Genomic DNA, 72,089 nt, shown 5'->3' with positions numbered 1-72,089 from the left:
TTTAGAAATATTCCGAGAACCGGAGAGATTTCATGATGAATTCTCCACAGTTTTTGCACTAAACTTCTTAAACTACCCTCCTATTTCAACAACATATTCGCCCAGATATTATTACATGTTTCTCCTTCAATTGAAGTAGAATTATATGCAAAACAAATAAATATAAAGAGTTGATGATATCACTTCAATAGACATGATTTAAGTACATGAATTATTGTCAACATGTTGTATTATAAGTCGGTTAAAAAATTCTATTTTCAAGATATTGAATAACATTTTACAACATGTTAAAAACATGTAGTACACCAGACCACTATAAACTATAGTAGTTTGCGTATTCTAGTCTACATTAAATAGCAACCAACCTTAAAATTGCAATTTATCGGATGTTATCTTATCTGTCAAACAAACGCCTAAAGTAGGTAAAGGAAAGACTTAGTTATAGTATTTAGACAACAACAACAAAATATATTAAATATTTACGTTTAATGATATATTATTGAACTAGAGTTTTTTAGAATACCCGGTTAGTTAAATAAACGTTATAAAAGTGTTAACATGGGACTGATAAGAAACGACCACAATGAATCATTTATAACCAGCAAAGTCTTAACAGGTGAATACTTTAAATAGTTAATTCCACCCCAAAACTTACCTCCATACTTTCATCAATTAGACCGCTGCTGCTGCTACTGTTTTTATCACTTCGGCTGTTATTATTGTCATCATGTTCATATTCTTCTATAATTTCTATATTTTCCTTTAATTCTGTTCTTATATGACCATTTAATTTGTTCGTTTGAGACTTTGTTTCCTGGGCTCCAATTTTATATTCCTGCATTAAATACATGGCAGCATCCGAGTGTGGCGGGGCTTTCATAAAACGATTTGTCATATCGGCATTTTGTAAACCTTTAAGAGTGTTAATACCTCCCGGATGTTTGTGTAGAAATTCCGATATATCATAATAATTTTTACGATATTTCACTATAAATTTATCCGTATTCGTTGACATTTGTTCTACAGGTGTTTCCATAATTGTTGAGGTTAGTTCAGAATTTGGCGCCATTTATAAGTGATAACATCAGAAGTGTTTAATTATGTTTAACTGGAATTAAAAAACACCATATAAGATTATTAAGGAACCCTTATTAATATAATATTACTAATCGAAAATATAATAAATTTACAATAAAATGTATAAAGTACCGTTGCTTTTTAATACCGCCACAACACGTACTTATAAGTTCAATGAAACGATTCTATTATTTGCATTTTATTTAATTCATGTTTTTTTTCTAAATTTATTTTTTAAATTTTTATAATTAAACTTTATCTTAAAACTTGTATCTCTATTGGTAAACAACTAGAACTAAAAGGGTGCGACAATAAAAAGTGTAACTTAAATAGAATTTGAAGAATATTCTAAGAAAAATTTAAGATTTTGAGAAACATTCTTCAAAAAAGCCCTTTAGACTAGACTATAAACTATTCTGTAGTCTAGTTTATAATCTATTCTTTGGTCCAGTCTATAGTATAGTCTATAGTCTAGTCTATAGTCTAGTATATAGTCCAGTCTATAGTCTAGTCTATAGTCAAGTATATAGTTTAGTCTATAGCCTAGCCTATAGTCTAGTTTATAGTCAAGTTCAAGATCTGTTCTATGTTTAGGCTATAGTCTAGCCTACAGTCTATAGTGTAGTCTATAGTCTAGTCCATGGTCTGGTCTATAATTTAGACCATAGTCCAGTTCATAGTTGAGTCTACAGTCTAGTCTACGGTCGAATTACAGTCTAGTCTCAGTTTAGTCAATAGTCTAGTCTATAGTCTAGTCTATAGTCTAGTCTATAGTCTAGTCTATAGTCTAGTCTATAGTCTAGTCTATAGTCTAGTCTATAGTCTAGTCTATAGTCTAGTCTATAGTCTAGTCTATAGTCTAGTCTATAGTCTAGTCTATAGTCTAGTCTATAGTCTAGTCTATAGTCTAGTCTATAGTCTAGTCTATAGTCTAGTCTATAGTCTAGTCTATAGTCTAGTCTATAGTCTAGTCTATAGTCTAGTCTATAGTCTAGTCTATAGTCTAGTCTATAGTCTAGTCTATAGTCTAGTCTATAGTCTAGTCTATAGTCTAGTCTATAGTCTAGTCTATAGTCTAGTCTATAGTCTAGTCTATAGTCTAGTCTATAGTCTAGTCTATAGTCTAGTCTATAGTCTAGTCTATAGTCTAGTCTATAGTCTAGTCTATAGTCTAGTCTATAGTCTAGTCTATAGTCTAGTCTATAGTCTAGTCTATAGTCTAGTCTATAGTCTAGTCTATAGTCTAGTCTATAGTCTAGTCTATAGTCTAGTCTATAGTCTAGTCTATAGTCTAGTCCTATAGTCTAGTCTATAGTCTAGTCTATAGTCTAGTCTATAGTCTAGTCTATAGTCTAGTCTATAGTCTAGTCTATAGTCTAGTCTATAGTCTAGTCTATAGTCTAGTCTATAGTCTAGTCTATAGTCTAGTCTATAGTCTAGTCTATAGTCTAGTCTATAGTCTAGTCTATAGTCTAGTCTATAGTCTAGTCTATAGTCTAGTCTATAGTCTAGTCTATAGTCTAGTCTATAGTCTAGTCTATAGTCTAGTCTATAGTCCTAGTCTATAGTCTAGTCTATAGTCTAGTCTATAGTCTAGTCTATAGTCTAGTCTATAGTCTAGTCTATAGTCTAGTCTATAGTCTAGTCTATAGTCTAGTCTATAGTCTAGTCTATAGTCTAGTCTATAGTCTAGTCTATAGTCTAGTCTATAGTCTAGTCTATAGTCTAGTCTATAGTCTAGTCTATAGTCTAGTCTATAGTCTAGTCTATAGTCTAGTCTATGGTCTAGTCTATAGTCTAGTCTATAGTCTAGTCTATAGTCTAGTCTATAGTCTAGTCTATAGTCTAGTCTATAGTCTAGTCTATAGTCTAGTCTATAGTCTAGTCTATAGTCTAGTCTATAGTCTAGTCTATAGTCTAGTCTATAGTCTAGTCTATAGTCTAGTCTATAGTCTAGTCTATAGTCCAGTCTACAATTTAGTCTAGATTTATAATGGACAATTTGTTCTTTAAAAAAATCCATAGACTAATTTAAATAGCTTTTCTTTTTAAAACACTCTGTTAGCAGGTTAATATGTATGTAGTACATTTTTTATATAAATTCAAATTTTTTTATTTTAGTTTAATAATAATTGTTATTGTATTATTTAAAACGAAATAACAACAAAATTTCCTGTGTTTATGAAATTTACAGCTTGTTTCCCGTACTATTGTCTAATACAAACTGACAATAAACTAATATCTTTAGCTCGTTCATCATTATATGACTGCTTTAGAGGTGCAAGGTGTTATAGCCTTGTCTTGATAAAAGTCCAGCAATATACTTAATGTCCTTTTAACAATATGTATAAATTAATAACATTCACACTTTTTCTATTGTTTTTTCATAAATTGTTATAAATTGTATTTTAATAATGGATCAATCTATATATTTTATCAACATACCAATACTACTCAATACTATTTAACGTTAGACAGGGGCTAATGTTATAGAAAATGGGTGGTACTGAAAAGGGAAAAGTCAAGGGTGGGTTGCGGAATGTTTAAATAACAGACCGACATAATAATTTATTGTTTAAACATGACCTGTTTAAAAAAAGTTTATTATTACAGGGAAATTTATGTTGTTTTAGTTTAAAAGAATTTTAAATTATTATTTAAAGTAATGAATTAATCATTTAGTCTGAATAACTTTGACATATTCCGTTTAATTAAACCCTTTGTTAAACAAAGTTTAACTTACATTTTAATTACCCGAATAATTATTTTTTTCTATTACATTTCTTAATTAATAACACATTAAGGACACGATTTCATAATTATTAACTAAGTACTTTTGTATTGTCCTTTAATTGAACATTGTTTTTGTTTTTTTTTCTATTAAACAATTGGATGTGTTACCAAGTTATATTGTTAATAATTTACTTTAGATACAACTATTTAATTAATTGTCCACACATAGACAATGATAATAATCTATTAGAAAACACGGATGGACTCGCAGGGGGACAAAAAAAAAAAACACATAAATTATAATTTGTAACACAATTAAAAATAATTATTTTTAAATGATTTATTTTAAATTTGTGTTCAATACTTTTTACACGATTTTAATCTATATAAATATGGTGTTTTTAACAGGAAGTCAAATTAATTAAATTAAATGCAAAAAAATAGAGTTCCAAATATATAGACTCTATACTAGATTTATGACTAGGCTGTAGACTTGGCTATATACCCGACTATAGACTAGACTATAGACTAGACTATAGACTAGACTATAGACTAGACTATAGACTAGACTATAGACTAGACTATAGACTAGACTATAGACTAGACTATAGACTAGACTATAGACTAGACTATAGACTAGACTATAGACTAGACTATAGACTAGACTATAGACTAGACTATAGACTAGACTATAGACTAGACTAGACTATAGACTAGACTAGACTATAGACTAGACTATAGACTAGACTATAGACTAGACTATAGACTAGACTATAGACTAGACTATAGACTAGACTATAGACTAGACTATAGACTAGACTATAGACTAGACTATAGACTAGACTATAGACTAGACTATAGACTAGACTATAGACTAGACTATAGACTAGACTATAGACTAGACTATAGACTAGACTATAGACTAGACTATAGACTAGACTATAGACTAGACTATAGACTAGACTAATAGACTAGACTATAGACTAGACTATAGACTAGACTATAGACTAGACTATAGACTAGACTATAGACTAGACTATAGACTAGGACTATAGACTAGACTATAGACTAGACTATAGACTAGACTATAGACTAGACTATAGACTAGACTATAGACTACACTATAGACTAGGACTATAGACTAGGACTATGGGCTAGACTATAGACTAGACTATAGACTAGATTATAGAAATAGAGTTCCAAATATATAGACTCTATACTAGATTTATAACTAGGCTGTAGACTTGGCTATATACCCGACTATATACTAGACTATAGGCTAGACTAAATTATATATCAGACTATGTACTGGATTATAGAGAGGGCTATATACTGTGTTATAGACTAGAAAATTAACTAGGCCACTATAGACTAGACTATAGACTAGACTATAGACTAGACTATAGACTAGACTATAGACTAGACTATAGACTAGACTATAGACTAGACTATAGACTAAACTATAGACTAGACTATAGACTAGCTAACTATAGACTAGACTATAGACTAGACTATAGACTAGACTATAGACTAGACTATAGACTAGACTATAGACTAGACTATAGACTAGACTATAGACTAGACTATAGACTAGACTATAGACTAGACTATAGACTAGACTATAGACTAGACTTAGACTAGACTATAGACTAGACTATAGACTAGACTTAGACTAGACTATAGACTAGACTATAGACTAGACTATAGACTAGACTATAGACTAGACTATAGACTAGACTATAGACTAGACTATAGACTAGACTATAGACTAGACTATAGACTAGACTATAGACTAGACTATAGACTAGACTATAGACTAGACTATAGACTAGACTATAGACTAGACTATAGACTAGACTATAGACTAGACTATAGACTAGACTATAGACTAGACTATAGACTAGACTATAGACTAGACTATAGACTAGACTATAGACTAGACTATAGACTAGACTATAGACTAGACTATAGACTAGACTATAGACTAGACTATAGACTAGACTAGACTATAGACTAGACTATAGACTAGACTATAGACTAGACTATAGACTAGACTATAGACTAGACTATAGACTAGACTATAGACTGACTATAGACTAGACTATAGACTAGACTATAGACTAGACTATAGACTAGACTATAGACTAGACTATAGACTAGACTATAGACTAGACTATAGACTAGACTATAGACTAGACTATAGACTAGACTATAGACTAGACTATAGACTAGACTATAGACTAGACTATAGACTACTATAGACTAGACTATAGACTAGACTATAGACTAGACTATAGACTAGACTATAGACTAGACTATAGACTAGACTATAGACTAGACTATAGACTAGACTATAGACTAGACTATAGACTAGACTATAGACTAGACTATAGACTAGACTATAGACTAGACTATAGACTAGACTATAGACTAGACTATAGACTAGACTATAGACTAGACTATAGACTAGACTATAGACTAGACTATAGACTAGACTATAGACTAGACTATAGACTAGACTATAGACTAGACTATAGACTAGACTATAGACTAGACTATAGACTAGACTATAGACTAGACTATAGACTAGACTATAGACTAGACTATAGACTAGACTATAGACTAGACTATAGACTAGACTATAGACTAGACTATAGACTAGACTATAGACTAGACTATAGACTAGACTATAGACTAGACTGTAGACTAGACTGTAGACTAGACTATAGACTAGACTATAGACTAGACTATAGACTAGACTATAGACTAGACTATAGACTAGACTATAGACTAGACTATAGACTAGACTATAGTCTAGACTATAGACTAGACTATAGACTAGACTATAGACTAGACTATAGACTAGACTATACACTAGACTATAGACTAGAATATAGACTAGACTATAGACTAGACTATAGACTAGACTATAGTCTAGACTAAGGACTAGATTGTAGACTAGACTACAGACTACACTATAGACTTGTGTGAAGACTAGACTATAGTTAAGTCTATAGCCTAGACTATAGTCAAGACTATAGTCAAGACTATATTCAATACTATAGACTAGAGTACAGTCAAAACTATAGACTAGTCTATAGTCAAGACTATAGACTTGGCTATAGACTAGACTATAGACTTGGCTATAGACTAGACTATAAACTTGACTAGGCTAGATTATAGATTAGATTAAAGGCGAAGCTATAGACGAGACTATAGTCAATTCTATAGACTTGACTATAAACATGACTAGGCTATAGACTAGACTATAGTTAAGGCTATAGACTAGACTATAGTCAGGGCTATAGACTAGACTATAGTCAAGGCTATAGACTATACTATAGTCAAGGCTAGAGACTAGACTATAGTTAAGGCTATAGACTAGACTATAGTCAAGACTGACACTAGACTATAGTCAATACTGACACTAGACTATGCTATAGACTATAGTTAAGACTATAGGCTAGACTATAGTCAAGACTATAGACTATATTCAAGACTATAGACTAGACTATAGTCAAGACTGTAGACTGGACTATAGTCAAAACTATAGACTAAACTATATTTAGGACTATAGAGTAGGCTATAGTCCTGACATCAAATTGTTGCTTGGAATCTTAAAATTTTTCCATTAACATTTTTTCTAAAAAAAATCTGCGATAGAAATTTTCTAAAATTTACCGAAACTATTTAACTATAATTTTAAAAACTCATAAAATTTCATAGTTTATTTATAAAATCAATAAAGATAAGATAGAAATAGTGACATTTATTTAATAAAGTCATGGACTTGGCACCTTAGCACATACGTTATTTTGATCTATATATATAAAATTCTAACGTTACTGACTGACTGACTGACTGACTGACTGATTCACTGACTGATTCATCATCGCACAGCCTAAACGGTTGAAGCTAAAGAGCTGAAATTTGGACAGGAGGTTGGTCTCCCGCCAAATAGATCCACTAAGACGGGATTTTTGGAAATTCGAATGTTTAGGGGGTAAAAAAGGGTAAAAACGGGTAAATTCGGTAACCTTATATCTCCTAAACTAGAAAAGATACAAAAACAGTTTAAAGCTTATCGCCGTTCATTTAAAAAATAAACGGACAGGTGTCTGGTACTTTTTTAAAATTCGGCCCCTTTAGGGAATAAACGGGTAAAAACTGTATTTTGGTACTTTTTTCGCACCCCATGTATCTTTTAAACCAGTGCACATTCAAAAAATATTTTTGACTCCTTTATAACTTAACGAAAAAATAAAAATATGAATTTAGTACTTTTTGGATATTCGGACGTTTAAGGGGTTAAAATTGTACCTATTTTTGGTACTTTTTTCATAAAACATTGTTTTTGGTTTATTAACTTATACATATGAATACATAATAACGGGATCCCACTACGATGTTGCAACCTTTTGGAATAGAATTTTTATTTCGTTAATGGGGAGGAAAAAAGTACCAAAAGGGGTAAAAACGGGAAATTTGATTTTATTCAACCACAATGATCCAATTTAGATAAAATTTTTAAATTTAGAAACACTAAATATCCTAATGGGGTGTTATTTGGAACCCCGGTACCAAGTGATATTTTTTGGTACTTTTCATTCTCCAACTGGTCCTTTTTGAGTTTTCTATGATATTGAAATAGAAACATGAAATTAATAATAAAGGGACTTTTCGCAACTTTTTCGTTCTACACAGGTACTTTTTTGAGTTTTCTTTAAAATTAAACCTAGAAACATGAAATTAAGCATGTAGAGCTCGGAGTAAATGAGAATCTATAAAATGGGACTTTTTGGTACTTTTTCGTCTTTCGACTGGTAGAAACATGAAATTAAGCATGTAGAGCCCAGAGTAAATGACAATCTATAATAGGGGACTTTTTGGTACTTTTTCGTCCTTCGACTGGTACTTTTTGAGTTTTCTATAAAATTTAACCTAGAAACATGAAATTAAGCATGTAGAGCCCGGAGTAAATGAGAATCTATAAAAGGGGACTTTTTGGTACTTTTTCGTCCTTCGACTGGTACTTTTTGAGTTTTCTATAAAATTTAACCTAGAAACATGAAATTAAGCATGCGGAGGCCTTAGTTAATGAGAATCTATAAAAGGGGACTTTTTGGTACTTTTTCGTCCTTCGACTGGTACATTTTGAGTTTTCTATAAAATTTAACCTAGAAACATAAAATTAAGCATGTAGAGCCCTTAGTAAATGAGAATCTATAAAATGGGACTATTTGGTACTTTTTCGTCTTTCGACTGGTACTTTTTGAGTTTTCTATAAAATTTAACCTAGAAACATGAAATTAAGCATGTAGAGCTCGGAGTAAATGAGAATCTATAAAAGGGGACTTTTTGGTACTTTTTCGTCCTTCGACTGGTACTTTTTGAGTTTTCTATAAAATTTAACCTAGAAACATGAAATTAAGCATGTAGAGCCTTTAGTAAATGAGAATCTATAAAAGGGGACTTTTTGGTACTTTTTCGTCTTTCGACTGGTACTTTCTGAGTTTTCTATAAAATTTAACCTAGAAACATGAAATTAAGCATGCGGAGGTCTTAGTAAATGAGAATCTATAAAAGGGGACTTTTTGGTACTTTTTCGTCTTTCGACTGATACTTTTTGAGTTTTCTATAAAATTTAACCTAGAAACATGAAATTAAGCATGTAGAGCCAGTAGTAAATGAGAATCTATAAAAGGGGACTTTTTGGAACTTTTTCGTCTTTCGACTGGCACTTTTTGAGTTTTCTATAAAATTTAACCTAGAAACATGAAATTAAGCATGTAGAGCCCTTAGTAAATGATAATCTATAAAAGGGGACTTTTTGCAACTTTTTCGTCTTTCGACTGGTACTTTTTGAGTTTTCTATAAAATTTAACCTAGAAACATGAAATTAAGCATGTAGAGCCCGGAGTAAATGAGAATCTATAAAAGGGGACTTTTTGGAACTTTTTCGTCTTTCGGCTGGTACTTTTTGAGTTCTCTATAAAATTTAACCTAGAAACATGAAATTAAGCATGTAGAGCCCGGAATAAATGAGAATCTATAAAAGGGGACTTTTTGGAACTTTTTCGTCTTTCGACTGGTACTTTTTGAGTTTTCTATAAAATTTAGCCTAGAAACATAAAATTAAGCATGTAGAGCCCTTAGTAAATGAGAATCTATAAAAGGGGACTATTTGGTACTTTTTCGTCTTTCGACTGGTACCTTTTGAGTTTTCTATAAAATTTAACCTAGAAACATAAAATTATGCATGTAGAGCCCGGAATAAATGAGAATCTATAAAAGGGGACTTTTTGGTACTTTTTCGTCCTTCGACTGGTACATTTTGAGTTTTCTATAAAATTTAACCTAGAAACATAAAATTAAGCATGTAGAGCCCTTAGTAAATGAGAATCTATAAAAGGGGACTATTTGGTACTTTTTCGTCTTTCGACTGGTACTTTTTGAGTTTTCTATAAAATTTAACCTAGAAACATGAAATTAAGCATGTAGAGCCCTTAGTAAATGAGAATCTATAAAAGGGGACTTTTTGGTACTTTTTCGACCTTCGACTGGTACTTTTTGAGTTTTCCATAAAATTTAACCTAGAAACATGAAATTAAGCATGTAGAGCCCTTAGTAAATGAGAATCTATAAAAGGGGACTTTTTGGTACTTTTTCGTCTTTCGACTGGTACTTTTTGAGTTTTCTATAAAATTTAACCTAGAAACATGAAATTAAGCATGCGGAGGCCTTAGTAAATGAGAATCTATAAAAGGGGACTTTTTGGTACTTTTTCGTCTTTCGACTGATACTTTTTGAGTTTTCTATAAAATTTAACCTAGAAACATGAAATTAAGCATGTAGAGCCCGGAGTAAATGAGAATCTATAAAAGGGGACTTTTTGGAACTTTTTCGTCTTTCGACTGGTACTTTTTGAGTTTTCTATAAAATTTAACCTAGAAACATGAAATTAAGCATGTAGAGCCCAGAGTAAATGAGAATCCATAATAGGGGACTTTTTGGTACTTTTTCGTCCTTCGACTGGTACTTTTTGAGTTTTCTATAAAATTTAACCTAGAAACATGAAATTAAGCATGTAGAGCCCTTAGTAAATGAGAATCTATAAAAGGGGACTTTTTGCTACTTTTTCGTCTTTCGACTGGTACTTTTTGAGTTTTCTATAAAATTTAACCTAGAAACATAAAATTAAGCATGTAGAGCCCTTATTAAATGAGAATCTATAAAAGGGGACTATTTGGTATTTTTTCGTCTTTCGACTGGTACTTTTTGAGTTTTCTATAAAATTTAACCTAGAAACATGAAATTAAGCATGTAGAGCCCGGAGTAAATGAGAATCTATAAAAGGGGACTTTTTGCTACTTTTTCGTCTTTCGACTGGTACTTTTTGAGTTTTCTATAAAATTTAACCTAGAAACATGAAATTAAGCATGTAGAGCCCGGAGTAAATGAGAATCTATAAAAGGGGACTTTTTGGAACTTTTTCGTCTTTCGACTGGTACTTTTTGAGTTTTCTATAAAATTTAACCTAGAAACATGAAATTAAGCATGTAGAGCCCAGAGTAAATGAGAATCTATAATAGGGGACTTTTTGGTACTTTTTCGTCCTTCGACTGGTACTTTTTGAGTTTTCTATAAAATTTAACCTAGAAACATGAAATTAAGCATGTAGAGCCCTTAGTAAATGAGAATCTATAAAAGGGGACTTTTTGGTACTTTTTCGTCCTTCGACTGGTACTTTTTGAGTTTTCAATAAAATTTAACCTAGAAACATGAAATTAAGCATGTAGAGCCCTTAGTAAATGAGAATCTATAAAAGGGGACTTTTTGGTACTTTTTCGTCTTTCGACTGGTACTTTTTGAGTTTTCTATAAAATTTAACCTAGAAACATGAAATTAAGCATGTAGAGCCCTTAGTAAATGAGAATCTATAAAAGGGGACTTTTTGGAACTTTTTCGTCTTTCGACTGGTACTTTTTGAGTTTTCTATAAAATTTAACCTAGAAACATGAAATTAAGCATGTAGAGCCCTTAGTAAATGAGAATCTATAAAAGGGGACTTTTTGGTACTTTTTTGTCCTTCGACTGGTACTTTTTGAGTTTTCTATAAAATTTAACCTAGAAACATGAAATTAAGCATGTAGAGCCCTTAGTAAATGAGAATCTATAAAAGGGGACTTTTTGGTACTTTTTCGTCTTTCGACTGGTACTTTTTGAGTTTTCTATAAAATTTAACCTAGAAACATGAAATTAAGCATGTAGAGCCCGGAGTAAATGAGAATCTATAAAAGGGGACTATTTGGTACTTTTTCGTCTTTCGACTGGTACTTTTTGAGTTTTCTATAAAATTTAACCTAGAAACATGAAATTAAGCATGTAGAGCCCGGAGTAAATGAGAATCTATAAAAGGGGACTTTTTGGAACTTTTTCGTCTTTCGACTGGTACTTTTTGAGTTTTCTATAAAATTTAACCTAGAAACATGAAATTAAGCATGTAGAGCCCAGAGTAAATGACAATCTATAATAGGGGACTTTTTGGTACTTTTTCGTCCTTCGACTGATACTTTTTGAGTTTTCTATAAAATTTAACCTAGAAACATGAAATTAAGCATGTAGAGCCCGGAGTAAATGAGAATCTATAAAAGGGGACTTTTTGGAACTTTTTCGTCTTTCGACTGGTACTTTTTGAGTTTTCTATAAAATTTAACCTAGAAACATGAAATTAAGCATGTAGAGCCCAGAGTAAATGACAATCTATAATAGGGGACTTTTTGGTACTTTTTCGTCCTTCGACTGGTACTTTTTGAGTTTTCTATAAAATTTAACCTAGAAACATGAAATTAAGCATGTAGAGCCCTTAGTAAATGAGAATCTATAAAAGGGGACTTTTTGGTACTTTTTCGTCCTTCGAGTCGTACTTTTTGAGTTTTCTATAAAATTTAACCTAGAAACATGAAATTAAGCATGTAGAGCCCTTAGTAAATGAGAGCCCTTAGTAAATGAGAATCTATAAAAGGGGACTTTTTGGTACTTTTTCGTCTTTCGACTGGTACTTTTTGAGTTTTCTTTAAAATTTAACCTAGAAACATGAAATTAAGCATGTAGAGCCCGGAGTAAATGAGAATCTATAAAAGGGGAATTTTTGGGAACTTTTTCGTCTTTCGACTGGTACTTTTTGAGTTTTCTATAAAATTTAACCTAGAAACATGAATTTAAGCATGTAGAGCCCTTAGTTAATGAGAATATATAAAAGGGGACTTTTTGGTACTTTTTCGTTCTTCGACTGGTACTTTTTGATTTTTCTATAAAATTCAACCTAAAAACATGACATTAAGCATATAGAGCCCGGAGTAAATTGGAAACTATAAAAGAGGACCTTTTTGGTACTTTTTTGTTCTTCGATTGGTACTTTTTGATTTTTCTATAAAATTTAACATAGAAACATGAAATTAAGCATGTAGAGCCCGGAGCAAATAAGAATCTATAAAAGGAGACTTTTTTGTATTTTTTCATTCTTCGACTGGTACTTTTTTCAGTTTTTTTATAAAATTTAACCTAGAAACATAAAATTAAGCATGTAGAGCCTGGAGTAAATTAGAATCTATAAAAGGGGACTTTTTGGTACTTTATCGTACTTCGACTGGTACTTTTTGAGTTTTCTATAAAATTTAACCTAGAAACATGAAATTAAGCATGTAGAGCCCGGAGTAAATGAGAATCTATAAAAGTGAACTCTTTGGCACTTTTTCGTCCTTCGATTGATACTTTTTGAGTTTTCTATAAAATTCAACCTAAAAACATGAAATTAAGCATATAGAGCCCGGAGTAAATGAGAATCTATAAAAATTTACTTTTAAGTACTTAAAATTGAGTACACATATACAATCATCATTTCTTCAAATTAGGGAATTACCAATATTTAAAAATTTGTAATCTTTGTAAAACATATTATTTTTTCCTTGCTAAATGAAGAGCCAACATATTTCTCATTCTATAAAAACCCTCGCTAACAAAGTAGCGGGTAATAAGCTAGTTATAAATAAAAATGTTTTAATTTTTTTAAATGATTTAAGATTGCAACAATTTTCATAGCTTGCAAGTTCTAACTTAAGGTTGATTGGGAGTAAATTTATTTGCTGGGGTCTCAAGAGACTTTTCAGTTATTTAAAATTGATATGTTATTTTTAGGAATATATTCATAATTTTTCATATTATAGTTAAAAATTTTTTAAATAATTCTCGAAATATTTAGAAAACTATAGATTTGCTGATAAAAATTTTCAAAACATTGATTTCATATTGTTTTATCATATCAAAATTATTTTAAAATGATATATTGCACTGCATGGAGTTAAGTTATTTATAAAATAATCACATTTTTTAAACTTTTTTATGTCTTTTTTTTCAAATATTTTCCAAATGATTATGATTAAAAACCCATTTGAAGTAAAACGTTTTTGGCATTAAATTTATTTTATAGTCCAAATTTATTTTTGTTTTAAAACCTTTTTGCAAAGGTCTTAAGGAAAATTTTGGAATAAGTTTCAAAAAAAGTTTCCATAATATTGAAATTCTTGGGGAATAATCAGTCAAATGATTGATGTTTATAAAATTAAGCATTTTTTTAAACTATTTAACACAAAATTATTAAAATAGACACAAAAAGTCGTATAAAAAAATTAAACGTTTTTTGCATTAAAATTTAGTTAAAAATTTTATTTGTTTATTTATTTATTTATATATTGTCATTACTTTTACTTTTATTTGTTTAAGTAATTATATGCAAATTAAGTTTGAAATTATTTTGGTTTCAAACTTACACTCTAAAATTCTTTTTGTTCTTTTTTGTTAAAAATTTTATTTGTATTTCAGTTCTTTTTTTTATAAATTAATTTCTTTAGGTATTCTTTTTTATTATTATTATTATTATTTTACCGGCGTTGTCTGATTCTAATGATGAGCGTTAGCAAACTAAAAACTAACAAATTCTTACAAATTGTTTTGTTTTCATTTTTGCTCAAAGGTGCCTCATATGAATCGTCTGTATTATAGTTTAATGTTATGATTACTGGCGTTTTTTTTTGTTTCAGCCGATAAAAAAGTATAATAAAATTACAATAACAACATTGCGTTAATAAAAAATAGTACACTGACTGCGTTTGTTAGTTGTTGTTGTTGTTGTTATTGATAAATAAAATACGCAATGATAACAGTTGACTGTTAAGTAGACAGAAAACATACATGTTTACATGAATCTAGTTTAGAATTTTTGAAGAATCTTCAGTCGATTCCATACCATCCTTGAAAGTAGTCTGGTCTATAGCTTTGACTATAGTCTAGTCTATAGTCAGTTTATAATCATGATTATAGTTTAGTCTATAGTCTTGACTGTAGTCAAGTCTATAGTGGTGTCTATAATCTAGTCTATAGTCTTGACTATAGTCTAGTCTATAATCTAGACTATAGTCTAGTCTATAGTCTAGTCTAGTCTATATTGCTGGCAATAGTCATGACTATAGTCAAGTCTATAGTCTTGACTATAGTCTAGTCTGTAGTGCTGACTATAGTCTTGACTATAGTTTAGTCTATAGTCTTGACTATAGTCTAGTCTATAGTCTTGACTATAGTCTAGTCTATAGTCTTAAGTCTATAGTCTAGTCTATAGTATTGACTACAGTCTAGTCTATAGTTTTGACTAAAACCTAGTCTATAGTCCGCACTATAGAATAGACTATAGCCTAGTCTATAATCTTGACTATAGTCTAGTCTGTTGTCTTGATTATAGCCAAGACAATAGACTAGACTATCTAGTCTGTAGTCTAGTTTATAATCTATGCTAGTCCATAGTCTAGTCTATGTCTATTCTGTATTCTAGTTTATAATCTAGGCTAGTCCATAGTCTAGTCCATAGTCTAGTCTATAGTCTAGTCTATAGTCTAGTCTATAGTCTAGTCTATAGTCTAGTCTATAGTCTAGTCTATAGTCTAGTCTATAGTCTAGTCTATAGTCTAGTCTATAGTATAGTCTATAGTCTAGTCTATAGTCTAGTCTATAGTCTAGTCTATAGTCTAGTCTATAGTCTAGTCTATAGTCTAGTCTATAGTCTAGTCTATAGTCTAGTCTATAGTCTAGTCTATAGTCTAGTCTATAGTCTAGTCTATAGTCTAGTCTATAGTCTAGTCTATAGTCTAGTCTATAGTCTAGTCTATAGTCTAGTCTATAGTCTAGTCTATAGTCTAGTCTATAGTCTAGTCTATAGTCTAGTCTATAGTCTAGTCTATAGTCTAGTCTATAGTCTAGTCTATAGTCTAGTCTATAGTCTAGTCTATAGTCTAGTCTATAGTCTAGTCTATAGTCTAGTCTATAGTCTAGTCTATAGTCTAGTCTATAGTCTAGTCTATAGTCTAGTCTATAGTCTAGTCTATAGTCTAGTCTATAGTCTAGTCTATAGTCTAGTCTATAGTCTAGTCTATAGTCTAGTCTATAGTCTAGTCTATAGTCTAGTCTATAGTCTAGTCTATAGTCTAGTCTATAGTCTAGTCTATAGTCTAGTCTATAGTCTAGTCTATAGTCTAGTCTATAGTCTAGTCTATAGTCTAGTCTATAGTCTAGTCTATAGTCTAGTCTATAGTCTAGTCTATAGTCTAGTCTATAGTCTAGTCTATAGTCTAGTCTATAGCCTAGTCTATAGTCTAGTCTATAGTCTAGTCTATAGTCTTGTCTATAGTCTAGTCTATAGTCTAGTCTATAGTCTAGTCTATAGTCTTGTCTATAGTCTAGTCTATAGTCTAGTCTATAGTCTAGTCTATAGTCTAGTCTATAGTCTAGTCTATTGTCTAGTCTATAGTCAAGTCTATAGTCTAGTCTATAGTCTAGTCTATAGTCTAGTCTATAGTCTAGTCTATAGTCTAGTCTAGTCTATAGTCTAGTCTATAGTCTAGTCTATAGTCTAGTCTATAGTCTAGTCTATAGTCTAGTCTATAGTCTAGTCTATAGTCTAGTCTATAGTCTAGTCTATAGTCTAGTCTATAGTCTAGTCTATAGTCTAGTCTATAGTCTAGTCTATAGTCTAGTCTATAGTCTAGTCTATAGTCTAGTCTATAGTCTAGTCTATAGTCTAGTCTATAGTCTAGTCTATAGTCTAGTCTATAGTCTAGTCTATAGTCTAGTCTATAGTCTAGTCTATAGTCTAGTCTATAGTCTAGTCTATAGTCTAGTCTATAGTCTAGTCTATAGTCTAGTCTATAGTCTAGTCTATAGTCTAGTCTATAGTCTAGTCTATAGTCTAGTCTATAGTCTAGTCTATAGTCTAGTCTATAGTCTAGTCTATAGTCTAGTCTATAGTCTAGTCTATAGTCTAGTCTATAGTCTAGTCTATAGTCTAGTCTATAGTCTAGTCTATAGTCTAGTATATAGTCTAGTCTATAGTCTAGTCTATAGTCTAGTCTATAGTCTAGTCTATAGTCTAGTCTATAGTCTAGTCTATAATCTAGTCTATAGTCTAGTCTATAGTCTAGTCTATAGTCTAGTCTATAGTCTAGTCTATAGTCTAGTCTATAGTCTAGTCTATAGTCTGGTCTATACTCTAGTCTATAATCTAGTCTATAGTCTAGTCTATAGTCTAGTCTATAGTCTAGTCTATAGTCTAGTCTATAGTCTAGTCTATAGTCTAGTTTATAGTCTAGTCTATAGTCTAGTTTATAGTCTAGTCTATAGACTAGTCTATAGTCTAGTCTATAGTCTAGTCTATAGTCTAGTCTATAGACTAGTCTAGTCTAGTCTATAGTCTAGTCTATAGTCTAGTCTACAGTCAAGTATATAGTCTAGTCTAGTCTATAGTCTAGTCTATAGTCTAGTCTATAGTCTAGTTTACAGTCTAGTTTATAGTCTAGTCTATAGTCTAGTCTATAGTCTAGTCTATATTCTAGTCTATAGTCTAGTCTATAGTCTAGTCTATAGTCTAGGCTATAGTCTAGTCTATAATCTAGTCTATAATCTAGTCTATAGTCTAGTCTATAGTCTAGACTATTGTCTAGTCTATAGTCTAGTCTATAGTCTAGTCTATAGTCTAGTCTATAGTCTAGTCTATAGGCTAGTCTACAGTCTAGTCTATAGTCTATTCTATAGTCTATTCTATAGTCTAGTCTATAGTCTAGTATATAGTCAAGCCTATAGTCATGTTTATAGTCTAGTTTCTCGCCTATAGCCATTAGTATTACCTAATTTTCAGTCTTACACTGCAGATTTGACTAGAGTCTACATAATCCTTATGGTATTTACTATAGTATTATAGCAATTAAAAAGTAAATAAATATTGATAAGCTAACAGCCAGACAATACTTATAAATTATTAAAAGGTGGTGTAAAACTATTAATAATTATTCTTTTGTTTTTTATCTTTATGATATGAGATAAAAAACCTCAATTATTAAAGTCTAACAAATAAAAAAACGCGTAACTAAACCATTTTATGTAATTAACAATAATAAGGTTCGAAAAAACTTTATTGGGAAACCATAACAAGACATTATTAGCATGGGTAGAAGATTAATCTCTTAGTGTAGTCAGCTCTTAAACAACGTTTGTTCTTAATTATATATTAACAAGTTGTTTTGTCTAGTATAAAATTGATTTGTGTAAATATTTATTTAATTTATCGACAATTGAGTCATTCTAGTTATTGTTCATGACCCATAAATATAATGGCGCGAAATGTTACACATTACAACTAAATAATTCAATGCATTATTAATTGTTTGTTTTAAAAATAGTAACATTTAAAGTTAAATATAGAACCAATAGGGTGCACTTACACTTTAGGGTATGACACATTGTTCTTATCAGTGGTTATGGTGTAAGCACCTGATCATTTTGATAGCGGGTACTTACAAAGTTGTCAATTGATGTGAAGTACTCAAATTGTTTGTTTGGGGATAAATTTGGCTGATAGTTTAGTGACTAGACTGCACTATGGTTAATACTACTGACTGTAGTCCAGATGATAAACTAGAAAGTAATTCAGACTATAGACTAAATTATTAATTAATTAAATCCAGTATATATGTATACTAGAATATAGTCCAGACTATAGGTCAGAATATAGACTAGAAAATAGTCTAACCTATAGACTACACTATAGTCCAGACTATAAACTAGACTATAGACTAGTCTATAATCCAAGGTATATTCAGACTATAGATTAGATAATAGTCCAGAATATATACTAGACAATAGTCCAGACTATAGACTAGACTATAGTCCTGAGTATAGACTAGACTATAATCCAGAATATATACTAGGCAATATTCTGATCTAAAGACTTTAAACTAGACTATTAGTCCAGATTATAGTCTAGATTATTGTTCAGACTATGGACTAGATAATATTCCAGAGTATAGACTAGAGATTAGTCCAGACTCTAGACTAGACTGTAGTCCTGAGTATAGACTAGATTATATACTAGATATTAGTCCAGATTATAGTCTAGACTATTGTTCAGACTATAGTCCAGAATATAGACTAGACTATAGTCCTGTGTATAGACTAGACTATATTTCAGACTGTAGACTAGACTAAAGTCCAGACTATAGACTACTCTATATTCCAAACTATGAACTATAGTCCAGACTGGACTATAGACTAGACCATAATCCAGATTACAGAAAAACTATGGTCTAGATTTGACTGTAGTACAGGCTATAGTCCGCAGCATAGTTTAATCAATATCCGGACCGTAGTTTGATCTATAGTCCGGACTATAGTTTAATAAATAGTCTAGATTATAGAATTTATAACACTAAATTTTTGCTTAATCATAACATTTATTTTTTATATAAATTTATGTCGATTATTCGATTAGTCATACATTCATTAAAATTGTCCCTCTTATCTAAAAGTTTTTCACATTTCATATTTAGTTCGTTTAACAAAAATAGGTAGATATACTATTATCTGCTATAATTTATTACATTTTATTGAAGTGTGGTAGTAAGTACTAGAACTGAACCCAAGGACGTGAAAAATTATTACAACAAAAATTTCAGAAACACATAAGTTTGATATAAATATTATAAATAGATTAAAAACGATAGAGAAATTTATAAGATTAATAAAATTATCTTGAACCGAACACGTGAACAGCCCTATTGGAGGTTAAAATTGTATATAGGTTTATTATCATTCCAACAATTAATTGCAATTTTTTTTAGTACACATAAATATATTTTTATTTTAGCCTCCTTGGTTACCGTTATTGATGAGATAGATTTTAATAGACAACAGCTGTTTCGAAAACTGTGCAATAATGCGTCTCTTTTGAGATACATATGTAGGAGGTTTGTTCTACCTTCTAATTAACATTTAATCAATATGACAACGTACCAATGACGTAGTACTTACTCATAAACAATTTTATTGATTTCTAATTTTCAATTTATTATTAAAAAAAGTATAATTTAATATGTGATCTAAAATATGTGCAAAAATATGTACTAAATATACATATAAAACTACTTCCTGTGTATTAATTTTTTATTAAAATTATTTGTGCGGAAAATGCAAAAGAATCTTAACACATGGAATTTATACGACTGGTAAGAAATCTGTAGGAATTTTTATAAACTTGTCCCAATTACATACATATGTATGTATGTTTATGTCCAGAACATTGACAAGACTATAGTCGAGACTATAGACTAAACAATAGACTAGATCTTAAACTAGACTATAGACTAGTCTATAGACTAGACTATAGACTAGACAATAGACTAGAATATAAACTAGACTATAAACTAGTCTATAGACTAGCCAATAGACTAGATTATAAACTAGACTATAGACTAGTCTATAGACTAGACTAGACTAGACTATAGACTAGACTATAGACTAGACTATAGACTAGACTATAGACTAGACTATAGACTAGACTATAGACTATACTATAGACTAGACTATAGACTAGACCATAGACTAGACTATAGACTAGACTATAGATTGGCTATAGATTAAACCATAGACTAGACCATAGACTATACCATAGGCTAGACTAGACTATACTATAGACTAGACTAGACTATAGGCTATAGACTATAGACCATAGACTACAGACTAGACTATAGACCATAGACTATAGACTAGACTATAGACTAGACTATAGACTAGACTATAGACTAGACTATAGACTAGACTATAGACTAGACTATAGACTAGACTATAGACTATAGACCAGACTATAGACTATAGACTAGACTATAGACTAGACTATAGACTAGACTATAGACTAGACTATAGACTAGACTAGACTATACTATAGACTAGACTAGACTACACTAGACTATAGACTAGACTAGACTATAGACTAGACTAGACTATAGACTAGACTATAGACTAGACTATAGACTAGACTATAGACTAGACTATAGACTAGACTATAGAATAGACTATAGACTAGACTATAGACTAGAGTATAGACTAGACTATAGAATAGACTATAGACTAGACTATAGACTAGACTATAGACTAGACTATAGACTAGACTATAGACTAGACTATAGACTAGACTATAGACTAGACTATAGACTAGACTATAGACTAGACTATAGACTAGACTATAGACTAGACTATAGACTAGACTATAGACTAGACTATAGACTAGACTATAGACTAGACTCTAGACTAGACTATAGACTAGACTATAGACTAGACTATAGACTGACTAGAATAGACTAGGACTATAGACTAGACTAGACTATAGACTAGACTAGACTATAGACTAGACTAGACTATAGACTATAGACTAGACTAGACTAGACTATAGACTAGACTATAGACTAGACTAGACTATAGACTAGACTATAGACTAGACTATAGACTAGACTATAGACTAGACTATAGACTAGACTATAGACTAGACTATAGACTAGACTATAGACTAGACTATAGACTAGACTATAGACTAGACTAGACTATAGACTAGACTATAGACTAGACTATAGACTAGACTAGACTATAGACTAGACTAACTAGACTAGACTAGACTAGACTATAGACTAGACTATAGACTAGACTACTAGACTATAGACTAGACTATAGACTAGACTATAGACTAGACTATAGACTAGACTATAGACTAGACTATAGACTAGACTATAGACTAGACTATAGACTAGACTATAGACTAGACTATAGACTAGACTATAGACTAGACTATAGACTAGACTATAGATTAGACTATAGACTAGACTATAGACTAGACTATAGACTAGACTATAGACTAGACTATAGACTAGACTATAGACTAGACTATATACTAGACTGTAGACTAGACCATAGACTAGACCATAGACTAAACTATAGACTAGACTATAGACTAGACTATAGACTAGACTATAGTCTAGTCTACACTATACGCTATAGACTAGACTATAGACTAGACTAGACTATAGACTAGACTATAGACTAGACTATAGACTAGACTATAGACTAGACTATAGACTAGACTATAGACTAGACTATAGACTACACTATAGACTAGACTAGACTATAGACTAGACTAGACTAGACTAGACTAGACTAGACTAGACTAGACTAGACTAGACTAGACTAGACTAGACTAGACTAGACTAGACTAGACTAGACTAGACTAGACTAGACTAGACTAGACTAGACTAGACTAGACTATAGACTAGACTATAGACTAGACTATAGACTAGACTAGAATATAGACTAGAATATAGACTAGACTATAGACTAGACTATAGACTAGACTAGACTATAGACTAGACTAGACTATAGACTAGACTAGGACTATAGACTACTAGACTAGACTATAGACTAGACTATAGACTAGACTATAGACTAGACTATAGACTAGACTATAGACTAGACTATAGACTAGACTATAGACTAGACTATAGACTAGACTATAGACTAGACTATAGACTAGACTATAGACTAGACTATAGACTAGACTATAGACTAGACTATAGACTAGACTATAGACTAGACTATAGACTAGACTATAGACTAGACTATAGACTAGACTATAGACTAGACTATAGACTAGACTATAGACTAGACTATAGACTATGACTAGACTAGACTAGACTAGACTAGACTATAGACTAGACTATAGACTAGACTATAGACTAGACTATAGACTAGACTATAGACTAGACTATAGACTAGACTATAGACTAGGACTATAGACTAGACTATAGACTAGACTATAGACTAGACTATAGACTAGACTATAGACTAGACTATAGACTAGACTATAGACTAGACTATAGACTAGACTATAGACTATAGACTAGACTATAGACTCGACTATAGACTCGACTATAGACTAGACTGTAGATTAGACTGTAGACTAGACTATAGACTCGACTATAGACTAGACTATAGACTAGACTATAGACTAGACTTTAGACTAGACTATAGACTAGACTATAGACTAGACTTTAGACTAGACTATAGACTAGACTATATACTAGTTCAGTCTATAGACTTAATATAGTGTAGAGTACAGACTAGTCCAGACTATAAATCAGACTATAGTCCATATTATAGAGTAGAATGTAACCCAGACTATAGAGTAGGCTATTGTCCAGGTCATAGAGTAGAATATAGTCCTTACTATATAATAGGCCAGAGTAGACTAGACTATAGAATAGACGAGACTATAGACCACAGTAGACTATACACTAAATTATAAACTACACTATTGACTATACTTTAGACTAGTCCGTAGATCAAACTGTATACTAGTCTAAAGGCTAGACTATAGACCAGACCAGAACCTAGACTATATAGAGTCTAGTCATGTGTAAATTCTAGGCTATAGACTAAACTTTAAAGTAAAGATTTTATTATAGACTAGACTTTAGTCTAAGAAATCCACCTTTTAATACTATTTTATTTCTCCCTATTTCCTTAGGCTTTTAAAATTCTTTGACTCATTAGATACCCTTATTTAGACTTACCCAAACATTCCAATATTAAATCCAAATTTGTATTTCCACAGCTTTTTTCAATAATTATTTAATGAATTAAATAATTGAAACAAACAATTCCATTTATAAAACACTTTTCACCAATTAAGGGAACATTTAATTTTGGACTTTTTTTTTAATATGTAACAATAAAAAATTTATTTTAAATATATAATAATTTGCTGTTATTGCACATTTATTTATTAATTTTTAAAATGTGTTCTCTTTTTTTTTGTGTTTCTACAAATATTCGCAAATATATAATAATTGATCTTTAAGTGAGAAATTATAATTGTTATTAGAATACAATTTACTACTTTGCCAACAACCGATGCTAACTTCTTAAAAGTTTTCAAGACACTACTGAGGTTTCTTTTTACTGTATCGTTGTCTAGGTCTAGCATGAATATTTGCTCATTCGCAGACACGAATGAAAAACAAAACTTTAATCACTTTAATAACGTTTTTGTGTTTCCCATTTCTAGAATATTTTTTTTTTTTTTTTAATTTTAATCCCTGTGTGCCTTCTCTAGGCGAATGTTTGTATGTAAATTAATCAGGTTGACGTAATATTTAACTGACAGCGTACGAACGTAAAAAAATCAAATCGAAATCAAAAACTAAATATCAAAAAATCAACATGTCTGTGATGGTGATGAAGAGATTCCAAGTGTGCAAAAATTATGTGTGTTAAAAAGGTGTTTTTGGGGGGAGGAGGTGTAGCAGGTGCTAGTCACTATTGCGGGAGGTTTAACTTTTTTCATATATAAATAGCCACAAACAATAATAATGTTAATAACAATAATATTATTATCAAAAATAAATTTACATATAATATAAATTTTTTCGCGAAACGCTAAAGCTTTTAATCAAATTAAATTCAGACATGTGTGGAGACTGGAATGTTCGCATAAGGAAATATTTTCAAATAAAAAAGGACGTTTTTTTAATTTGTTTTTATTTTATACGATTTTTATAATAATTGTTAAGGAATAGACTAGAGATGACAAAGTGGGTAATTAACTTTTAGATGAACAAAAGAATAGTTGGCATCACTGGTTTTAATTTATGTTTTAATAATGGTCTCACACTGGTTGCTAGAGATGCCATATAGCCTACGCTATCGACTAGACTATATACTAATCTAGTCTAGTTTATAGTCTAGTCTATAGTCTAGTCTACAGTCTAGTTTATAGTCTAGTCTATAGTCTAGTCTACAGTCTAGTCTATAGTCTAGTCTATAGTCTAGTCTATAGTCTAGTCTTAAGTCTAGTCTATAGTCTAGTCTATAGTCTAGTCTATAGTCTAGTCTATAGTCTATAGTCTAGTCTATAGTCTAGTCTATAGTCTAGTCTATAGTCTAGTCTATAGTCTAGTCTATAGTCTAGTCTATAGTCTAGTCTATAGTCTAGTCTATAGTCTAGTCTATAGTCTAGTCTATAGTCTAGTCTATAGTCTAGTCTATATTCTAGTCTATAGTCTAGTCTATAGTCTAGTCTATAGTCTAGTCTATAGTCTAGTCTATAGTCTAGTCTATATTCTAGTCTATAGTCTAGTCTATAGTCTAGTCTATAGTCTAGTCTATAGTCTAGTCTATAGTCTAGTCTATAGTCTAGTCTATATTCTAGTCTATAGTCTAGTCTATAGTCTAGTCTATAGTCTAGTCTATAGTCTAGTCTATAGTCTAGTCTATAGTCTAGTCTATAGTCTAGTCTATAGTCTAGTCTATAGTCTAGTCTATAGTCTAGTCTATAGTCTAGTCTATAGTCTAGTCTATAGTCTAGTCTATAGTCTAGTCTATAGTCTAGTCTATAGTCTAGTCTATAGTCTAGTCTATAGTCTAGTCTATAGTCTAGTCTATAGTCTAGTCTATAGTCTAGTCTATAGTCTAGTCTATAGTCTAGTCTATAGTCTAGTCTATAGTCTAGTCTATAGTCTAGTCTATAGTCTAGTCTATAGTCTAGTCTATAGTCTAGTCTATAGTCTAGTCTATAGTCTAGTCTATAGTCTAGTCTATAGTCTAGTCTATAGTCTAGTCTATAGTCTAGTCTATAGTCTAGTCTATAGTCTAGTCTATAGTCTAGTCTATAGTCTAGTCTATAGTCTAGTCTATAGTCTAGTCTATAGTCTAGTCTATAGTCTAGTCTATAGTCTAGTCTATAGTCTAGTCTATAGTCTAGTCTATAGTCTAGTCTATAGTCTAGTCTATAGTCTAGTCTATAGTCTAGTCTATAGTCTAGTCTATAGTCTAGTCTATAGTCTAGTCTATAGTCTAGTCTATAGTCTAGTCTATAGTCTAGTCTATAGTCTAGTCTATAGTCTAGTCTATAGTCTAGTCTATAGTCTAGTCTATAGTCTAGTCTATAGTCTAGTCTAGTCTATAGTCTAGTCTATAGTCTAGTCTATAGTCTAGTCTATAGTCTAGTCTATAGTCTAGTCTATAGTCTAGTCTATAGTCTAGTCTATAGTCTAGTCTATAGTCTAGTCTATAGTCTAGTCTATAGTCTAGTCTATAGTCTAGTCTATAGTCTAGTCTATAGTCTAGTCTATAGTCTAGTCTATAGTCTAGTCTATAGTCTAGTCTATAGTCTAGTCTATAGTCTAGTCTATAGTCTAGTCTATAGTCTAGTCTATAGTCTAGTCTATAGTCTAGTCTATAGTCTAGTCTATAGTCTAGTCTATAGTCTAGTCTATAGTCTAGTCTATAGTCTAGTCTATAGTCTAGTCTATAGTCTAGTCTATAGTCTAGTCTATAGAGTAGTCTATAGTCTAGTCTATAGTCTAGTCTATAGTCTAGTCTATAGTCTAGTCTATAGTCTAGTCTATAGTCTAGTCTATAGTCTAGTCTATAGTCTAGTCTATAGTCTAGTCTATTGTCTAGTCTATAGTCTAGTCTATAGTCTAGTCTATAGTCTAGTCTATAGTCTAGTCTATAGTCTAGTCTATAGTCTAGTCTATAGTCTAGTCTACAGTCTAGTCTATAGTCTAGTCTATAGTCTAGTCTATAGTCTAGTCTACAGTCTAGTCTATAGTCTAGTCTACAGTCTAGTCTATAGTCTAGTCTATAGTCTAGTCTAGTCTAGTCTAGTCTAGTCTAGTCTAGTCTAGTCTATAGTCTAGTCTAGTCTAGTCTATAGTCTAGTCTATAGTCTAGTCTATAGTCTAGTCTAGTCTAGTCTAGTCTATAGTCTAGTCTAGTCTAGTCTATAGTCTAGTCTATAGTCTAGTCTATAGTCTAGTCTATAGTCTAGTCTATAGTCTAGTCTATAGTCTAGTCTATAGTCTAGTCTATAGTCTAGTCTATAGTCTAGTCTATAGTCTAGTCTATAGTCTAGTCTATAGTCTAGTCTATAGTCTAGTCTATAGTCTAGTCTATAGTCTAGTCTATAGTCTAGTCTATAGTCTAGTCTATAGTCTAGTCTATAGTCTAGTCTATAGTCTAGTCTATAGTCTAGTCTATAGTCTAGTCTATAGTCTAGTCTATAGTCTAGTCTATAGTCTAGTCTATAGTCTAGTCTATAGTCTAGTCTATAGTCTAGTCTATAGTCTAGTCTATAGTCTAGTCTATAGTCTAGTCTATAGTCTAGTCTATAGTCTAGTCTAGTCTATAGTCTAGTCTATAGTCTAGTCTATAGTCTAGTCTATAGTCTAGTCTATAGTCTAGTCTATAGTCTAGTCAATAGTCTAGTCTATAGTCTAGTCTATAGTCTATTCTATAGTCTAGTCTATAGTCTAGTCTATAATCTAGTCTATAGTCTAGTCTATAGTCTAGTCTATAATCTAGTCTATAGTCTAGTCTATAGTCTAGTCTATAGTCTAGTCTATAGTCTAGACTATAGTCCAAACTATACATCAGGATATATTATTGGTGTCACTTTAATTAGCATGACAATTACCTTGTCAAACAATTTCCCTCAAAAAGTAAAGAAACAAAAAAAGTGTGTCTTATTTGTTGCTTGGAAAATGTCTCTTTGACACGTAATAATTTTCGGTGTCCTTGAGATTCCTTTATGTATATGGTTTATTGTGTACATGTGGCGATGCGTTTAAAAGAAAGTGTGAGTGTTTAAGGAAATATTGGCTTGTTTAATAGAGTATTTTGCAGATATCAAACTGTGTTAAAATGTGTCATTAATTTCCTTTTTTCTGCTTTTGATGTCACTGACACTTTTGAAGCAACAAAAAAAAAATGACCAACTGAGCAAGTGATGTCAACGGAAATTAAGAATAAAAGCGGAAAATTGTAGTAAAACTATTGAACCAATTGAAATTTTTAATAATTTTATTATTAGAAACTCTTTTTAACACTGACTATAACTTTTTTACTACAGCTGTTGGGTAATAATTAAAATGCTTGACTTAAATAGAATTATCTACAATTATAATTGATGGTTGGGTTAACAAATTGATGTCAGATTTAAAAATTTTGAAAGTTATTTCGACAAATAAATAAAATGAGTAATTTTTGTAGCAATATAAAGTAAAATGTATACATTTTCTTAAATTAATTGCTTCTTTTAAAAATATTTCCTTGACAAACGTTTTTAAAAGCAAAAAGTTTATTGTTTTTTATCTTTTTCCTAACAAAAGTCCAAAGTTTCATAATTTTTTGTTCGGTTACCCCATAAAGCTGATTCATACATTTGTGTATTGAAGTTATAAAAATTGATTAAAACTTTCATTAATTAGTTTTAGTGAATTTTCCATAATATCATCAATCTAAGTTCACACTGTACTTTGGGATCTCCAAAGCATACAAAATTAATTGTGTCAGTTAATATTTTATTATCTTTGGGGTTTATGTTTTGTTTTTACTACTATTTGTTTAAAACCTATCAGTTTTATATATTGTCGTATTTACTATCTTCTGTTATCTATAGAAATTATTTATAAAACAAATACTTTTTTAGAATTATCTATAAATTTGGAGTTTTTGTGCTTCGCATGCGATTTTATCTTTAAAAATTGGCTCATTTATTTGTTGACTTAAATTAAACATTTAAATATTAAAAAATTATTATTATTCCAGTATTTTCAATAGAGAATTCTGTGTATAATAGTTTTTTCAATGTATAACAGTTTTTCTTATAAAATATTTTGTTTTTCGTATAGAAAAAGAAGTGTATAACAGTTTATTCTAAGGAAAACTAGTGTATAACAGAAAAACCTTTGTATAACAGTTTTTTATACAAAAAAACTGTGTATAATAGTATTTTCTAAAGAACAATTTTTTCGGTGTATAACAGATTTTTTTCATAGAATCTCTTGTTTCACAAAAAAATATTTCTATCAATAATCCTGTGTCTAACAGTTTTTCTGTATAAAAATTTTTGTATAACAGTTTTTCTATAAAAAATTTTTTGTATAACAGCTTTTCCTATAAAAAACTGTTTTTTTCTATAGAAAAATCTGTGCATAACTGTTTTCCTATAGAAAATTCTGTGTATAACAGTTTTTTTCTATAGAAAAATTTCTGTATAACCGTTTTTTTAACAGTTTTTTCTATAGAAAGGCTTGTGTATAACTGCTATTTCTATATAAAAATGTTTTACTCTTAAGAAAATTATGTGTATAACAGTTTTTTCTTAAGAAAATTATGTGTTTAAACGTTTTTTTAAAAAAAATTATGTGTATAACTGTTTTTTTCTATAGAAAAATTAAACACTAAAATATTAAAAAATGATTATTATTCCAGTGTTTTCAATAGAGTTTTTTTTTCAATGTATAACAGTTTTTCTTATAGAAAATCTTATTTTCGTATAGAAAAAGCTGTGTATAACAGTTTATTCTAGGGAAAACTAGTGTATAATAGAAAAGCCTTTGTATAACAGTTTTTTATACAAAAAAACTGTGTATAATAATATTTTCTAAAGAACAATTTTTATATAACAGTTTTTTCTATATAAATATTTTTGTATAATAATTTTTTCTTTGTATAACAGATTTTTTCATAGAAACTCTTGTTTCACAAACAATTATTTCTATCAATAAACCTGTGTCTAACAGTTTTTCTGTATAAAAATTTTTGTATAACAGTTTTTCTATAAAAAAATTTTGTATAACAGCTTTTCCTATAAAAAAATCTGTGTGAAAGTGTTTTTTCTATAGAAAAATCTGTGCACAACTGTTTTTCTATAGAAAATTCTGTATAATCGTTTTTTAACAGTTTTTTCTATAGAAAGGCTTGTGTATAACTTCTATTTCTATATAAAAATCTCTGTATAACAGTTTTTTCTTAAGAAAATTATGTGTATAACAGTTTTTTCTTAAAAAATTATGTGTATAAAAGTTTTTTTTTTTTATTAAAATTATGTGTATAACTGTGTTTTCTATAGAAAATCTGTGTATAACATTTTTTTAAAGAAAAATCTAAGTATAACAGGTTTTTTCTATAGAGGTATATGTTTTTAAAGAAAAACCTTTGTATAATAGTTTCTTATATCGAAAATCTGTATAAATGTTTTTTATATAAAAATTTTTGTATAACAGTTTCCTGCGTAAAAAATCTTTGTATAACTGTTTTTTTTTAGAAAAATCAGTTTATAACAGTTTTTTATATAGAAAAAATCTACGAATAACAGTTTTTTACAGAAAAATCTCCGTATAACAGCTTTTCCCATAGAAAAATCTGTGTATAATAGTTTTTTCTATAGAAAAACTTTTGTATAATAATTTTTTATATAGAAAAATCTGCGAATAACAATTTTCTTATAGAAAATTCTCTGCATAACTGCTTTTTCCATAGAAAATCAGTGCATAACAGTTTATTTTAAATGAAAATCTGTGTATAACAGTTCTTTCTATAGAAAATTATGTATTTAATAGTTCTTCTACAGTGTAATATAGAACAATTTGTGTTTTAACAATCTCCCTCAATTTAACGGTAAGATCAATAATTTCTCTTTTTCAAATACAATCTGGTGATACTACATATCAAACAAATTTCCTTTTTATAAAATATACTCCACCTGGCAATGCTGTCTTATTTTAACGGTAAGACCAATAATTTCCCTTTTTCAAATTATTTGTAAGTTGGTAACTCTTTACATCATACAAATTTCCTTTATTTAAAACATATGACACCTGGCAATGCTGTTACTTGACAACAGCTGTTTCTTTAAGTTTGTTAACTGGCAACTCTCTACCATGACTTGTTATTGTGAATAATTTTCACATAAATTGAACAAGTTCTAACAGTTTTCAACAAAGTGCTAAAATTAAGGCTTTAGAAAGGAATTTTTATAAATTTTATAAATGGAAAATATTTGTTAAACTTTATTTGTTTGTGGTATTTATGTGTAAGTGTTTAAATTTAAAGATTATGTGTTAAGTACATCATGCAGCAGCTGAAATTTTTGTTTCTCAAACTTTTGAGGCATTTTTCGGTAAGTAAAATGTTGAGTTTTAATATTTTTTATATTTATGCGGCAGAAAGGATAAACGATAAATTTTAGATATTTTATTTTAATTGAGAACCTATTTAATGCTTCCCGAAAATATCCGTTGAAATAAAAAATCTCTAGAGTGTTATCATATGTAATACAATCTCCTGAATCTGGAGTCCAGATTGGTTAATCTTTTTTGAGACTATTGCTTAGAGGATAATCTATTCTCTAGTACAATCTAAACTATCTGTCCTTCAGTTTAGGTATAGAAAATTTTCAATCATAGCTTAGTTCTAGTTGAGTTGTAATTCCTATCTAATGCAGAACTTGTTCAGTTCTAGGACAGTTCTTGTATAGTTTCAATTAAATCTGAGTTCAATCCTAGCTCAATTCTATTTTAGTTCTAGTATAGTTTCAGTTCAATTCTAGTTGTGTACTACTACAGTTTTAGTTTAGCTCTCTTTCATTTCTGGTTCAGTTCTAGTTCACTTCAAGTTCAATTCAAGTTCAGGTCTAGTTCAGTTCTAGTTCAATTCTAGTTCAATTCTAGTTCAATTCTAGTTCAGTTCTTGTTCAGTTCTAGTTTAGTTCTAGTTTAGTTCTAGTTTAGTTCAGTTCTAGTTCTAGTTCAGTTCGAGTTCAGTTCTAGTTCATTTCTAGTTCAGTTCTAGTTCAGTTCTAGTTCAGTTCTAGTTCAGTTCTAGTTCAGTTCTAGTTCAGTTCTAGTTCAGTTCTAGTTCAGTTCTATTTCAGTTCTTGTTTCAGTTCAAGTTCAGTTCTAGTTCAGTTTTAGTTCAATTCTAGTTCGGTTATAGTTCTGTTCTAGTTCATTTTTTGTTCAGTTCTAGTTCAGTTCTAGTTCAGTTCTATTTCAGATCTAGTTCAGTTCTAGTTCAGTTCTAGTTCAGTTCTAGTTCAGTTCTAGTTCAGTTCTAGTTCAGTTCTAGTTCAGTTCTAGTTCAGTTCTAGTTCAGTTCTAGTTCAGTTCTAGTTCAGTTCTAGTTCAGTTCCAGTTCAGTTCTAGTTCAGTTCTAGTTCAGTTCTAGTTCAGTTCTAGTTCAGTTCTAGTTCAATTCTAGTTCAGTTCTAGTTCAGTTCTAGTTCAGTTCTAGTTCAGTTCCAGTTCAGTTCTAGTTCAGTTCTAGTTCAGTTCTAGTTCAGTTCTAGTTCAGTTCTAGTTCAGTTCTAGTTCAGTTCTAGTTCACTTCTAGTTCACTTCTAGTTCAGTTCTAGTTCAGTTCTAGTTCAGTTCTAGTTCAGTTCTAGTTCAGTTCTAGTTCAGTTCTAGTTCAGTTCTAGTTCAGTTCTAGTTCAGTTCTAGTTCAGTTCTAGTTCAGTTCTAGTTCAGTTCTAGTTCAGTTCTAGTTCAGTTCAAGTTCAGTTCTAGTTCAGTTCTAGTTCAGTTTTAGATCAATTCTAGTTCGGTTACAGTTCAGTTCTAGTTCATTTCTTGTTCAGTTCTACTTCAGTTCTAGTTCAGTTCTAGTTGAGTTCTAGTTCAGTTCTATTTCAGATCTAGTTCAGTTCTAGTTCAGTTCTAGTTCAGTTCTACTTCAGTTCTAGTTCAGTTCTAGTTCAGTTCTAGTTCAGTTCTAGTTCAGTTCTAGTTCAGTTCTAGCTAGTTCAGTTCTAGTTCAGTTCTAGTTCAGTTCTAGTTCAGTTCTAGTTCAGTTCTAGTTCAGTTCTAGTTCAGTTCTAGTTCAGTTTTAGATCAATTCTAGTTCGGTTACAGTTCAGTTCTAGTTCATTTCTTGTTCAGTTCTACTTCAGTTCTAGTTCAGTTCTAGTTGAGTTCTAGTTCAGTTCTATTTCAGATCTAGTTCAGTTCTAGTTCAGTTCTAGTTCAGTTCTACTTCAGTTCTAGTTCAGTTCTAGTTCAGTTCTAGTTCAGTTCTAGTTCAGTTCTAGTTCAGTTCTAGTTCAGTTCTAGTTTGGTTCTAGTTCAGTTCTAGTTCAGTTCTAGTTCAGTTCTAGTTCAGTTCTAGTTCAGTTCTAGTTCAGTTTTAGTTCTAGTTCAGTTCTATTTCGGTTCTAGGTTAGTTCTAGTTCAGTTTTAGGTGAGTTCTAGTTCAGTTAGTTTAGTTTTAATTCAGTTCGCGATCAATTATTGCTCTTATCAATATAATAAATTAAACACAGTAAATTTTTTTATTTTGGAATTTATTTCAAAAAATATATATTGTTTATAAAATAGTAGAAATTTGAAAAAAATAAACATTTGTATTCCTGGAAAATAACTACAAATTATTATATTGATTATTAATTATAATATAATTAGATATACACAAACTTAATGTATATTAAAATACATATTATGTAGTAAACATAAACATCTTTTCCAAGGAAATAAACTAAATTGGTTATTTATAGAATGTACATAAAATTTATCAACTTGGAAACATTTAAACAAAATATTGGTAATAAGTAAACTTAAAATTTAATAAATTAAGGTACTTAAAACATTTTTCCTTTGCCACTTATAAGGAAAAACAACAAAAACAGCACCTCAACAAATGAAATATAAAACATAAACTTTTTTACTTTTTCATATAAAAATATGTTTTCAGTTCATATAGTATTTTATTTATAACACAAAAGAAATTTGTAATTTCTTAAAAATTGTCCATAACTGTTAAGCTAAATCTACGAATAATATAGATTTGTTGTTAAAAGAAACAAAAATAAGTATTCTTTTCCTAATACTAAAACGATTTTTAAGAAAAAGTTTAAAGGAGTTTTATAAACATAAATACAAAACTGCTGTGGGTTGGTTTTTTTTTTTTTTTTCAAAACTACATACTACCAAAAGGTTTTAGGGTATAATCTAGAGAGATATACAACAAAATGTTTAGTTTTATATATGTAAAGACATTTAAAATCCTACAATCTTTAAAAGATTTCTTTTTGGAATTGTTAATGAGATGTTAGTTGGTGAGGAGAGAAAATGGGGAAATTTGCTGCTCAATTTAATGAACACCATTTGTACCATTTGTTGTAATACCATTAGCATGACCATTAGCATGAGCCTTGATATGCTGTTGCTTGCTATGGGCCAAAGAGGTCTTGAGTTTTTTGGTTGGTGGTTCATTGGTAATGCTCGAGAAATCAAACTGAAATAAAGTTGAATTAATAAATAATTTCAATAATTTCCCGTCGCATTTTTAACTTACTCTTTGTTCCAAAGTCATGTGATTAATGGGTGCCAAACCAATGCATCCACGTAGAATATTCTCTATGGCAGCTCTTTGACGGAATAGAGAGTTAACCACTTGGGCGCCCTCGGGCACTAATGGAGCCTTGCACAAATAACTCAATATAGATAATACCGGTTTGAAGGGTACCCAAGGAGCATTTGGTTCATTCTTGTTCTTGATTTGTATGCGTGAGCACAATTCACCCAAAATAACCAAATCTAAAATAAGAGGAGTAGCCAAGAGGGAATCTTCACAGGTATTGTGTATGACAAGAGTGTTATGGCCGCCCATCATAATTTCCGAAGTGTATTCATCCATGGCACGTTTGCTGTCACCAACATAGGGAACATATTTAATGACCACCACATGATCTGGATGTTCTTTGGGTCCATAGAGCAACTTGTTGGATTCTACCATGTCATCGACTACATTGCTCTTGGAGATCTATATAAAGAAAAGAAAAATTTAGTTTCGATCTTATGTCAAAATGTTTCAGTTCTAGCTCAGTTCTAGTTCAGTTCTAGTTCTTTTCTAGTTCAGTTCTATTTCAGTGTCAATAGTGATTCTAGTTCAGTTTTAGTTCATTTCTATTTCAGTTCTAGTTCAGTTCTAGTTTAGTTCTAGTTCAGTTCTAGTTTAGTTCTAGTTCAGTTCTAGTTTAGTTCTAGTTCAGTTTTAGTTCAGTTCTAGTTCAGTTCTAGTTCAGTTCTAGTTCAGTTCTAGTTCAGTTCTAGTTCAGTTCTAGTTCAGTTCTAGTTCAGTTCTAGTTCAGTTCTAGTTCAGTTCTAGTTCAGTTCTAGTTCAGTTCTAGTTCAGTTCTAGTTCAGTTCTAGTTCAGTTCTAGTTCAGTTCTAGTTCAGTTTTAGATCAGTTCTAGTTCAGTTCTAGTTCAGTTCTAGTTCAGTTCTAGTTCAGTTCTAGTTCAGTTCTAGTTCAGTTCTAGTTCAGTTCTAGTTCAGTTCTAGTTCAGTTCTAGTTCAGTTCTAGTTCAGTTCTAGTTCAGTTCTAGTTCAGTTCTAGTTCAGTTCTAGTTCAGTTCTAGTTCAGTTCTAGTTCAGTTCTAGTTCAGTTCTAGTTCAGTTCTAGTTCAGTTCTAGTTCAGTTCTAGTTCAGTTCTAGTTCAGTTCTAGTTCAGTTCTAGTTCAGTTCTAGTTCAGTTTAGTTCAGTTCTAGTTCAGTTCTAGTTCAGTTCTAGTTCAGTTCTAGTTCAGTTCTAGTTCAGTTCTAGTTCAGTTCTAGTTCAGTTCTAGTTCAGTTCTAGTTCAGTTCTAGTTCAGTTCTAGTTCAGTTCTAGTTCAGTTCTAGTTCAGTTCTAGTTCAGTTCTAGTTCAGTTCTAGTTCAGTTCTAGTTCAGTTCTAGTTCAGTTCTAGTTCAGTTCTAGTTCAGTTCAGTTCTAGTTCAGTTCTAGTTCAGTTCTAGTTCAGTTCTAGTTCAGTTCTAGTTCAGTTCTAGTTCAGTTCTAGTTCAGTTCTAGTTCAGTTCTAGTTCAGTTCTAGTTCAGTTCTAGTTCAGTTCTAGTTCAGTTCTAGTTCAGTTCTAGTTCTTGTTCAGTTCTAGTTCAGTTCTAGTTCAGTTCTAGTTCAGTTCTAGTTCAGTTCTAGTTCAGTTCTAGTTCAGTTCTAGTTCACATCTAGTTCAGTACTAGTTCATTAATTGTTCAGTTCAGAAAACTCACCTCCTTTGATCTAAATTGTTGAGGAGCCGACAAATTTTTGCCATCATTGTTGCCCAAATGATTGTAGCTGACAATCGATACCGGCTTAATACCAGCACCCACTAAGAAATCCACCAACACAGACTTCAATTTAGTTTGACCCGATTTGAAATCATCGCCGGCAATAAAAACACCCTTATGTTCAGCCAATTCAAGGAGACCAGGTACAAAAGTATTTTGTGGTGAACCATTAATATAAGTGCAACCCTCAGCAATACTGGCCATGGCAAAAATGGTTGAAGGAGAGACTTCCGATTTGTTAGCCTTCAAAGATTCCTCCAATTCTTGCATGGTCATATTCAAACCAGGCTTAATATCACTGAAGCGTTCGGTATTGGCCGTCCATAGAACCAAAACAGAATCCAAATTCTTGCTGGTCTTAAAATCTTGAATATCACGACGTATTTGTTCATACTGTTCGTATTTAGTACCCTTAATGAGATTATCGGCTCTATCCAATTGATTGGCGGCAATAAAATCAGGATCATATATAGAGGGGCGGGGTTTCATTTGACTTAAATCTTTGTACAATTGATCCTGTAGCTCAACATCCAAAACTTGAGCACGACGCATGGCATCACCAATGTTAAGGGAACTAATATCCCAGCCATCTACAATGATGTCATCTGGATTGATCATGGGCACCAAATCCTTCATGGGTGCATAAACATCTTTGCCATCTTCATCAGAACCCAAAAGAACAGTAGAGGCCTGGGTAATGGAACCAAACCAATTGGCCTTTTGTACACCGGTACGTTTGCGCCATTGCAATTGGCGGCGGTTGGCTTCGAGAGCAGCGGTTAAGGTGGAACCGTTGTTACCACCCCATCCCACCAACATCAAACCCAAGCGGGGTACTTTTTTGTCGGTGCGAATTTTTAAATTGGTGGTTTCGGGGAAAACCTAAAAAGAAAATAGAATGAGATTAGAAAAACATTTCAAATGATTTCAAGTGTCTACTGTGAAGACCCTAAATCCACTTCAATTAATACTCCCTCTTGCTATTAGCCCGGCAAGTTAGCAACAATTGCTTATCTTAACAATTATAAAAAGTCTCGTGTGTTTTTTTAATTTTCATCATTATCTGTTAAGAATTTTGCAAATCCGTATTATTTACCCCCAAAAATGTTATTAACACAAAATTTATACAGTGTTTGTTTTTGTTTCTTATTAGACTTTTAATTAAGAGTTTTAATAAATAAACATGAATCAAATTGTGTCATATTAAAACCACGTATTTCTTATCACAAGACAAACAAAAAATAGAAAATTTGGCAGATAATAGCCACTAACATATGTTCCGATTAAAGGTCTAAACCAGTCCCAAAAATTTATTAGTATTTATTAATAAACAAATTTTATGAATAATCATTTATAAGGAGTCATAAAAGGGGATTTTTTTTATAATCTAATACTCATATGAAAAGAGATATACTTTTCGGTGCCAATAATGATTCCTTTAATGATCAGCTTATTTGTTAAATTCACGACGTAGGGTCTACTCTTGATACTGCGATTTGAAAAGCCTTCATGACCAATGCTTATCCTCCTCTTAATTACAATTTCCTGTTTTTCCCCCCTTCTTTTAACTTTTCCATATTACCCATTACCCCACGAAAAGGCAAACCGCTAAAAAGGAGAAAGCTTTTAAACAAATAGAACTTAAGGACCCACATCAAACACTACTACCCCTGCTAGAGGAGCATTTTATTAATTGCTGAAGTAATAGCAAACGACAAAGACGGGGTCACTAACTCTGTAGTAACAGAATGGTTTGTCATCGAAATATATTGCGGAACATATGTATGTACGTCGATACAGAGTGATTAAATGCATGGACTTGTTATTAAAGGAATTCTCCCGTAAAGGTACTCGCAAACGACAAAACGGATTCATTAACGTTGTAGCAACAGAATGGGGTGTCATCGAATTTTATCAGGAACACCTGCTGCTCCTCCTTTTGACTTTGGTGAGATTCGTCAGCGATACAGAGTGATGAAATCAAGCATTTAATTTCTTGGTATGTCTCTCTTTATATGTTTTCAAATGGAATGTCATTCAAATATACCTGGAACACGACAAAGACTGGGTCACTAACTCTGTAGTGAGTGACCCAGAGCAAGACGAAAAATCTCCTCAAAATGAGCAAGTCTGAAGTTAGTATGATGGTACGTATTCTGAGTAGACACACAGGATTACGAGCACATCTATGCAAAATTGGACGTGCGGATTCAGACGAATGTAGAGCATGTAGAGAGGACAGTGAAACTCTGGAACACTTTCTTTGCCACTGCCAGGCATTCGTCGAAGTTAGATCCAAGTATCTTGGAAGTGATGTTATTCCAGAAATAACATTCCTGACTAACACTGATTGGAAGATTCTTAGGAACATCCTCCTATCAACCTAACCTAACTCTGTAGTAATAGAATGGTTTGTCATCGAAATATATCGCGGAACACCCGTCGATACAGAGTGATCAAATGCATGGACTTGTTATTGAATGAATTCTCCCGTAAAGGTTCTTGCAAACGACAAAACGGAGTCATTAACGTTGTAGCTACAGAATGGTGTGTCATCGAATTATATCAGGAACACCTGCTGCTCTTCTTTTTGGCTTTGGTGAGATTCGTCGGCGATACAGAGTGATTCAATGCATGTACGGTTATCAAAGAAATTCTTCAGCAAATGTTACGCGGATTAGCCTAACTTTGATGGGCTTGTTGTGAAACACCTGCTTCAAAACGAGGACAACATGCTACCTCGTTTTTCAATGGAATTACTCAGAAAATACATCACTAAAATAAGAAAGAATAGAGTTAAAACGGAGCGATGAATGGAAACTGTCGATTCAGAAAGAGTTTCACATAAAATATTTATCGAGTCGATTCCCTAAGAAAATAAATGTGAGAGAAACTGAGTCTCCCTATAAAAACCAGTCGAAGAAATGACTAATTATCCTCATAAAACGTAGTAGACTGCGAGTATTAAGTCCCACGATTTCCCCCAGTTCGTCAAGATTTTAAGTTACTTTTCGTGGGAATTATCCGACGTAAAGTACTTCCAAATTCTCACGTTAATTCAAAGCCATAATAAATCAATAGAATTCGATACCCTTCTGTCACCGATAAGTCTCCCCCCGGGTCATGTTACCTTGATGAAAGACCCCATCTTGGTATTATTGCAATACCGTGGAAATTAGGTGCTACCAGTACCTCTAGTTTGCCGGGACTATAAACTGGTGATGATCAAATATATTCTTGGGCTTTCCTTGGAATGATTTGATAAGGGGTCGTACCAGAGAACCACATAATCTGGTACCACGGGAACCGGTAGCCCGCAGGGCAGAGTTTCGGGCTTTGTCTTGTCCCAGTTATTGGAGAAGGTCCTTCGGGGTGCAGGTGGTGGCTGAGGTTTAAACCTAAATTCGCCGGAAGAGAATGTTGGTTAAAAGACTGATGCTGGGTGAAATCGTATGATTCGGGATAAGTTCGGTGCCGAAGTCAACAGATACCCCATAGAGGAGGGACTATGGGACTAAGCGTTGGAAATGGGTTGGTGTTAAGTGTTCACGTAAAGCACTATGACAATTGTCAACGATAAGTATCTTCGCCCTCTTCTGTGTGCGGTCGAGTAGCTCCAGAAAGTTGATTTTTTGAGTTGAAAGGGAACATTAAAATTTTCGCATCAAGTCCGTGTGTGCGAATCATTCATTGCCCTAATCTTCAAAAGGATTGTTGTTGTATAATTGGATAAGAATGACAGATATTGCTGTCATCAAGATTGGCATAAAACGTCGTTTAAGAACATAAGATATAGAGTAGGGGGAAGAACGGAACATTAGTCTTGAACTCGTTTGATAAGATTCCATCTATAATAAATCGTATAGTGCGATCATTTCCGAAACCAAATACAATTAGTTTTGATTTAAATACACCATGCAACACTCTATCGAACGACTAGGAAATATCTAGAGACAAAATGTTCCAACACATTCAGCTATTATCAGAAATATCTTAATTTTTATAATTTACTACAGATATCGTTGGCATAACGGTAAATTTAACAAATATTTACGTATATTAAAGTATCTTAAAGTTTATTAACCCTTGCACCCACAAAAACAAACTTTAGTTAAAAGTTAATACAAATTTAAAAAAAAAAAACGAAAATTTAAAACAAATATTATAATTATAAAACCGGTCCTAAAGCAATTAGTAACAAACTATTATAAATATGGAATATTTTCCTAATAAACGAATAAAAGCCGGCCGGTTAGATTTTTTTTCTAATTATTTACTTTTAAAAGCAGCTGTTTATATATAAAAAATTTTTATAATTTATACAAAAAAATCTTTTATTTACATTTTCCCTCTTAATTATTCAAAACACACACATTTCATTATTTAATATGTTGAACACAAGCGTTTTTTTTGCAATTTATCGCTTGATTTTATTTCTTCTTATTATTTAAATTACAAATTAACATATATTTGAGAATGTATGTATGTAGTATATAGAATATAAATTTATTAGTTTTTGGCTTATTTGGCAGAAATGAAATGAGAATTTAGTGCTAAAAGTGCAATTTCATAGGTACACGTAAGTCTTTTTTAAAAAAAATGTATATATTAATATTTTTAGCATGTCTCAAATTTTATAAATGTTTGTCTGATTAAATAGCTACAGTTGTATATACATAAATATTATATAAAACTATAAAAATTGTTGGTCTATATTTAAGACAAAAAAAAAACTATAAATGTCTTATCATTAGCGATTTTTTTTTAGAAAAAAGTTTTAAGGGTGTGTTCTGGCATGAATTGACAAAAATTATTATTAATTGTATAAATTTGTGTAATTTAAATTTTATTAAAAACACATGTTTTAACAAAATTATATGTAAACATAGCGGTACATGTTTCATTTTCATGTCATGCCTTCTCTATGGTTTGTTAACTTCACGTACATCCTGTTTTAATAACAATGTAAACAATTAAGCGTTTTTATTAACGCTTTAACTACATAAGAAAGTAATTTATGACATTTCTATTAATATTGCTCTTTATATGTTAAAATATATTCTAAAAACCTTTATCATAATATGGTCATTGTCTAAATTTGTCGAATTTGTTTACAATTTTGTTCATTGTTTAAAATTTTTATTTCTTTCTTTTAATCATTTTGAATTATTGCTTTATTTCCAAACTTTCGGCTTTCGGTTAATTGTTTGTCGTGTTTTTTTCATATTCCCCGACCTATACCAATGACAAATTGCTTGAGTGTTTAAAAATAATAAAATTATTTATTAGTTGATTGACCTAGAATATTGTCATTGTCTAATAATGTTTATGTTTAAACTTTTATAAACTTCAGATCGAAATAATCAGATGAGAACTTTGTCAAATATTAGTTATCAAAAGTTATAGAATTCTTCAAATAGACTAGACATTTTGTCTAGTCGTTGACATGGATCGTATGATATATCAATATTCTGAATGTAGCCGGACTATCGATATAGATTGTGACAACAGATTCTAGAACGATGCAATCCAGTATCAGTTTTCCAAATCGCTAGGATCATGTTCTATATTTTTGATGTCCCTGTGCACCAAAAAGTGCCACTCGACTATGAGAACGCTGTGTGTTCTAGTCCAGTAATCTCATTATATTGACAAAGAAATAGTTTTTCATATCTATCCCTACTAATTAGGTCTATGTTCGAATACTACATTGGAAGTCCATCTGATACCTTATTACCCATTACAGAATATTTCTACATTCTACTTCTATTAGTCATCGAATGACAGACATCTCAATGCTTTGAATGTAGCCTGACAATCGATATAACTTCTCTAAACAGATCCAAGAACGATGCGATTCGGTATCAGTTCCGTCGCTTTTCAGATCGCTAGATTCTCCCCTTTAAAGAAGGACCTTTTTATATACGTGCCAATGTCCATCTTTGATTCGTCAGTAAATACTATACATCCCTCGAATAGTTTATCGGATCGAAGCCTCTGTTGTAAGTAACAACTGCCTAAACTGCATCCAAGAAATCTTAATAAATTAGGCTGAACCGAACGATTATATACTTAATAATGCAACAAACGTAACGAAAGTCTCAAAGTCCTTTTATGCGAAATACCAAAGTTCCGAAATTTTGTTTCTTCTGTCACCCTTTCGTTGATATCACAATCAGGAAAATGTGAATATTTTTTCGAAACGGTTTCGTCCAGGGATGATCGAACTTCCTAGTATTTACTGGAAACGGATGCAAGAACTAGCGTGCAATCTGTCGGTGGCAAAGTACATCGGAGAAAATTGCCACGTTAATACCTGTAACAGTTTCTAACGTCACATAATCATCTGGTCTTGAGATTTTTGATCTTATTTTAAAGCATTATATGTATATAATATTCCATATATAGTTCCGTTTAAAATACAGAGTTATAATTAGAATTTTTAATAAAATTTCAGATCTAGACTTCTTTACCACGTGCCTATATAAAAAATGCAAATCAAATGACTGCTAATATAAACAAATTATTAATAATTCTAAGCAACAATTTCATAAATATATTCACATATTTCAACACAGCTTTCAAATATTTTCACACCATATTTTTTTTTTCAAATCTTAATTATAAACAAAATGCAAAATTAAAAAAATAAATTGTTAAATAATATAAGCCATTCCTCGTCATCCAATATACAATATCTAGTTTTTTTATTTATTTATATGGCTTTATAAACAAAATTGAACACCCAATACTTAACAGTTAATACACTGCCCCCAAAACCCCTGACCGCTTGATAAATGTTTTCAAATGTATTTGTTCAGTATGTAATTCCCCCTTAAACAATTATTGTTCAAATGTATGATTCCTCCACACATAAATATCTAACAAGTGGCAGGCAACAACCTCAACCCAGACCTAGTGAAACGATTATTCTATGTATTATTTATAAATACTATTGTTGTCTATATATACAAAAGTAACCTTGAACATGAAATTTGTTATCTTTATGGAGGCGAAAGTGCACTGAAGTTTTTAAAACGCATGTGCGTTACTTTATTAAATAAAAAAGTGAGGAAGTGGAGTGATGTTAAGTAAGTTCTGGAATATGTATGTCTTTATCACAATAGAAAAAAAATCAATAAAACCGGGAATATTATTTGTTCTTTGTTATACAAAGCGGCTTTTCTTTCAGGAAGTTTCTACAATGAAGGTCAGTTTAGGAGTTTTCTAGAAAGTTTGAAGGACGTTTTAACCGGCATTGTTAGGATTTTATCAGTAACTTGTCTTTGTTCTACGCTGGTTTGTTAACTGCAAAATTTATGTTGCTAACTTCACGCGCTATTGATAATATGGTTTTGGTTAATTTCACGCTTAAGTTCTAATAATATTAATTTACTGCTAAAAAAAACTGCAGTTCACAAAATCTTTTTAAACTAATTCTTAAATGTTGAAATTTTTGTTGTCCTCTTCTCACTAGTCATGTGGCTAGTGAGTTTATCCCTAAACTTAGATATGTAAATATTTCATATCAAACTCTAATCAATCAAAAAGATAAATAAATGCATTTAGTTATAATAAATTTTATCACAAGTTTATCAATAAAAATTTCCATAATAATGATAATTTTTTTAATGATTCGATTATGAATGAACTAGAACTGAACTAGAACTGAACTAGAACTGAACTAGAACTGAACTAGAACTGAACTAGAACTGAACTAGAACTGAACTAGAACTGAACTAGAACTGAACTAGAACTGAACTAGAACTGAACTAGAACTGAACTAGAACTGAACTAGAACTGAACTAGAACTGAACTAGAACTGAACTAGAACTGAACTAGAACTGAACTAGAACTGAGCTAGAACTGAACTAGAACTGAACTAGAACTGAACTAGAACTGAACTAGAACTGAACTAGAACTGAACTAGAACTGAACTAGAACTGAACTAGAACTGAACTAGAACTGAACTAGAACTGAACTAGAACTGATCTAGAACTGAACTAGAACTGAACTAGAACTGAACTAGAACTGAACTAGAACTGAACTAGAACTGAACTAGAACTGAACTAGAACTGAACTAGAACTGAACTGAACTAGAACTGAACTAGAACTGAACTAGAACTGAACTAGAACTGAACTAGAACTGAACTAGAACTGAACTAGAACTGAACTAGAACTGAATCAGAACTTAACTAGAACTAAACTAGAACTGAACTAGAACTGAACTAGAACTAAACTAGAACTGAACTAGAACTGAACTAGATGTGAACTAGAACTGAACTAGAACTGAACTAGAACTGAACTAAAACTGAACTAGAACTGAACTAGAACTGAACTAGAACTGAACTAGAACTGAACTAAAACTGAACTAGAACTGAACTAGAACTGAACTAGAACTGAACTAGAACAGAACTAGAACAGAGCTAGAACTGAACTAGAACTGAACTAGAACTGAACTAGAACAGAACTAGAACTGAACTAGAACTAAACTAGAACTGAACTAGAACTGAACTAGAACTGAACTAGAACTGAACTAGAACTGAACTAGAACTGAACTAGAACTGAACTAGAACTGAACTAGAACTGAACTAGAACTGAACTAGAACTGAACTAGAACTGAACTAGAACTGAACTAGAACTGAACTAGAACTGAATTAGAACAGAACTAGAACTGAACTAGAACTAAACTAGAACTGAACTAGAACTGAACTAGAACTGAACTGGAACTGAACTAGAACTGAACTAGAACTGAACTAGAACTGAACTAGAACTGAACTAGAACTGAACTAGAACTGAACTAGAACTGAACTAGAACTGAACAAGAACTGAATTAAGGCCGAACTAGAACTAAAGTAGAACTATTTCATAAATTTCGGAAATTCTAATTAAAAAATTTTGAAATATTTATACAAATTTAAAGAACAAATCTAAAAAAAAAGAATTACAATTTTGTACGATTATTCGTTGAAATACACAACACTAATTTATGTCCCTTTTTGTTATGCCTTTCAAATGATTGAATAAATTTTAGAAATTTATTATACAAAAAGCATTTAAATTCATTTTCCACAAAACTTGTGGTTAAAACTATTTTTAAAAACAAACTTAATATATTAATAGTTAAAAAATCCACCCTCTAAAGTTCTAGAAAAATATTTTGTAAATAATGAAATAAATCAATACTATGACGACTTGACTGACATACCTGAATTTTTCCATTGGCCAAACGTTTTACTTGTGAAGTTTGATACTCGTAATCGGTTTCAATAAAACTATCAGTGATTTGTACTTTAGGTGAAATGACTTCCAAACTTTCAGCAGCTGTAGGTTTCATTTTTAAATAATTTATTTATATTTTATTAATAAAAAAAACACTTGTTTAAAATTTAATTTAAAGATTTAACACTTTTCTTTTATTAAATTTTATATAACTTTTTATGTCACTGACGTTTCTATAGCCAAAAAAAACTGCTTCAAATTTTATTCTTTATAAATTTTATTTTTCACAAAATTCTTTTTTGTTTTCTCCTGTTCTCTTTATTTGGTTTGAGCTGTTTACGGCTTCGATGTTTTCCAACTAATGAGCTGGTTGGAAAGCAGCCACTACTATTTATGCCTAGATGATGATTAAATTCGCAAACCGACACGATACCCTCATATCGTGTTTGTTGTTATTATTCTGATATTTTTTTTTAATATTTTTGTTGCTGTTGTTGGGTCTGCCTTTCTTCCTTAAACAATGTGTTTGTAGAATCAGTATATCAAACAACTCGCGCGTTCTTTCGGGTTTTTTTTCACTCTCTTTATTATTTATTTATTTTTTTGTTTATTTATTGTATTTGATTTTGCTCAAAGCAAAAATTTGACGTTTTTATTGTTGTTTCAATAATACCCCCAACTGTTGGGAGTTTGTGTTTAAATTAAAGCCGGCTGTGTTTGAGCTTTAATTATTGTAGTTTTTTCCACGCGTGCCGTAATACGCATGTTCATATTATGTTCTTTAATTTAAAAGAAAGAGAATTTTATTTGGTATAATGATATAAGAGTTGTGTTAAAAAACACCGATGTCTTGATCTACTATCCAATTCTTCCCAATCCTAAGAATGTTTGAAACCACACGGTTCTTCCCCCAAAACTATTGAGCAATTAGTTTTGCCAGATTCAATAACAAAGATATTGCAATCCTCTTGCGAATCATTGATGATCCAAAGAGATCCTTGAATGTTAATTAATTAAACCTGTTTGAAAAAAACTATCCTTAGCTTCTAGGCTTAGCTTCGAGTATCTAAGCTGAGTCTCTGAAAACTAGAACAGGACAAAAACAGAACTAGACCATAAATAAGACAGAACAAAACTAGAACAGAACAGAACTAGAAAATAACTAGAACAGAATTAAAACAGAACTAGAAAAGAACTAGAACAGAATTAAAACAGAACTAGAACAGAACTAGAACAGGACTAGAACAGGACTAGAACAGAACTAGAACAGAACTATAACAGAACTAGAACAAAACTAAAACAGAAAGAACTGAACTAGAACAGACCTAGAAATGAACTAGAACAGAACTAGAACATAACTAGAACAGAACTAGAACAGAACTATAACAGAACTAGAACAAAACTAACAGAAAGAACTGAACTAGAACAGAACTAGAAATGAACTAGAACAGAACTAGAACAGAACTAGAACAGAACTAGAACAGAACTAGAACAGAACTAGAACAGAACTAGAACAGAACTAGAACAAAACTAGAACAAAACTAGAACAGAACTAGAACAGAACTCGAACAGAACTAGAACAGAACTAGAACAGAACTAGAACAGAACTAGAACAGAACTAGAAATTAACTAGAACAGAACTAGAACAGAACTAGAACAGAACTTGAACAGAACTAGAACAAAACTAGAACAGAACTAGAACAGAACTAGAACAGAACTAGAACAGAACTAGAACAGAACTAGTACAGAACTAGAACAGAACTAGAACAGAACTAGAACAGAACTAGAACAGAACTAGAACAGAACTAGAACAGAACTAGAACAGAACTAGAACAGAACTAGAACAGAACTAGAACAGAACTAGAACAGAACTAGAACAGAACTAGAACAGAACTAGAATAGAACAGAACTAGAACAGAACTAGAACAGAACTAGAACAGAACTAGAACAGAACAGAACTAGAACAGAACTAGAACAGACTAGAACAGAACTAGAACAGAACTAGAACAGAACTAGAACAGAACTAGAACAGAACTAGAACAGAACTAGAACAGAACTAGAACAGAACTAGAACAGAACTAGAACAGAACTAGAACAGAACTAGAACAGAACTAGAACAGAACTAGAACAGAACTAGAACAGAACTAGAACAGAACTAGAACAGAACTAGAACAGAAATAGAACAGAAATAGAACAGAACTAGAACAGAACTAGAACAGAACTAGACAGAACTAGAACAGAACTAGAACAGAACTAGAACAGAACTAGAACAGAACTAGAACAGAACTAGAACAAAACTAGAACAGAACTAGAACTGAACTAGAACTGAACTAGAACTGAACTAGAACTGAACTAGAACTGAACTACAACTGAACTAGAACTGAACTAGAACTGAACTAGACCTGAACTAGAACTGAACTAGAACAGAACTAGAAATGAACTAGAACAGAACTAGAAATGAACTAGAACAGAACTTGAACAGAACTAGAACAGAACTAGAACAGAACTAGAACAAAACTAGAACAGAAATAGAACAGAACTAGAACAGAACTAGAACAGAACTAGAACAGAACTAGAACAGAACTAGAACAGAACTAGAACAGAACTAGAACAGAACTAGAACAGAACTAGAACAGAACTAGAACAGAACTAGAACAGAACTAGAACAGAACTAGAACAGAACTAGAACAGAACTAGAACAGAGCTAGAACAGAACTAGAACAGAACTAGAACAGAACTAGAACAGAACTAGAATAGAACTAGAACAGAACTAGAATAGAACAGAACTAGAACAGAAAGAACTGAACTAGAACTGAACGAGAACTGAACTAGAACTGAACTAGAACTAAACTAGAACTAAACTAGAATTGAACTAGAACTGAACTAGAACTAAACTAGAACTGTACCATTCTAGTACTAGAAATGAACTAGAACTTATGTAGAACAGAACTAAAACTAAACAAGAACTAAACTATAGTTTCCAAGCCGACAAAATAGTTAGAGGTGTATTTTAGCGATTCTCTTATACAATTATGTGTAAAAGACCGGGAACCGGCGAATATTCAATGTCAATGTTGCTCACACATACGCACGCACATTTTATAAGCATAAACAGGATATAAAATGTTATTCAAATAATACAAAGGACATTCAATTCCAGAAGTAAACTCATACCCAAAACAAACATTTTCAGCTTAAAATCATTTAAACGTGATGCTGAGCATAAATAAATGGAATAGAAACTTTTAGAAATTTATAGAATGTCAGGTAAACTTCCTTTATATACCATAGATGTACTATGAGAAATTAAATTCAGTTACCCTCTTCAATAATAGTAAGGGATAAAATTCTTTCTAGAAACGTATAAATTGTTATGTTCTCCATGAGTATATCTATATGTTTGTGACACAATAAACAAACAACAAATGACAATAATACTTTGATCGGAAAGTTCCGTAAACTTCCATGAAACCAAAAGCGAAAGTAAAGCGATAGTTCTGTGATTTTATGTGTGCGTCCGTTGATTGATGCACTTACAATTTAATTATATTGATGTAGAATAGAAGCGGCTGATGCTGATGAATGGTAAAAGTAATGTCCCATTGACTGGCGTAAACAAAATCTACAACTTTGTTTTTGCGACCAGCTTTGAATCAGATTCTTGACCTGCCGTAGTTTAATGTTTATGGAAAAATCCAATAGCAACAATTTGATTTATTTTTTTTAATTTTTTGCAAACAAAACAGTTTGTTTAAATCTTTCAAATGATTGAGCAGAAGAACACACACATACTTTTTTTTTCAAAGAATAGAAAAGACTTTATAGTTTGAGTATATATCGTATGGAAAGTTTTTGAAATATGCATCTGTTTCATGAGTTTTTTTCAGAGTAAGTTAATTGAAAAATATGTATTTCTAGCGGAAAATAACTATTTCTAAACATTTTTTATACATGGACATAATAATAACAATTTGACACCAGCAACACAATTGCAATATGAGTCTATTAACATTTTCAAAACTTTTCCATTATTCTAGAAAATTTCCAAACATTGCGCAAAGAATAACGATGTGAACAATTAAAATGCTTCTTCAAAATTTAAATAAACTAGAAATGAATTAGAACTGAACTAGAACTGAACTAGAACTGAACTAGAACTGAACTAGAACTGAACTAGAACTGAACTAGAACTGAACTAGAACTGAACTAGAACTGAACTAGAACTGAACTAGAACTGAACTAGAACTGAACTAGAACTGAACTAGAACTGAACTAGAACTGAACTAGAACTGAACTAGAACTGAACTAGAACTGAACTAGAACTGAACTAGAACTGAACTAGAACTGAACTAGAACTGAACTAGAACTGAACTAGAACTGAACTAGAACTGAACTAGAACTGAACTAGAACTGAACTAGAACTGAACTAGAACTGAACTAGAACTGAACTAGAACTGAACTAGAACTGAACTAGAACTGAACTAGAACTGAACTAGAACTGAACTAGAACTGAACTAGAACTGAACTAGAACTGAACTAGAACTGAACTAGAACTGAACTAGAACTGAACTAGAACTGAACTAGAACTGAACTAGAACTGAACTAGAACTGAACTAGAACTGAACTAGAACTGAACTAGAACTGACTAGAACTGAACTAGAACTGAACTAGAACTGAACTAGAACTGAACTAGAACTGAACTAGAACTGAACTAGAACTGAACTAGAACTGAACTAGAACTGAAACTAGAAACTGAACTAGAACTGAACTAGAACTGAACTAGAACTGAACTAGAACTGAACTAGAACTGAACTAGAACTGAACTAGAACTGAACTAGAAGAACTGAACTAGAACTGAACTAGAACTGAACTAGAACTGAACTAGAACTGACTAGAACTGAACTAGAACTGAACTAGAAACTGAACTAGAACTGAACTAGAACTGAACTAGAACTGAACTAGAACTGAACTAGAACTGAACTAGAACTGAACTAGAACTGAACTAGAACTGAACTAGAACTGAACTAGAACTGAACTAGAACAGAACTGAACTAGAACTGAACTAGAACTGAACTAGAACTGAACTAGAACTGAACTAGAACTGAACTAGAACTGAAGTAGATGTGAACTAGAACTGAACTAGAACTGAAACTAGAACTGAACTAGAACTAAACTAGAACTGAACTAGAACTGAACTAGAACTGAACTAGAACTGAACTAGAAGTAGAACTGAACTAGAACTGAACTAGAACTGAACTAGAAGTAGAACTGAACTAGAACTGACTAGAACTGAATTAGAACTGAACTAGAACTGACTAGAACTGAACTAGAACTGAACTAGAACTGAACTAGAACTGAACTAGAACTGAACTAGAACTGAACTAGAACTGAACTAGAACTGAACTAGAACTGAACTAGAACTGAACTAGAACTGAACTAGAACTGAACTAGAACTGAACTAGAACTGACTAGAACTGAACTAGAACTGAACTAGAACTGAACTAGAACTGAACTAGAACTGAACTAAACTAGAACTGAACTAGAACTGAACTAGAACTGAACTAGAACTGAACTAGAACTAAACTAGAACTGAACTAGAAGTAGAACTGAACTAGAAGTAGAACTGAACTAGAAGTAGAACTGAACTAGAAGTAGAACTGAACTAGAACTGAACTAGAACTGAACTAGAACTGAACTAGAAACTGAACTAGAACTGAACTAGAACTGAACTAGAACTGAACTAGAACTGAACTAGAACTGAACTAGAAGTAGAACTGAACTAGAACTGAACTAGAACTGAACTAGAACTGAACTAGAACTGAACTAGAACTGAACTAGAACTGAACTAGAACTGAACTAGAACTGAACTAGAACTGAACTAGAACTGAACTAGAACTGAACTAGAACTGAACTAGAACTGAACTAGAACTAGAACTGAACTAGAACTGAACTAGAACTGAACTAGAACTGAACTAGAACTGAACTAGAACTGAACTAGAACTGAACTAGAACTGAACTAGAACTGAGAACTGAACTAGAACTGAACTAGAACTGAACTAGAACTGAACTAGAACTGAACTAGAACCTGAACTAGAACTGAACTAGAACTGAACTAGAACGAACTAGAACTGACTAGAACTGAACTAGAACTGAACTAGAACTGAACTAGAACTGAACTAGAACTGAACTAGAACTGAACTAGAACTGAACTAGAACTGAACTAGAACTGAACTAGAACTGAACTAGAACTGAACTAGAAACTGAACTATAACTGAACTAGAACTGAACTAGAACTGAACTAGAACTGAACTAGAACTGAAACTAGAACTGACTAGAACTGAACTAGAACTGAACTAGAACTAACTAGAACTGAACTAGAACTGAACTAGAATGAACTAGAACTGAACTAGAACTGAACTAGAACTGAAACTAGAAACTGAACTAGAACTGAACTAGAACTTACTGAACTAGAACTGAACTAGAACTGAACTAGAACTGAACTAGAACTGAACTAGAACTGAACTAGAACTGAACTAGAACTGAACTAGAACTGAACTAGAACTGAACTAGAACTGAACTAGAACTGAACTAGAACTGAACTAGAACTGAACTAGAACTGAACTACAACTGAACTAGAACTGAACTAGAACTGAACTAGAACTGAATTAGAACTGAACTAGAACTGAACTGAACTAGAACTGAACTAGAACTGAATTAGAACTGAACTAGAATTTAACAAGAACTTAACTAGAATTGAACTAGAACTGAAAATTAATATTTTTTCTTTAAAATCTATCAAAGATAATTGGGTAAAATTGTTTTCTATAATTATTGACTACATTAATTTTAAACTTCTCGTGCTATGGGTCTTTGTTTTGTAATCGGATATTGATTGAAAAGTCTGTATTTTTCTTCAAGGTTAAGGCTAATGCATTTATAAAAAAAACTTTAGATAACAAAACAGAACTGTATTTGAATAAATTAAATCTATGAAAAAGCTATCGTAATATAAATAAACAGAAAATGTTAGTAAATATGCAAGATGAATTGTAGAGAGTTTTCGACCAATGGGAGTATACTATAAATTTTTATTAATTTTTCTTTCCCATTTGAATTCATTCCTTTACACAATATTTCCCATCGTTCTATTGGTTAACATTGACTTGAAAAAACTGCACCATTTAATTATTATTTTAAATATTTTAGAAACAAATTGACTTTATATTATAAAAAAAGTTAATGATAAATGACTTTGCATATTCTTATACACATTTACGAGTCAGTTTTGTAAAATCGGACGAGTGAATACCCACCCACGCCCATATTGCATCTATGAACTGCATGCACGTTTTACTGACGTTTAATGCATGTGATTTTTTTTTTTTTTTTTTGTTAATCGGAAATATATTACAATAAAAAAATGAAATGAGGCAAATATTTAATAATTTTTTGTTTATTTATTTCATATCAACCATATAAAGCGATAGATATACAATTCTATAGGGATTCGAAACTGAAAGCAAACTATTATTAAGGGTATTCACAGTATATCAGTTTAGGTTGTTTATTTTAAATCCATACAATATTGTTGAAATTTTACTATAATTTGCAGATTTCTTTAGAAATACTTTTTTTTTAAAATAATTGCCAAGTATATCCTATATATTTGGTCAATTTGAATCTCCAAAACATAAACAATTAATTTATATGTTTGCTCGTTGGTCCCTCAGTCTGTTGTATGTTAATCATTTCATAAAAACATTTTTTACTAGTGTTCAATTAAACCCCAAACATTTGATGACGTTTATAAAGCAAACAGTAGGGTAGAAAATAATACAAATGAATAGTTTTGATTATATCTATAACCAAAAATTTCGCTTTTCATTTCAACAAATATGGAGAACCTGCTATTTTTCTGCTCAAACTGTAATAGTTTTTGTCTATATCTGTGAGAAGAGAATTTGCAATTAGATACTTGTAGGAATATTCTACAATTTTCTTTATGTTGATGGAAAATTTTCAATACAATTTGCAGTTTTAAATGAATTGACAAAGATTTTTTATGTGATTCGATTAATAGTTGTCAAGTTTGACAGACAGTCCGTGGCTATGTGTCAATACCATTAGTTAATTTGCTAGACCAATATAAAATTACTAATTAAATACAGAAATACAAAAAGTACACGGCAAAAAATTTGGAAGTTGTTGAAAGTGAGTGTTCTAGTTCAGTTCTAGATCAGTTCTAGTTCAGTTTTAGTTCAGTTTTAGTTCAGTTCTAGTTCAGTTCTAGTTCAGTTCTAGTTCAGTTCTAGTTCAGTTCTAGTTCAGTTCTAGTTCAGTTTTAGTTCAGTTCTAGTTCAGTTCTAGATCATTTCTAGTTCTGTTCTAGTTCAGTTCTATTTTAGTTCTAGTTCAATTATAGTTCAGTTCTAGTTCAGTTTTAAATCAGTTCTAGTTCAGTTTAAGTTCAGTTCTAGTTCAGATCTAGTTCAGTTCTAGTTCAATTCTAGTTCAGTTCTAGTTTAGTCCTAGTTCAGTTCTAGTTCAGTTCTATTTCAGTTCTAGTTCAGTTCTAGTTCAGTTCTAGTTCAGTTCTAGTTCAGTTCTAGTTCAGTTCTAGTTCTAGTTCAGTTCTAGTTCAGTTCTAGTTCAGTTCTAGTTCAGTTCTAGTTCAGTTCTAGTTCAGTTCTAGTTCAGTTCTAGTTCAGTTCTAGTTCAGTTCTAGTTCAGTTCTAGTTCAGTTCTAGTTCAGTTCTAGTTCAGTTCTAGTTCAGTTCTAGTTCAGTTCTAGTTTAATTCTAGTTGAATTCTAGTTCAGTGCTAGTTCAGTTCTAGTTCAGTTCTAATTCAGTTCTAGTTCTGTTCTAGTTCAGTTCTAGATCATTTCTAGTTCAGTTCTAGTTCAGTTCTAGTTCAGTTCTAGTTCAGTTCTAGTTCAGTTCTAGTTCACTTCTATTTCAATTCTAGTTTAATTCTAGTTTAATTCTAGTTGAATTCTAGTTCAGTTCTAGATCAGTTCTAATTCAGTTCTAGTTCTGTTCTAGTTCAGTTCTAGATCATTTCTAGTTTAGTTCTAGTTCAGTTCTAGTTCAGTTCTAGTTCAGTTCTAGTTCAGTTCTAGTTCAGTTCTAGTTGAGTTCTAGTTCAGTTCTAGTTCAGTTCTAGTTCAGTTCTAGTTCTAGTTCAGTTCTAGTTCAGTTTTAGTTCAGTTCTAGTTCAGTTCTAGTTTAGTTCTAGTTCAGTTCTAGTTCAATTCTAGTTCAGTTCTAGTTCAATTCTAGTTTAATTCTAGTTGAATTCTAGTTCAGTGCTAGTTCAGTTCTAGTTCAGTTCTAATTCAGTTCTAGTTCTGTTCTAGTTCAGTTCTAGATCATTTCTAGCTCAGTTCTAATTCAGTTCTAGTTCAGTTCTAGTTCAGTTCTAGTTCAGTTCTAGTTCAGTTCTAGTTCAGTTCTAGTTCAGTTCTAGTTCAGTTCTAGTTCAATTCTAGTTCAATTCTAGTTCAGTTCTAGTTCAGTTTTAGATCAGTTCTAGTTCAGTTTTAGTTAAGTTCTAGTTTAGATCTAGTTCATCTAGTTCAGTTCTAGTTCAATTCTAGTTTAATTCTAGTTCAATTCTAGTTCAGTTCTAGTTCAGTTCTTGCTCAGTTCTAGTTGAGTTTTACTTCATTTCTAGTTGAATTCTACTTCAGTTCTAGTTCAAATCTAGTTCAATTCTAGTTCAGTTTCAGTTCTAGTTGAATTCTAGTTCAGTTCTATTTTAGTTCTAATTCACTTTTAGTTCAGTTCTAGTTCAGCTGTAGCTTAGTTCTAGTTTAGTTCTAGTTCAATTCTAGTCCAGTTTTAGTTTAGTTGTAGTAGAATTCTAGTTCAATTCTAGTTCAGTTCTGGTTATGTTCTAGTTCAGTTCTATTTAAGTTCTAGTTCAGTTCTAGTTTAGTTCTATTTCAGTTCAGTTTTAGTTCTAGTTCACTTCTAGCTCAGTTTTAACTCTTTTTTATTTAATTTCTAGTTTATTTTTTGTACAGTTCTTCTTTAGAACTGCATCCTTTAAATAAAACCACATGTGTTATCAATTTTTTGACGGTAAAAGCGTTTATTTTTCGTATGCAGTCAAGCGATATGCAACTTCTATTTGAATGTTAGTTGTGTTGATTGATATTTTTCTGTTTCACTAAGAACATTAAATGCTTTAAAAGTGCAAAACATAAAATATAAAAAAATATAAATAAAAAAGTAATATAATAATAACAACAAAAATATGTATAAATAAGTTCTAAATATGTATATAATAAAAAATTAATACACAGTGAAATACATAAGCACCTTAAATTTACAAATAAAACTATAAACAAAAGTTGATATTTCAAATGTTTACAAAATTTTACATAAATAAAAAAATAATACAAGAATAATGGTTAATTATAAAATAATACATTAAAAATCACAATCATACATATAGGGTTATTTTTATAATGAAATTTTAAGCGGGAGTTTAAAATTACAATTTTTTTTTAATTTGAAAAGAAATAATTCAAGGATATTTTGTGACCTGTAGTAACAGCAAATATTTCTTCTCCCAAATAGTGGGTTGTCTTGTAAATTTCATTAATAACTCTTATCTTTTGCTAATTTTAAGTTCAAAAGTTTAAAATTGCTACTTAATTATCATTTAAGGAATGTATAGAATTAAAAATACAAATTTTCTTTGCTTTACTGCATTAATTATCCAAAAATTCCCATTCACTTGATGAACCAGTTGAAGATTCATTTTCCGATTTACCACTGGATGCTGGAGGGGGGAGATTCGTGTTAACAGTTAGTTTACTGAGTGGATCTCCAGCTTTTTTAAAATCCCATAAGAAACTATCAATTTCATAATTATTTTCTGGCAGAGTATTAATAAATTTTAAAGGTTTATTTGCCTCCTTTTCCTTCTGCTGTTTCAATGAATTATCTTCTAGCAAATTATTACTTTCTACTATATTGGTTGCTCTTAGAGTGTGGCAAATATCCTCTATAGGTTGACCATCGCTAAAATCAGTTATAGTTTGTTCTTCTATATAGTAAAGTTTTTTCTTGGGCGTTGTCTGTATGCTGCTGTCTTTAAAGATATTTTCTGTGGGATATACTGTGGCTAAAGGAGATATTTGTTGTGGTGGTTGGGGTGCTGGAGCTTGTGATAAATATTTAGATAGACGTAATTCTTCGTCGGTTATCGGCTGTAAAGATACTTCAGGCAGATCTAATTCTTCGGCTAATGTTTTGGCTTTTTCGGCTATAGTGTTTTTAAGAGTTGTAGGACTTAAAATATTTGGTAAGTGTTGGCTAAATGCTTCCTTAAGACTGAGACCCATGGTGGAAGAGGAATTGCTGAAATGAGGGTGAAATAAATCGAAATGTTTAATTCAGCAAGGAGAGATTTCTTTAGTAGATATTCGAATAATTCATTTCTTATTCGGTTTTAGTTCATGTTGAGTTCTAGTTCTGTTGTAATTCTGTTCTAGATCAGTTCTATTTCAAATCTAGTTCAGCTCTAGATCAGTTCTAGTTCAGTTCTAGTTCAGTTCTAGTTCAGTTCTAGTTCAGTTCTAGTTCAGTTCTTGTTCAGTTCTAGTTCAGTTCTAGTTCAGTTCTAGTTCAGTTCTAGTTCAGTTCTAGTTCAGTTCTAGTTCAGTTCTAGTTCAGTTCTAGTTCAGTTCTAGTTCAGTTCTAGTTCACTTCTAGTTCAGTTCTAGTTCAGCTCAAGTTCAGTTCTAGTTCAGTTCTAGTTCAGTTCTAGTTCAATTCTAGTTCATTTCTAGTTCAGTTCTAGTTCAGTTCAGTTCTAGTTCAGTTCTAGTTCAGTTCTAGTTCAGTTCTAGTTCAGTTCTAGTTCAGTTCTAGTTCAGTTCTAGTTCAGTTCTAGTTCAGTTCTAGTTCAGTTCTAGTTCAGTTCTAGTTCAGTTCTAGTTCAGTTCTAGTTCAGTTCTAGTTCAGTTCTAGTTCAGTTCTAGTTCAGTTCTAGTTCAGTTCTAGTTCAGTTCTAGTTCAGTTCTAGTTCAGTTCTAGTTCAGTTCTAGTTCAGTTCTAGTTCAGTTCTAGTTCAGTTCTAATTCAGTTCTAATTCAGTTCTAGTTCAGTTCTAGTTCAGTTCTAGTTCAGTTCTAGTTCAGTTCTAGTTCAGTTCTAGTTCAGTTCTAGTTCAGTTCTAGTTCAGTTCTAGTTCAGTTCTAGTTCAGTTCTAGTTCAGTTCTAGTTCAGTTCTAGTTCAGTTCTAGTTCAGTTCTAGTTCAGTTCTAGTTCAGTTCTAGTTCAGTTCTAGTTCAGTTCTAGTTCAGTTCTAGTTCAGTTCTAGTTCAGTTCTAGTTCAGTTCTAGTTCAGTTCTAGTTCAGTTCTAGTTCAGTTCTAGTTCAGTTCTAGTTCAGTTCTAGTTCAGTTCTAGTTCAGTTCTAGTTCAGTTCTAGTTCAGTTCTAGTTCAGTTCTAGTTCAGTTCTAGTTCAGTTCTAGTTCAGTTCTAGTTCAGTTCTAGTTCAGTTCTAGTTCAGTTCTAGTTCAGTTCTAGTTCAGTTCTAGTTCAGTTCTAGTTCAGTTCTAGTTCAGTTCTAGTTCAGTTCTAGTTCAGTTCTAGTTCAGTTCTAGTTCAGTTCTAGTTCAGTTCTAGTTCAGTTCTAGTTCAGTTCTAGTTCAGTTCTAGTTCAGTTCTAGTTCAGTTCTAGTTCAGTTCTAGTTCAGTTCTAATTCAGTTCTAATTCAGTTCTAGTTCAGTTCTAGTTCAGTTCTAGTTCAGTTCTAGTTCAGTTCTAGTTCAGTTCTAGTTCAGTTCTAGTTCAGTTCTAGTTCAGTTCTAGTTCAGTTCTAGTTCAGTTCTAGTTCAGTTCTAGTTCAGTTCTAGTCAGTTCTAGTTCAGTTCTAGTTCAGTTCTAGTTCAGTTCTAGTTCAGTTCTAGTTCAGTTCTAGTTCAGTTCTAGTCAGTTCTAGTTCAGTTCTAGTTCAGTTCTAGTTCAGTTCTAGTTCAGTTCTAGTTCAGTTCTAGTTCAGTTCTAGTTCAGTTCTAGTTCAGTTCTAGTCAGTAGTTCAGTTCTAGTTCAGTTCTAGTTCAGTTCTAGTTCAGTTCTAGTTCAGTTCTAGTTCAGTTCTAGTTCAGTTCTAGTTCAGTTCTAGTTCAGTTCTAGTTCAGTTCTAGTTCAGTTCTAGTTCTAGTTCAGTTCTAGTTCAGTTCTAGTTCAGTTCTAGTTCAGTTCTGGTTCGTTTTTAATTCAGTAGCTAGAGACAAAAATATAATTAACTCACCTTTCCTCCTTCTCTTTGCTACAGAAACTTGCCTCCATTTTAGTAGAGGTGGTAGTAAATTCCACTTTATTTTTATTATTATCTTCAGCCTCCCCCACCTCCTCCTTTTCATCTTGTACCACTGCATGACCAATTTCCACAATGCCTCCCTTTTGTTTTTGGTTATCTCTCGAGCTATTACGACTTTTATGACGTTTTTTGCGTGGATTTAATATACCACTATGATGTAAGATATCATCATCAAAGTCCATTTCAGAGATTTCCTTAAAGACCTCTAAACGTCTATTTTGTTCAGCTTTAGAAGATTCTACTGCTAATTCAATGGGTATTTGGAGATTTAAAGTTTCTATGGGTGGCAATTCAAAGCATTCTTCGGCATTTGTTACGGGCTGTTCCTCGGGTTCATATTCGACCGGAGCCTCAAAGGAACCACATATGGAGGAGCCCAGTATGGGTACAGGTGGTGGCAAGGAAGGGTTGTATATAATTTTGGCTGTAAAGGAAATTAACAATTAGCTTTTAAACTCTTATTTATTGGTTTACAGTTTTACCTGTCTTATTTGGTTTCTCGGGCATGGGTGCCAAACGCAGTAGCGAACGTTCACCCTCCAATACAAAAATCTCTTTATTCCATACACAAAAATCTATAATTTTACGAAAACCTTTGGCCACCGCCTCCACCCTTAAACGTTCTAAATTTAAAACATATAAAGCACGTTCATCGTGGGTCACTATTAAAGTATCTTCTCCTGCATACGAATAGATATTACGAAAATTCCTAACATCACCTATAGCCGGTAATTCTTCTTCCGTATGCATTGAGCTTGAAGTCATCATTGACTTATTATGCATAGAAAATTTTGGATTTAATATCGGTATTTCCCAAGTGGGACTTTGTGTAACAGCTTCACGAAACAATAAAGTCTTTTCCACATTACCCTCAGTATCGGCTAGCCAGAAACGTAAGTTAGGACGTCCGCATATTAAGCGAGGACGTTTGCCATTAACTGCTGACGAGGATTGTTTGAAAAATGTACCACCACAATCGACCAATTGTTTGCGATCCTTTTTGCCAATTTGTGTAACAATCCAATTATCATTTTTATTCGATTTTGCATTGCGATGACAAACTATGGAACGGTAAAGAGTTGACACTAGTAAATAGCCCTGGTGGGCGCTTAATTGAACGATTTCATAGGCCTCGTTTAAGATTTCAATTGATTTGCTAATGTGCTAAAGAATAAAATTGTAAATTACATCAATGAATACTGAAATATTTTGGTGCTAGTGTGAGAAAGATATTTCGTTAGTAAAGAGCCACTCCTTAAAGCATAAACTTCAATCTTAAGTTTACTTACCGCCTGATAATCAAACTCTGTCAGCACCACCACACCATTACGATCACCCGAATACAATTTCATGGCATTTTTAGACCACTCACAGCAACTTATAGCACTATGATGCAAATCCCTTATTGTATAACGTTCTATGGGCTTACTTTTAGTGCAAGGAGCAACCAAATTTAAATCAGGCGGCAATTCTTTTTGGATTTGAAAGACATTAACCTGACCACAAGAATTGCCAGCTGCCACCATATACTCCACTGAATCTACTATTTTTACACATGTTATGCGTGTTGTGGTCTAATAAAACAAAAAGACATTAAAAAGCTATAATAAAACCTATAAACAAATGAAAAACCCCCTTCAATCACAGCCCAGCGTGTGAGTCATATTATGGAGTGGGGTTTTTTTAAATTTTTTCCCTCTAAGGATCCATATTTTCTTTTAAAAATCCTACCTCCGCCTTCAATTTTTGTATATCACCATTCTGACGATTATACCAGAATACTATACCGGCATCAGTACCCAGGGCAAAAAACTCCTCCACTGCATCGATACATGTTATATTGAGATCCGCCGGAAATAGGCCACGATTTATACGTGTTGGTATGCGATCAAGTACATCTGTTAAAGGAGCCCATTCTCTTATAGAATACAGCTCTTTGGAATTCATATTCCTTTGTTTTATGTAAAATATTCCTTTTTTTTTTTTTTGTTTATTAGCAAATAAAATGTAATTTTTTTCTGGTGGAGGAGAAATTTGTGTTTTGCGAAAAAAAACTAGTTTGTCAACAAATAAAAGAAAATAAACAGATGTCAAGCCGGAGTGTTGCCGTATTTTGGGCGTTTGTTTGAAATAAAGTGGCAGCTTTATTATAAAAACCCCATAGGAAATTTGAGTTTTGTACTCTTGTTAGTTTAATGTATTTTTAACAGATCTTACAATTTTTAGACTTAATGGTTCTGGAAGGTTTCAATAAATTATCTTAAAAATAATCGAAGAATCGACTTTTGTCGGAAAAAGTCGAAGTCTAGTTTTTTGTCCTAACAAAGGAAAAAAGTCTTAAAAGTCGATAAATCTAACTTTTTAGGTTTTTCCAACAATTTAAATGATTAACTCATAATTAATTTTATTAATTGTTTCGCATTCAACTTTGTTTTGTTTATTTTTGAATCAATTCAAAATCAAAAAAAATTCATGACTTCAAAACAAATTTGAATCGATTTTCGATTTTGCCTGATACAGCAACAACCTTTAAGTTTTTTGTTAAATGTGTTTTATCAAGTTTTTTAGAAACTATTCAAATTTTTTTTTTACATTTTAAAATTTGTTGTTATCGATTTCGGTGCTACCATACAAATACGTCATCCAATCCACAGTACTTCGTACAAAACGCTACATGGCAATACCCTTTATAATCTGGCATCTCTACTTATAGAAAAAAACAGCTGGCAGCCAATTTTAGTAGTTTTAATTAATTTGTGTGTGAAATTATATCGTAAAATTGTAATTTTGTTAGAATTTTAATAAATTAACTAATAAAATTTACCTAAATCTCATAAAGTAAACCAGAGACTGGTAATATGAAGTGTTATTTTATATATAAAATAAAAATTTTAGGAAATATCTATTAAACTTTAGAAATTTTGTTAAAAAACAATAATATCGATTACTTCTTTATCTCACCTGCAGTTTTAGTGTGTGGTAGGCATACAAATATTACCCCCTTCTTCTCACTTCCAAGACTGTGTTGTGTTGACTGATTGCCGAACAAAGTTCAGACAATTTACAATTTAGTTCAAGATAATAATAATAGTTGAAAGTGAATAAACAAAATCGATATGTCGGAGAATGCCACAGCCAGCAATTTTCGCAGTCCCGTGGTGGCTGAACCTATTTTAATGCCCCCCACTATGGGTGCGGGTGGTGGTGATATGGGCATGTCTAGTTTGGGTTCAGATGCCATTTTGAGAACTCCCGCTGGTAATGTACGGTCTTTGGCAGCACCTCCTTTGCCCATGGCTCCCACTTCACAATATTCATCTGCCGGTATGGGTGGTGGTGCTTATGCTGGAGGTTATGGTGGCTACGGTGGGGGCTTTGGTAGTTATGGCGGAGGCTATGGTGGCTTTGGTTCCAGTTATGGTGCTGGTTATGGAGGTTTTGGTGGACTAGGAAGTTATGGCGGCTATGGTGGTGGCTATGGAGCTTATAACCGTTTTGGCATGTCTGGTGGTGGCATGAATCCTATGGATCCGGAGGCCCGTTTTATACAATTAGCAGAAGCTAGTTCAAGGCCTGCCTTTCAGAGCATAGAATCTTTAGTATCAGCTATTGGCAACATCGCTTCTATGTTGGATTCTACTTTCTTTGCCTTAACCAGCTCATTTAGAGCTATTCTGGGAGTAGCTGCCAATTTTGGACGTTTGAGAGGTGTGTTTGCACAATTTTGGTCTACTTTTGCCATATTCCGAGGTCTAACATGGATCTACAGAAAGTAAGTTTCAACACAAATATTTATAGATTTAAATAATTATTAAATATTTTATTTTAAAGAATTCTCTATTGGCTGCGCATCTCTAACTTGGACCCCTCCTCGGAGTCGTTTAAGAAAGCTTTTGCTGAAGCCTTGAATGAGTCTTCAAGCCAACAACAGGGTGCTCCCAAGCTGCCACGCAAAGGTCAATCTCCTTGGCCAGTTTTAGCTTTCCTTAGTTTCATATTTACGGCTCCTTATTTGATTATGAAACTATTGGGTACTGTTACCAATACTGCACAGGAAGAAGGTATGTTTTTATTCTAATAAAATAATAATAGGCTTTTTTGTTGGTTTCAAAGTGACAAAAAGATTATTGTTTATTTTTATCTGTTAACACAAATGCTGATAATAGATTAGATAAAACTTGTTTGCATATTTTGAGTTAATTGCTAAACCATGTATTAATTACTATTTTAGTAAGAATTTTTCGTCAAATATTTTTCAAAAACTAAATTTTTAAATTCAAAATTAAAATTCAAATATAAATAAAATCAAATTATAATCTAGCCTATAGACCACTTTATAGTCTAGTCTTTAGCCTAATATATAGCATAGTGTGGTCTATAGTCTAGTCTAGACTATTGTCTAGCCTATAGTCTCTTCCATGGTCTTGCCTATATTCTGGTCTACAGTCTAGCCTATAGTCTAGTCTACTGTATAAAGAGTGGTCCGAACTGCTTTTTGTCATTTTAAAATCATTGTAGAATTCATATTTTAAGTCGTATTAACTATTGACACAAGAATGACGGTGATTATCTCTACTTAATATACAATATATGGTTTATTTTCAATAGCGTTGCCATATTTTTATTTTTTGTCTCCTAACCTGCCTTTTTATTTTGATCACATATTTAATTAAGTGCTTTACAGAGGTTTCAAATTGTATTGAAACTTTTTTTAACATTTATTTACAAGTTAAAATGTCTTCAAAATTTTTAGTTATCTTCAACTAAAACTATCGTTTATTACTTCAGTTAGGGGCAAATAACAAGAGTAACCTCCTACGGTGAAAACTTACCTTAGTTCGATATCTTCATAAAAATGTTGAAATTTCTGTGAATTTTATACAGTTACATAGAGAGAATAGAGAGATCCAAAGTTATAATCAATTAAAAATTAAAAAAAAAAATCGGAACATGTTTTAGTCTTGTCCATAGTTTAGATTAGAATATAGTTTAGTCTATAGACTGGTCTATAGTCTAATCTTTAGTATAGTCTAGACTAAACTATAAACTAGCAAGACTAGACTATATATGTATATATATATATATATATATATATATAGACTAGACTAGACTATAGAGAAGACAATAGACTACACCATAAACTACACTATAAACTAGATTAGACTATAGACTAGACTATATATATGCTAGACTATAGACTAGACTATAGAATATACAATAGACTAGACTGTAAATTAGACTGTAGACTGGACTAGTCTATAGTCCACTATAGACTACACTATAGACTAGACTATAGATTAGGCTATAGACTAGACTATAAACTAGACTATAAACTAGACTATAGACTAGACTGCAGAATAGACTATAAACTAGACTACAGAATAGATTATAGAATAGACTATAGACTAGGCTATAGACTAGATCAGACTATATACTAGACTATAGACTTGACTATAGACTAGACTATAGATTAGACTATAGACTAGACTATAGACTAGACTATAGACTATACTATAGACTAGACTATAGACTAGACTATAGACTATACTGTAGACTAGACCATAAACTAGACTATAGGCTAGACTGTAGAATAGACAATAGACTAGACTATAAACTAGAATATAGACTAAACTATAGACTATACTGTAGAATTGACAACAGACTAGACTATAGACTAGGCTATAGAATAGCCCATAGACTACAAACTAGACTGTAGACCAGATTATAAACTAGACTATAGTCTTGAGTTTAGACTATAGACTAGACTATAGACTAGACTATAGACTAGACTATAGACTAGACTATAGACTAGACTATAGACTAGACTATAGACTAGCCTATAGAGTAGCCTATAGACTAGACTATAGACTAGACTATAGACTAGCCTATAGACTAGACTATAAACTGACTGCACTATAGACTAGACTATACTTAGACTAGACTATAAACTAGACTATAGACTAGACTATAGACTAGACTATAGACTAGACTATAGACTATACTATAGACTAGACTGTAGACTAGACTATAGACTAGACTATAGACTATACTATAGACTAGACTGTAGACTAGACTATAGACTAGACTATAGAATATACTATAGAATAGACTATAGACTATATATACAGTCTAGTCTATAGTATAGTCTATAGTCTAGACCTATAGACTAGTTCAGTCTATAGTCTAGTGTATAGTCCAGTCTATAGTCTAGTCTATAGTCTAGACTAGACTAGTCTATAGTCTATTCTATAGTCTATTCTATAGTCTAGTCTATAGTCTAGTCTACAGTCTAGTCTATAGTATAGTCTATAGTCTAGTCTATAGTCTAGTCTATAGTCTAGTCTATAGTCTATTCTATAGTCTAGACCTATAGACTAGTTCAGTCTATAGTCTAGTGTATAGACTAGACTATAGACTAGACTATAGACTAGACTATAGACTAGACTATAGACTAGACTATAGACTAGACTATAGACTAGACTATAGACTAGCATATAGGCTAACCTATAGACTAGACTATAGACTAGCCTATAGACTAGACTATAGACTAGACTATAGACTAGACTATAGACTAGACTATAGACTAGACTATAGACTAGACTATAGACTAGACTATAGACTAGACTATAGACTAGACTATAGACTAGACTATAGACTAGACTATAGACTAGACTATAGACTAGACTATAGACTAGACTATAGACTAGACTATGGACTAGACTATGGACTAGACTATGGACTAGACTATAGACTAGACTATAGACTAGACTATAGACTAGACTATAGACTAGACTATAGACTAGACTATAGACTAGACTATAGACTAGACTATAGACTAGACTATAGACTATACTATAGATTAGACTGTAGACTAGACTATAGACTAGACTATAGACTAGGATATAGACTAGACTATGGCCTAGACTATAGATTAGACTATAGACTAGACTATAGACTAGACTATAGATATATAGTCTATAGTCTATTCTATAGTCTAGACCTATTGACTAGTTCAGTCTATAGTCTAGTGTATAGTCCAGTCTATAGCCTAATATATAGTCCAGTCTATAGTCTAGTCTATAGTCTAGTCTATATTCTAGTCTATAGTCTAGTCTATAGTCTACTCTATAGTCTACTCTATAGTCGAGTCTATAGTCGAGTCTATAGTCTAGTCTATAGTCTAGTCTATAGTCTAGTCTATAGTCTAGTCTATAGTCTAGTCTATAGTCTAGTCTATAGTCTAGTCTATAGTCTAGTCTATAGTCTAGTCTATAGTCTAGTCTATAGTCTAGTCTATAGTCTAGTCTATAGTCTAGTCTATAGTCTAGTCTATAGTCTAGTCTATAGTCTAGTCTATAGTCTAGTCTATAGTCTAGTCTATAGTCTAGTCTATAGTCTAGTCTATAGTCTAGTCTATAGTCTAGTCTATAGTCTAGTCTATAGTCTAGTCTATAGTCTAGTCTAGTCTATAGTCTAGTCTATAGTCTAGTCTATAGTCTAGTCTATAGTCTAGTCTATAGTCTAGTCTATAGTCTAGTCTATAGTCTAGTCTATAGTCTAGTCTATAGTCTAGTCTATAGTCTAGTCTATAGTCTAGTCTGTAGTCTAGTCTATAGTCTAGTCTAGTCTGTAGTCTAGTCTATAGTCTAGTCTATAGTCTAGTCTAGTCTATAGTCTAGTCTAGTCTATAGTCTAGTCTATAGTCTAGTCTATAGTCTAGTCTATAGTCTAGTCTATAGTCTAGTCTATAGTGTAGTCTATAGTGTAGTCTATAGTCTAGTCTATAGTCTAGTCAATAGTCTAGTCTATAGTCTAGTCTATAGTCTAGTCTATAGTCTAGTCTATAGTCTAGTCTATAGTCTAGTCTATAGTCTAGTCTATAGTCTAGTCTATAGTGTAGTCTATAGTGTAGTCTATAGTCTAGTCTATAGTCTAGTCAATAGTCTAGTCTATAGTCTAGTCTAGTCTATAGTCTAGTCTATAGTCTAGTCTATAGTCTAGTCTATAGTCTAGTCTATAGTCTAGTCTATAGTCTAGTCTATAGTCTAGTCTATAGTCTAGTCTATAGTCTAGTCTATAGTCTAGTCTATAGTCTAGTCTATAGTCTAGTCTATAGTCTAGTCTATAGTCTAGTCTATAGTCTAGTCTATAGTCTAGTCTATATTCTAGTCTATAGTCTAGTCTATAGTCTAGTCTATAGTCTAGTCTATAGTCTAGTCTATAGTCTAGTCTGTAGTCTAGTCTATAGTCTAGTCTAGTCTATAGTCTAGTCTATAGTCTAGTCTATAGTCTAGTCTATAGTCTAGTCTATAGTGTAGTCTATAGTGTAGTCTATAGTCTAGTCTATAGTCTAGTCAATAGTCTAGTCTATAGTCTAGTCTAGTCTATAGTCTAGTCTAGTCTATAGTCTAGTCTAGTCTAGTCTAGTCTAGTCTATAGTCTAGTCTAGTCTATAGTCTAGTCTAGTCTATAGTCTAGTCTAGTCTATAGTCTAGTCTAGTCTATAGTCTAGTCTATAGTCTAGTCTATAGTCTAGTCTATAGTCTAGTCTAGTCTATAGTCTAGTCTATAGTCTAGTCTATAGTCTAGTCTATAGTCTAGTCTAGTCTATAGTCTAATCTATAGTATAATCTATAGTCTAGTCTATAGTTAATTTAATTTTTATTTTTATATTTTTCCTTCTTCCAGCTCGCAATCCCAGCAAATGGGTGCAACCCATAGAATCCGCGGCTCTTTATGATTTCCAAGCTAGAAATCCGTCGGAGCTCAGCATACGTGCCGGTCAACGTGTTGTCATAGCTCCAAAAGAAATTCAAAACACACTGGCTTTACTTAACACCGGTTGGGCCATGGCCACTACTGATGGACAAATGACTGGCATAATTCCCATAAATTATGTAAAATCACCACAGCAGATGAGACAGGAGCAATTATCGAAACCAGCTATGGATATACATCATGCCAACAATACGCCCATTCATGTACCCATCTCACAAGTAGATGCTCCTCAGCCTAGTTTAATGAATTTATCCACTTCAGCATTTGCCGCGCCTCCAGCTGCTACAGCATCCAACATTCCTGATTTTGATATAGCACCACAGCCGGTGGGACCACCTAATACTGCAAATGTAGTCCTTCAAAATGGGATTTAAATGTTGAATAGCTAATAGGTACAAAGGTGTCCTTTTACTGTACACAGTCACACCAGGCCTTGTTTAAAATGGTTTTCATTCAGGTTTTTCTTTTAAATATTTACAAAATAATAATTTAGTTTTTAAGTTTTTTCAACTTTTTTTTCGCCTTAAAGCTTTTACGTTCATTCTGGGGCTTTTTTGTAAGAAACTATATTATTAAGGTTATTATTGTGTACAATTTTAATAAAAATCAGTAGTATTGAATTATATATAAATATTTAGTTTTTATGTTTTTTTTATAGAAATTAGCTTTAAAATTATAATCCAAATTTTTCTAAAATAATTTTTAAGTCGAAAATTATATATTAAAAAAAATCAAAGAACATAAATAAAAAAGTGATGAATAAAACGTGATTAAATTTTCTTCTAAAAACTTTTAAAATAAAAATTAAATTTTGTGGAGTTCTTTTTTGCAGAAAGTAATAAATTGGGGATGAATAAAGGAAAAGAACTATAGACTACTGTACAGACCATATAGGCTAGACTATAAACTAGACTACATTCCAAACTATAGACTAGACCACACTATAGCCTATAGTTCAGATTATAGACTATAGTCCAGAAAATAGAATATAGTCCAGACTATAGACTATAGTACAGAATATAGACTATAGTCCACACTATAGCCTATAGTCCAGACTATAGTCCACACTATAGCCCAGACAATAGAATATAGTCCAGACTATAGACTATAGTCCAGAGAATAGAATATAGTCCAGACTATAGACTATAGTCCAGACTATAGACTATAGACTAGACTATAGACCCGAATATAGACTATAATCCTGACTATAGTCCAGACTATAGACTATTGTCCAGATTGTAGACTATTGTCCAGACTATAGACTATTGTCCAGATTGTAGACTATTGTCCAGATTGTAGACTATAGTCCAGACAATAGAATATAGTCCAGACTATAGTCCAGACAATAGAATATAGTCCAGACAATAGACTATAGTCCAGACTATAGACTATAGTCCAGACAATAGACTATAGTCCAGACTATAGTCCAGACAATAGACTATAGTCCAGACAATAGACTATAGTCCAGACAATAGACTATAGTCCAGACTATAGACTATAGTCCAGACCATAGACTATAGTCCAGACCATAGACTAGACTATAGACCCGACTATAGACTATAATCCTGACTATAGTCCAGACTATAGACTATAGTCCAGACTATAGACTGTAGTCCAGACTATAGACTATAGTCCAGACTATAGACTATAGTCCAGACTATAGACTATAGTCCAGACTATAGACTATAGTCCAGACTATAGACTATAGTCCAGACTATAGACTATAGTCCAGACTATAGACTATAGTCCAGACTATAGACTATAGTCCAGACTATAGACTATAGTCCAGACTATAGACTATAGTCCAGACTATAGACTGTAGTCCAGACTATAGACTATAGTCCAGACTATAGACTAATAGTCCAGACTATAGACTAGTCCAGACTATAGACTATAGTCCAGACTATAGACTATAGTCCAGACTATAGACTATAGTCCAGACTATAGACTATAGTCCAGACTATAGACTATAGTCCAGACTATAGACTATAGTCCAGACTATAGACTATAGTCCAGACTATAGACTATAGTCCAGACTATAGACTATAGTCCAGACTATAGACTATAGTCCAGACTATAGACTATAGTCCAGACTATAGACTATAGTCCAGACTATAGACTATAGTCCAGACTATAGACTATAGTCCAGACTAGTCTATAGTCTAGTCTATAGTCTAGTCTATAGTCTAGTCTATAGTCTAGTCTATAGTCTAGTCTATAGTCTGGACTATAGTCTAGTCTATAGTCTGGACTATAGTCTAGTCTATAGTCTGGACTATAGTCTAGTCTATAGTCTGGACTATAGTCTAGTCTATAGTCTGGACTATAGTCTAGTCTATAGTCTGGACTATAGTCTAGTCTATAGTCTGGACTATAGTCTATAGTCTGGACTATAGTCTTTAGTCTGGACTATAGTCTATAGTCTGGACTATAGTCTTTAGTCTGGACTATAGTCTATAGTCTGGACTATAGTCTATAGTCTGGACTATAGTCTATAGTTTGGACTATAGTCTATAGTCTGGACTATAGTCTATAGTCTGGACTATAGTCTATAGTCTGGACTATAGTCTATAGTCTGGACTATAGTCTATAGTCTGGACTATAGTCTATAATCTGGACTATAGTCTATAGTCTGGACTATAGTCTATAGTCTGGACTATAGTCTATAGTCTGGACTATAGTCTATAGTCTGGACTATAGTCTATAGTCTGGACTATAGTCTATAGTCTGGACTATAGTCTATAGTCTGGACTATAGTCTATAGTCTGGACTATAGTCTATAGTCTGGACTATAGTCTATAGTCTGGACTATAGTCTATAGTTGGACTATAGTCTATAGTCTGGACTATAGTCTATAGTCTGGACTATAGTCTATAGTCTGGACTATAGTCTATAGTCTGGACTATAGTCTATAGTCTGGACTATAGTCTATAGTCTGGACTATAGTCTATAGTCTGGACTATAGTCTATAGTCTGGACTATAGTCTATAGTCTGGACTATAGTCTATAGTCTGGACTATAGTCTATAGTCTGGACTTTAGTCTATAGTCTGGACTATAGTCTATAGTCTGGACTATAGTCTATAGTCTGGACTATAGTCTATAGTCTGGACTATAGTCTATAGTCTGGACTATAGTCTATAGTCTGGACTATAGTCTATAGTCTGGACTATAGTCTATAGTCTGGACTATAGTCTATAGTCTGGACTATAGTCTATAGTCTGGACTATAGTCTATAGTCTGGACTATAGTCTATAGTCTGGACTACAGTCTATAGTCTGGACTATAGTCTATAGTCTGGACTATAGTCAGGATTATAGTCTATAGTCGGGTCTATAGTCTAGTCTATGGTCTGGACTATAGTCTATACTCTGGACTATAGTCTATGGTCTGGACTATAGTCTATAGTCTGGACTATAGTCTATTGTCTGGACTATAGTCTATTGTCTGGACTATAGTCTATTGTCTGGACTATAGTCTATAGTCTGGACTATAGTCTATTGTCTGGACTATAGTCTATTGTCTGGACTATAGTCTATAGTCTGGACTATAGTCTACGGTCTGGACTATAGTCTACAATCTGGACAATAGTCTACAATCTGGACAATAGTCTATAGTCTGGACAATAGTCTACAGTCTGGACTATAGTCTAGTCTATAGTCTGGACTATAGTCTAGTTTATAGTCTGGACTATAGTCTAGTCTATAGTCTGGACTATAGTTTTTTTTTTTTTTTTGTCTGGACTATAGTCTAGTCTGTAGTCTGGACTGTAGTCTAGTCTATATTATAGTCTATAGTCTGTACTATAGTCTAGACTATAGTCTGGAATATATTCTAGGCTATAGTCTGGATTATAGTCGAGTCTATAGTCAAAAGTCTCTACTATACTCTTCTCCATCGTTTGGACTATAGTCAAGCTATAGTTTTGACTATAGTCCATTCGAAAGTATTAATTACTTTTTATTGCACTCCTGTTTTTATTGAAACTTTAGCGAGTTTGTCTTTTTTAATTTGCTTTTTTATATATAATTTTTATTTGTTTTTTTTTTTAAATTTTGTTTTTTAATTTATCTCTCAATACCTTGTATTTAATTCTTAAATTGTTTTGTTTGATTTTCCCATTTAGTTTTTTGTTTTAAATGTTTTACAACTATATTTTGTTTTTGTTTAATTTTAATAATTATTTGTATTTTTTTTTTTTTCTTTTTTTTAATTTACTTTCTCTTTACTAAACTTAAATTATTAAATTTAGTATTTTGTTTTTGTTGTTTATTTGCTTACAATTAGAAAAAAATATGTTTTGTTTGTAATTATTTAAATTTAAGTTGATAAATCTTGTTGCTGTTTTTTTTAAGTTACTTAAAAAATATTTATATTTTAGATTTAATAGTTTTTGTTTTTTTATATTTTTGTGTTTTTTTTTTTTATTATAAAGTTTTTTAATTTTATTTAAAAAGGGGATATATTTTTTGTTAAGAGTGATTTTGTTTAATTTTTATTAAATAAAGAAAAATTATTAACAAAAACATATTTTATATGTTTTAAAATAATATATTTGTAACTTTTATGTTTTAACTTTAAATTTAACTTAACGGTTTGAAAGATAGACTTCAAAATCGTTGT

At 31.7% G+C, this 72,089-nt stretch overlaps 4 protein-coding genes across 6 annotated transcripts in view; 1 reads left to right on the top strand and 3 right to left on the bottom strand.

The window, feature by feature from the left end:
- LOC119605693 (dihydroceramide fatty acyl 2-hydroxylase FAH2) overlaps window positions 1-24,169 on the bottom strand; it is a 30,673-nt gene extending 6,504 nt beyond the window's left edge. The window contains exons 1-2 of one of the 3 annotated variants that reach the window (XM_037958957.1): window positions 23,802-24,169; window positions 656-1,108 (exon numbers count right to left, since the gene is read on the bottom strand). In XM_037958957.1, coding sequence (XP_037814885.1) covers window positions 656-1,069 — 414 coding nt within the window. In that variant the 5' untranslated portion in view covers window positions 1,070-1,108; window positions 23,802-24,169. Of the gene's footprint in view, window positions 1-655; window positions 1,109-1,209; window positions 1,230-14,639; window positions 14,787-23,801 lie in introns of those variants that run through there. The other 2 variants (XM_037958959.1, XM_037958960.1) reach the window with 2 other exon arrangements.
- A 9,586-nt stretch (window positions 24,170-33,755) lies between these two features.
- LOC119605685 (inositol-3-phosphate synthase) lies at window positions 33,756-45,725 on the bottom strand. The gene is made up of 4 exons (XM_037958944.1): window positions 45,334-45,725; window positions 36,066-37,007; window positions 34,366-34,833; window positions 33,756-34,305 (listed from the first exon to the last, which is right to left on the bottom strand). The coding sequence occupies exons 1-4, from the start codon at window positions 45,460-45,462 to the stop codon at window positions 34,162-34,164; spliced, it is 1,683 nt and encodes a 560-aa protein (XP_037814872.1). The 5' UTR covers window positions 45,463-45,725; the 3' UTR covers window positions 33,756-34,161.
- Window positions 45,726-55,415: 9,690 nt separating this feature from the next.
- Window positions 55,416-60,762, bottom strand: LOC119605684 (WD repeat-containing protein CG11141). Its single transcript, XM_037958943.1, has 5 exons — window positions 60,421-60,762; window positions 59,979-60,263; window positions 59,172-59,853; window positions 58,621-59,113; window positions 55,416-56,719 (listed from the first exon to the last, which is right to left on the bottom strand). Exons 1-5 carry the CDS (start codon window positions 60,634-60,636, stop codon window positions 56,068-56,070), a joined length of 2,328 nt encoding a protein of 775 aa, XP_037814871.1. The 5' UTR covers window positions 60,637-60,762; the 3' UTR covers window positions 55,416-56,067.
- A 624-nt stretch (window positions 60,763-61,386) lies between these two features.
- Window positions 61,387-68,266, top strand: LOC119605690 (probable peroxisomal membrane protein PEX13). Its single transcript, XM_037958953.1, has 4 exons — window positions 61,387-61,542; window positions 61,657-62,461; window positions 62,521-62,750; window positions 67,378-68,266. Exons 2-4 carry the CDS (start codon window positions 61,806-61,808, stop codon window positions 67,839-67,841), a joined length of 1,350 nt encoding a protein of 449 aa, XP_037814881.1. The 5' UTR covers window positions 61,387-61,542; window positions 61,657-61,805; the 3' UTR covers window positions 67,842-68,266.
- The last annotated feature ends 3,823 nt before the right edge of the window (window positions 68,267-72,089 follow it).

The sequence above is a fragment of the Lucilia sericata genome, unplaced genomic scaffold (genome assembly GCF_015586225.1).
Source record: "Lucilia sericata isolate MDLA Ls3-8-SP2 unplaced genomic scaffold, ASM1558622v1 Contig000510F_arrow, whole genome shotgun sequence".
NCBI lineage: Eukaryota > Metazoa > Arthropoda > Insecta > Diptera > Calliphoridae > Lucilia > Lucilia sericata.
This window is presented reverse-complemented; position numbering and strand designations above follow the sequence as displayed.

What these genes read in the sequence shown, in the direction of transcription:
- LOC119605685 (XM_037958944.1), bottom strand. Translation starts at nt 45,462, where the DNA reads ATGAAACCTACAGCTGCTGAAAGTTTGGAAGTCATTTCACCTAAAGTA. An exon ending in TGGCCAATGGAAAAATTCAG is followed by an intron (nt 37,008 to 45,333) that starts GTATGTCAGTCA and finishes TTTTCTTTTTAG; the next exon opens with GTTTTCCCCGAAACCACCAA. An exon ending in ACATGACTTTGGAACAAAGA is followed by an intron (nt 34,306 to 34,365) that starts GTAAGTTAAAAA and finishes ACTTTATTTCAG; the next exon opens with TTTGATTTCTCGAGCATTAC.
- LOC119605684 (XM_037958943.1), bottom strand. Translation starts at nt 60,636, where the DNA reads ATGAATTCCAAAGAGCTGTATTCTATAAGAGAATGGGCTCCTTTAACA. An exon ending in CAGAGTTTGATTATCAGGCG is followed by an intron (nt 59,854 to 59,978) that starts GTAAGTAAACTT and finishes TTTATTCTTTAG; the next exon opens with CACATTAGCAAATCAATTGA. An exon ending in CGAGAAACCAAATAAGACAG is followed by an intron (nt 59,114 to 59,171) that starts GTAAAACTGTAA and finishes TTTCCTTTACAG; the next exon opens with CCAAAATTATATACAACCCT.
- LOC119605690 (XM_037958953.1), top strand. Translation starts at nt 61,806, where the DNA reads ATGTCGGAGAATGCCACAGCCAGCAATTTTCGCAGTCCCGTGGTGGCT. An exon ending in CTAACATGGATCTACAGAAA is followed by an intron (nt 62,462 to 62,520) that starts GTAAGTTTCAAC and finishes TTTATTTTAAAG; the next exon opens with AATTCTCTATTGGCTGCGCA. An exon ending in CAATACTGCACAGGAAGAAG is followed by an intron (nt 62,751 to 67,377) that starts GTATGTTTTTAT and finishes TCCTTCTTCCAG; the next exon opens with CTCGCAATCCCAGCAAATGG.